Consider the following 60,948-nt stretch of genomic DNA (forward strand, 5'->3'; position numbering starts at 1 on the left):
ATGGTACAAGAATAGAGAGGTAAAAGAGGGGAAAATTAGTCACCCCGCAGATGGAGATGATTGGAAAAATTTTAAATTGCAACACCCTTCGTTCACTAAGGAATTTCGTAGTATGACCTGGTCTTTCATCACCGATGGTTTCAACATTTTTGATAATTCAGGGAATAAAGTATACATTCTTTGGTCGGTTATAGTTGTTGTGTATAATCTTCCTTCATCAATGTAAATGAAAAAACCCTACATAATTTTTAATCTAATTATTACAAGTGCGGATAATACAAACAAGGATCTTAATGTATTTCTTCGTCCGCTTGAAAACCGACTTGCAAACCGACCAAATTTGTTTATTTTTGGCCAAATTTGTCGGTCGGAAATGTCCACTTATCTTGTAGTGAAAGGATGTACATGTCCATATAAGTTCAAAAATAAGATGTCATATACAGGATTTTTGTCACACTAATTAATGGTACTACATGTGAATCTCAAAATGGAAAAGGACTTAATTATCTGTATTTTTCAAAGTAAAATAGTTACTGAACAAGCATTACAAAAATGAGGAAATTCAGAATCGTTATTATAGCAACAAGAACAGAAAGTTCGTCCATTTAAATTCGACCAATCATAAATTCGACGAGAGCACCGGTCAAATCAGACCTTAAATTCGACCGGCACTGGTTGAATAAAAGGTCAACCACGTGTAATTTAAGTCAACTCATCTTCGGTCGATAGTGGTCGAATTTAACCGGTTGAATTTGACGCTCGTCCAATATAAGTTATCGTTTATTAGGTTCAAGTTATGTTTACTTCCCACCAAGCGAGAGAGATGAATTTCCTGAACAAAAATTGAAGATGATGTCATTAAATTCGACCGAGACTGGTTGAAAAAATTGTCAATTGAATTTAACATTTGGGCGAAAAATTTATCGCATAATCAAAAACAAAAAAATTGAAATGACTTTCTTCCAATACAATCGTATGCGGTTGAAGATATCATATTCGACATTTTTAGTTGAAGTAGATAAAATCAATTGTTTTGCTTGAGAATATATATTCGATCCCAATCATTTGAATTAGACAAATGTGATGAATTTTGGTCGAATTTAATATATTTAACTAACTAAACACTAGTGCAAAAACTTTTTCGCGTCGCCTATTTAACGTCGGCTAAAAGAAAAACCGATGCCTATACATATTAATAGTGTTGGTTGTCAGTTTAATCGATGCAAAATGTCGACGCCTAAAATTAATAGATGTATGATTAATTTTGAGAAAGTAGAAAAATGGAGGAAGAGAGATAAAATATGTGGAAGAAGAGGGAGGATGAATAGTGGACAAGAACTGATAACACGGGATAAGGTTTGAGAATTAATTCCTCCAAACAAGAGCGACCGATATAAATAATTCCGATTTTATAAATGCCGTCGACTTCCGTCATTTTATATCAAATTTTTTTAACTCATTTTCATGAGAATGTTTTTTGCTTATAAGCCTACCCTAACCCAACTTAAAAGCAACCAACATGAACAAATGGTTGTTTTTATGTTTAAAAGCGACCACTGGCAAAAATTACCAAATAAAAGCAACCGATCATAAAAGTCATCAATTTTGGTCATTTTTATTTTTTAGTCAACTCAAATGTGAATTGATTTTAAAAGCTAACGCCAGCTATTGCTTTTATGTGTGGTGGATTTTAGTTGGTGAATTTTGGCCAGTTTTCTTAAAATTACTTAAACACTTACCTATATAATTCACATTATTAAAAACTTTTAATGACTTATAATCTTAATTTATTTATCCTTTATAATCCACTTATTAATTTAAATAAATATTCTAATCGATAAGATTGATATCCAATCAATGTAGACAGAGAAAGGGACGCACAAAAGTAAATAAATGTCAATAACTGAAAATATATATATATATATATATATATATATATATATATATATATATATAGGGGAGGGTTCTGGTACAAACTTACAAACTTACAAACTTTTTTTGTTCAACACATATATAATTCGAGTTCAACATTTTTTAACATATTTTGTTGAACATCGATTAAAATTGTGTTGGACAAGTACATAAACTAAGTTTTTAATGTAATAACTAAGTTAAACATATTATATAATCAGTATTTATCTTTCTAGACCCTACCCAAACCCCAGAGGTATAGTTTAAACATATTTATAGATATATTCAACATAATGATAATTAGTGTTCTACATTCGATGTTGAACCCCAGTTACAAATGTGTTGAATGCACGATTTATTTATGCGTCATTTTTAAAAATTGTGATGTTTTTTCATGAATTTTCAACATAGATACTTTATATAACTAAGGATTAACACGATGGGAGAATAAAAAAAATTACAAAAAAAGTTTGTAAGTTTGTAACTTAGAAAAGTTTTTATTTGATCCTATCCCTATATATATATATATATATATATATATATATATATATATAACTTCTGTTAAATCTTAGATCCTAAATTCAGGTCGGACCTGCAACCGCTGCAAAAAAAAATACTTGTCCTCCGGGTATACTTTTCAATTCAGTGCCTTGTAAAACTTGCATAGTCACATGTAAACATGATCTTCAAATGCAGTACACATTGAATCAAGCCAGACCATGAGTTAGTAAAGAGAAAGATCAGTTAAAAACATATAACGTACACCAAAAACTAATAAACAAATACAAAGCTAATCAAAACACAATATCAGTACTGCTGTAGCCTTAACTTAGCATGCATGATACCTCCAAAGATGCTTAACATTAGTCATTTTTTAAGGTCACACAAATGCCTCAACATGTGATTACACTAATTTGTAACCCTATAAATCCATGACGCTGCAACTGTAAAACACAAATCGAAATTCTTTAAGAACTTTGTATTGTAAAACATGATGAAAGTGTTGATTTTGTGGGTTCATTTCCTTTCACTTATATGGCTCTCACAGATAGTGACAGCAAATTATTTCGCCAAATATGGTATTTTCACTCCTGCAGTACCAGCACCATATACTCCGGTGGTCTCATTACCCCCACTGATTGATCCGAGGCCGCCAATGCTGAGCCCACCACCGACATCACCGCCACCACCACGGGGACCACCAACACCGACCCCTAGACCACCAAATCCTAGACCACCAAATCCTCCTAGACCACCACGGGTTGTGAAATGCCGGTTACGCGAGTTTCGGTTCTGCTTTGGCGTCGAGCTCCCCTGCCCAGCTGCATGCCCTAATAGCTGTAAGATGGATTGTAGCCTTTGCAGGCCCGTATGCAGTAAGTTTATAAACAAATTCTGATTTAGAGGCAGTATCCTGTTAGTCCCTCCGTCCCAACATGTTGTTTACGTTCACGATTCAGACTTCTGTAAAATATAATTTCATAACGTTTTATTTTTGAATAAAAGTTTAAACGTCAAATTTTTATTGAGAGTTTTTTTTAAAAAAAATTATGGAATTATTTTTCATAGTTTCTCAAAATGCGTGCTTTCAAAAAAAAATATTTATAACCTATCATCATGTAATATTGTGACTATGTAGATTGCGATTTTCCTGGAGCTGTTTGTCAAGACCCCCGCTTCGTAGGAGGTGATGGCGTTACCTTCTACTTCCACGGCCGCAAAGATCGAGATTTCTGCCTCGTTTCCGATTCCAATCTTCACATCAACGCTCACTTCATCGGAAAGCGAAACCCCAAACTAAAAAGAGATTACACTTGGGTGCAATCCATAGGAATCCTATTCAACAACCACAAACTTATCGTATCTGCTAAAAGAACATCCAAGTGGGATGACAACGTCGATCGCCTCGCCATAACTGTCGATGACAAGCCTCTTGAGCTGCCAAAAGCCGAAGCTTCCACGTGGCATGCACCTCATGCAACTCCATCTTTTACTATTTCAAGAACCAGCAAGACAAACAGTGTTGAAGTTGAAGTGGCTGATGGTTTTAGGGTTAGGGCAACTGTGGTCCCGATAACAGAACACGAATCCAAGGTGCACAACTATGAGATTAATACGAGTGAGGATTGTTTCGCGCATCTTGAGCTGGAATTCAAGTTCTATAATCTGACAGATGGTGTGGATGGAGTATTAGGGCAGACTTACAGAAGCAATTATGTGAGCAAAGCAAAGATTAGCTCCGCGATGCCGGTGATGGGGGGTACCGAGAAATATATGTCATCTGATCTGTTGTCAACGGACTGTGCTGTTTCTAGGTTTGGCAGTGTTGGGGCCGAGATTTCGAAGAAGAAGGGAAATGAGTCTGAGTATTCTGCCTTGCGCTGCAGCAGTGGGATTAAAGGAAATGGAATTGTATGCAAAAAATAGACTGAAGTCGCTTATGAGCGACTTGTTAATCTAAATATATTGTAATGAAATAATCATGACTAAATTATATATATTTATAAGAAAATAAATAAATGCGGAATGAAGCTTGCTCGATCTACACGAGCTCTAAGAAGTCTAGCTTTGAATACTGCATATATATGACGTGCATGCATTTCCCCTGCGTTGCAATCTTTTTGGTTTAGATGCATGTGTGATAACTAGGGTTACTATGTACAACAATCACCCCTTGTTGTTTCACTTATTCCATCAACATATATAGTACGATGGCAATCGGGCTCTGTTACTTAACGGCAGAATCCAGATCGAACCCGAATTCTTCATCCATATATATATATAGAGAGAGTTGCACTCCACACAAAACACTTTAAAAAAAAAATAACACAGAACTCATCCAAGTTATTGATATGAAATATTATAGAATTCAGACTAAAATCAAGAATAGAATTCAGAATGGAATCATATAAATATATCTTTTGCACGATTATTTTACATAGAATCATGTTATATTTAATTTATATTTATTGTTAAACATGGGGATACTGTTTTTATTCATAATAAAACGTTTATCCACCTTAAAATTTGAATTTAATTCAAGTTTTTGATGAGATTCTACATTTGATTCTAAAATGTTCTGTGTTGTTCTTTTTTTAAGGGTGTTCTGTTTTGAGAAATGGCATATATATATATATATATATATATATATATATATATATGAGCCCAACATCAACTCAAAAAATATCCGAAAATACAGTTTGAACCCGGTCTCAAAGATCTCAAATTCAGGTAGTAACCAGGGGCGGATCTAGCACATAAAAGTTAGGGGGTACTAAGCAAATTTTCGGAAAACGACATCTATATATTTTTAAATTTTGTGGGGACACATTTATAATTTTGCAAAATTTAGAATGGTAAAAAAAATGTTAAAACAAAATTTAGGGAGGCACGTGTCCCACGTACCTCTTCCTAGATCCGCCCCTAGTAGTAATTGCAACTTTTCTTAAGAAAAAAAAATAGATCTCAGTGTTTCAACTTGTTGAAATCTTATAATTTCCAGGTAACTTTTTATCTGTAGAAGCATATTTCATTTCTAAAAAAGCATTTTTCACCTACAGGACAATATCCTCTTTTAGAAACAATACCACTATCGGTGATTTGGTTTCAGCCATTTTAAGGACTCAAACTTTTTAGAATGTAATATCACTTCTGGGATATTTTCTGAACGTTTGTCATTTCAAGGGCATGTCCAATTATTTTCATTTATGTGGTACAACATAGTTTGCCCCAATAAGTCTACCACACTTCTGACGTGGCTTTGAATCACTGATTAATTCTTCAAGATTTTATTTTATCAGGGATTTAAACCCTTGTCGGAGCTGTAACAAAAAGTATATGTGATTTTATAATATGTTTATAAGAATCATTAAAAATATCTGACATTCGATTGGCAAAAGTTTGTGCGAATAATCTCTTAAATTTCATATTTTGGCCAATTATAATTAGTATTGAGCTTATTTTGAAGATGACATAATTATATTCAACAACAAATTTAAAATCCTATGATCCCAAATGACTATTTGACAAATAGCGAGTGAACAAGTTATTGATGATCAAATCTATCTTTAAAATTATTTCAAACGGTGAGTGAATTTTTGATATAGTTCGTAGATGTGGTGTCTAAGAAACATAATTGTTTTACATTTTGTCCTACAGTTGAGTATTCATTTGAGTCAACAATGTTTTTAAGCCATTAGCACTAAGGTACAATTATATCCAGAAACATCCAAAACAATAAACTCAAACTTTATAAAAATTGCCATTCTGAATGTAACATAAATAATAAAATATATCGGTACATAAACAATTATTCATGTGTCACATAATAAGATATGTAGCATAAAATAATAATATGATATAAAATTTACGCAATATGAATCTTTATTTTAAACAACAATATAAATATTTCAAAGATTACAAAAGCAGATGTTAATAACAACTTTTATAAAATTTTATGAATATAATTAGAACGTACATTTTTCATTTAAATAAAACTCAGATGAAAATTCGTATTATCTTGTTGAACTAAAGCTCGGGCAAAATCTCATACTATAATACTCCCTCCGTCCCAAAATAGTTGTCACATTTCTATTTTTGTTGGTCAAATTGACTAAGTTTTGACTAAGGATTATTAGTCAATCACTCCTTATTTTAAAAAACTGAAACTTACATTTTAAAGTAGATTAAAAATTATTTCCGGTGACATATTTTTTTTATTTTGTCAATTAATAAAATATTAATAAATTTCAGTCAAACTTTAGTCAATTTGACCGGCACAAAACCAAATGTGACAATTATTTTGGGGCGGAGGGAGTACTTGAAAGCTATGTACTTGATAATCATAATTTAACGGAAGTTACTAAATATAGAGAAAGAGTAAAGATAGTAATATGCTATGTCTTTTTATCATGTATATAAAATCAACACTATCACCCTATTTGTGATTAAAATGTCTGTATCGTCTGATATCAATGCATGTTGTAAATTTAAAATTTGTTTGGTAATAATATCAATTAAAAATACAAATTGTTCTTTCTCCGTTTAATGATATGTACAATCGAGAAAATCTATTTTAATATACATCTGGGATCCGTCATACAGAAATATGAAGATATTACAAAGCATGTTATGCATCGTATCTAAGTAAGGATGACTTAAATGAATGATTGTTACAGGAGTGTTATGTGACAAAAGGATACCTTTAAAGGTAAATATTCATAGGGTAGCAGTCAGACATGTATTATTGTACGATTCCGAGTGTTGGCCAATGAGAAAGGCAGAAGAACGTAGGTTGGAGACCTCGGAAATGCGTATGTTATGTTGAATTTGGGACCGCACAATGACGGATCCCATATCAAATTATGTTTTAAGACGAATGTTGAATATGGCATCAATTTCCAAGAAAGTGAGGGAGAGTCGGTTGAGGTGGTTCAAGCATATGTTTGTCGAAGATGGACAATAACTCTAGCTAGAATTGTTGACAACATATAATTTGGGGGGTAAAAAAGTGGGGTAGACCGAAATATGAGCTAAATACATAAACATGTAGATGGAGTCCTTAAATCTCATAAGTGTTGTGACCTTAGATAGGCTGCTTGGCAACAACATATTAGAGTAATTGAGTCAATTATTGGTGGGTTAGGTTGTATAGATTTACTACTTTAGAGTTTTGTAGGTGTTTGTGTATATATTTATAGGGTAGTGATCCGATACAAATCAAATCTTTAAATAAAAACTAAAAATCAATATAATTTAGTGATATTCATTTTAGAAAATAGAGATTTGTATTGTAAACACTGGTGAAAACTTTCAGAACTTGGTTAAAATCTCCAGATCTATTCTTATTGTCGATTTTGGTGGTGGTGACGATGGTGGAGATAGTGGAGGTGGAGGTGGGGATGGAGGTGGTTGATATGGAAGGATTTAATTGAGCAATAGTTTTAGCATGAGGTAATGATGTTGGCAACATTGACATATTCAAACATAGTTCGATTTCTTGGAGGGTGTTGCAAACCCATGGTCTGGTGTATAGTCACAGAATATGTCGAGGGAGGCTCTATTCGGCAGTTTTTGACAAAGAGACAGAATCGAACAATCCTTTTAAAATTGGCAATAAAGCAAGGGAAGTGGAGGAGGACGAGGAGGTGGGGGGCGGCGGACGTGGAGGGGGCGGCAGATATGGAGTTGACGGAAGTAGAGACTGACGCAGAGCCGGAGCTGGAGAAGGTGGAGGCAGAGGTGGAGGTGAGGTGGGGTTGGTGGAGGATTTAGTGATAATTTCTTTAAAATTTAGTGATATTTCAGTTGAGTTTTAGTTTGTAAAATAAGCGAGTTTATAGTAGAATAAGACTCTATATGTATGTATATATCACTCACATTTATAATAAGAATATGATATGCGTATATCTTACCCTCCACTAGTACAAACTGGACTTTCAGTATTCGTTAAATAACTCCTAAAGCGTCGGTTAAATGACATAGCAAATGTAAGAGACGCTATAGATATAGGCCTACAGTCTCGGTTAAGCTGATGACGCTATTGGTTGGTTTTTAGTGTCGGTGGTCAATAATGCCAACACTATTGTTCTACCTATTACGTCGGTTCTGAAAATCACCGACGCTGTTGGTATGAAGGTCATTTGCGTCGCGCCGGTTTTAGGAAACTCCGACGCTGTTGGTCTGATATGTTAACGAGAATATAGATGATATGTTTGATTTGGTCTAATTCAGGCTTATTAATCAAAAAAAATTGAAGAAAAGGGAATACTAGTGGAATCAGGTCATTGTGGGCGCACAATTCTGAATCCTGACATGTGTGCATTTTGCATTACTTTTGAATTTGAATATAGATGCAAAGAATATATTGAATATACGGACGCACACAAACATTGTCAACATGTGAGCGTCCTAATCAAGTTGTAGTAATCCAAGCACCTTAAATCTTTCGACACCGAAAGTGAAGTTAATTGGTGATACTGGGAGCATATTAGAATAATAGGCGCGTAATTTGCTGAATATGATGCACCAGCTATTTGCAGTTAATTACTCTGGGGAGTGGGTTGGGTTGGGTGTTTTTGTGTGCGTGTTTGTTTTACATAATGCATGCGTTTTTGTGTGCGTGTTTGTTTTACATGATGCATGCGATATTTTTATACCACAAAATCTATTATGTGTATCTTGTACGATAAGCATTTATAGTATATTACAAGAGCATTTTATTGGGATTGTTATAATTGTAAATTAAATTCATAATATATTACGTAAAATTTGCTCAACTTGTAAAATATTGTATTTTAATTGTATTAGATGTAATTTAAAAATAACATATTATTAATATTTTAGATTATTATAAATAAAATATATCATTTCAATATGATAACAAATGATGTGTAATTTTTTTGTATCTTACATGTCTGTAGAGATTCGACAAATATAATTATCTATAAGAGGTTGACTATAATTATAATTATAGAAAATGATAGAGTATAGTTGAAGTGTGATATTTTCAAGAGATTGTGTATATTTTTTATTTTTGATTATGTCAAGATTTTTCATGCTTGGGGTGGCTCTAAGCAATTGTATAATATGATTATATATATTTTTTTGATTTCGTAATGATATTTCATCATTTCTAAATTATTTTTATTGGAAAAATTGAACATTAAAAAACTCTATCCTTTTAAATACAACTACAAGTCCGCAATACCGGTCAAGTTGACCAAAGTTGACTGAAATTTATTAATATCGTATCAATTGAAAAAATAAAAAAAATATGTCACCGAAAATAAATTTTAATCTACTTTAAGATGTGATTTTCAATTTTTTAAAATATAAAGAATGAGTAACTCATAATCTTTGGTCAAAAATTAGTCAGTTTAACCAACAAAAATAGAAATGTGACAACTAAAAAGAGACGGAGGATATAGTATATAATACAAAAACTTCATCATTATCGTTTTAAATGTAATTTATTATTAGTTAAAAATTAAGAAAAGTAAAATTATTATTAATAATATATATTGATATTAAAAGATAACTATAAATAGATATATAACTTATAAAAACAAACCGCAAATTAACAAAATAATTATATAAATAAAGGCTAGATACTAATTCTATTCCTTTAAGATAAACTCCTGTATTACGTCTTTCGTTCTATTCCTTGCTTCAAAATGACACCGATAAAATGTGCGAATAATTAAAAAAGAGAGAGAATTCAGTCAATTTTAAACACAAATATAAAGTAATTTAAGCATGAATGCGGCACCTACGACGAAACAACATGGACCGAAAACATTGAACCCGCTTCTCATTTCTCAGCACTTTTCGCACGTATAATTTCTGTGGTACTCATTTCTCAGCAGTACTACAAATGTTTAGGACTCCGCGTCGACGTTTATTCACTGCAAAGGGGAAGTACCACAAACTTCGTGCTATATCTTATTGATACGAAAATAGCATGACGTTTATTCATCAACTTGATTTGTGGATATTGCTAAAAATATTCATGTAGAAGCTAGAAAGGGCGGTATACTGGGGCCGTTTGGGTTAATTTAAAAAAAGTGACTTCTTGCTTATAATGAAGAATTGGAGTAGAAGTGAGAAGTAAATAAGTTTATAAAGTGTTTGGGAAAGAAGCAGAAGTTGTGAGAGAGAAACTAGCATTCTCAGCTTCTTAAAAGTACTTCTACTTTTTTACACAAACGGGTTAAGAAAAGCAGAAGCCAGAAGCACGAGTTACTTCTCGTTACCAAACAGGCCCACTAACTTCTCATGCTCATCTCCAACTAATGCAACTATGATGGATCAGCTACATGATGTTCTATTTAGAAACTTATCATATTTTTGAAATATGGGTTAGCATTATGGGAAATACGATTAGAAACCGACGTGAAGAAGAACGGATTATGATCAGGATTTTCATATTGTGGGTTGGTAATTTTTCATCAAAAACAATTTGGGTCGGGCTCGATCGATATATTTAAACAAATTCATTCACATAAAATCTCATTAAATCATTAATTATATTTTTTCATATATTATAACCAAAATAATTTTATATAATAGTAATATTAATTTTATAATAAATTTCAATCAAAACAGGTCACTTTCGAGCTGTGTGAGCACATAAAAAGTCGGATTATGGTTCAAATTTCAACACATTTCAGATTCGGGTTCATCCAAAAACAGGACTGAGTATCTAAAATTAACGACAAAAAGTGTCTTAACCATTCCTTAAAAGTTAGGATCTTCCTTTCATTCATTTATAGATTTTTGCTAACCATTTCTTATTTTGTTTTCAATTGTTAAATATTCATTTACTAATGTTTTTACACTCTATCTCGGCTGCTGACCGTTTTCAACACTAGAACTCCGAAAACTCTTAGCTTTGCTAATATTTCGAACAATTCCAAAATTGCTACTAACTTGCTGGTAATATATCTCAAGTTTACGAAGTTAACTAGAATACAAAAATGGCGCTCTAATCTGAACTTTGCTACATCACATTTGTCTTATACAAGTCTTCTGAATTGTCTTTATCTTTGATTGATTTCATGAATTAATTCAGGTTGCATTGCATACAACAAGTGTGTTTCTGCTTCTTCTGTATTTTCTCAAATAGGCTACTATGTCCAAATTAGTGTAATCAATCCATGTGATCTGTCAGATTAAGCGCAAGTCATTTTCAACGGATGTTGACAGCTTATTCGTTGATTGATTTACAAGCTTTATCCGTAAACTGGTTTGCATTACTCATTCGTTGAAATCTTCATGGCTATTCTGTTGAGAAGCTTACAGCCTTCATTCGTTGATGTATTAAAAATTCATCCGTTGAACATCCTTTATTTATGGCATTGAATATTTATAATTAACCACCATATTTTAACTATCCGTTGATGGATCTCAAGATAATACTAACATCAACTTCAACTGATAAAATATCTAACTAGAACAAGTTAGATATTGTTTTGTTATCATCAAAATAAATGATTCCTAACATGATTACTTATAACTTATATCATTTAGAGGAAATGATTCGGCAATCTCGATTTCCTGATTCAATCATCCAACAAAATGTATTATGTAAGATGATCAAAAATATTTATACAATATAACTTTAGTGTGTGAAAGAAAAACTCATCCTCTTTCAAGCATTTTGAAAATATGAACCAATAAAACAAGATGAATATGAGTCGATAAATTAACAGATTATATATATTATAAAATATTAAAGGATCGTATATCCACTTATAAATAATTATTGAAAGTGTGTGTATATATCATTCAAGAAATAAAAAGATAAAGGCTAATCAAAAAAACTTTTGAGTTAAACACTAAAAATAAATAAGATAATATATTAAAATCTAACTTAAAAATATGGACAAGCCAACCTAATGACACTTAATTCCCTCATACAAGTTAAAATATATTTCATCAATCATAACCACCCACAGTATAAAAATAGTAATATTGTCAAAATCGCAAATCGATTTTAAGCGACACGCTTAAATAAAATTTTAATCGGATATATAATTAAATATTTAGTTATAATATTAATATATTTAAAAATAAAATTATGTCATGGTAAGAATTTAAATTTACAATATTTTTAATAAAATATATTTTTAAAATTTTTTGATATGATTTTAACTATATTGCAAAACAAATTAATATTTTAAAATTAAAAAATTAGCAAGTCAACATCATTTTGATCGCTTAATGACCGCTTTATTTGCTTAATGACTATTTAATTCGCTTAATAGTCTTGTGAATAACAATTCTTTTTATATGGAGAAGTGTTAGGTTCGGAGTTTCGGAACTAGATAATTTACTTATTGAGAAGGGAAGTTTGACATGTACCTACTATTATATAATTATATATATAAGTAGAATGCGAAACTCGTTAATTAGATTTATTTAGAGTGTAATTCAAAATTGATGTCGTAAAAAATATTATTATAGAAATTAGATCATTATTCAATAATTTATAAAATAATATATTTTTAGTTATAATATAAAAAAGTATTTATCTTGAGATTTTATATGAAATTTGTGACAGATTTTCCGAAAATAGTTTTTTCAAAAGTATGGAGAACGTGTTTTCTTTAGAAAGTAACTTTTAGTTAAAATAATTATTTAATAATATTGATTTTTTGTCAAAAAAAATATTGATTTTAAATTTTTTATATGATCCTCGATATAAGAAAAGGGAGAATGTTATGAAAACTTTCTGCACCAATAGGACATTTGGGGAAGATCTGTGCTTGCCGATTGTATTGGGCTAGGTATTAACTCATTGGGCTGCGTATAAAATTCTAGAGACCAACTAAAGCTCAAATGCTCAATCCTATTAAATATATGAAAGTAAAACAAGATATTTCTGGGAAATAAATGTCAAAAATCTGTACACTGAAATAATGATGAGATTGTTGCTTGAAACATCCCCACACCATATGCGTGTGTGATGAACTGATATGGATTGGCGGCCATACTTCTACTCATTCCATTCGACATGTAAAGAAAATTTAGCACAACCTCTTAGGGGTCGTTTGGTTCGAAGGGTGGTATTGGGTTGGAATAAGGAATCGGGTTAAGCTGGTATGGGTTTGAGGTATCATATCTGATATCATGTGTTTGGTTGAGTGCTTGAATCAATATATACAATTTTTGTAAAAATAAGTTATTAATTTATATTAATTGAAAAAATTAATAAAATTATTATTGTTATATATTTTTGCATCATTAATTTAATTTTATATAAAATATTAATATTTGACTACTTAAATAAATACCAAAAAAATAAAAAATGAATGGATTCTCATACCTCCTATCTCATACCCACCTCCCTACCTAGGTATCAAAAACTCATACCTTGGGGGTTTAAGGTATGGGTTTGAGATTTAATTTTTACCAACCAAACACCAGATATGGGTTTGGAATGGACAAACCCCATACCTGATTCCACATACTCATGAACCAAACGACCCCTTAAAGTTTCGAAAAGGAAATTTGAAATCGAGCTCTATAATTTTTGATAACATATATTTGTTATTTACTTATTTAGTGCATGTAAACAGATATTTATAGATCGGTTGAGAAATGGATTTTAATAACATATATTCATTATTTACTTATTTTGTGCATGTAAACAGATATTTGGAACTTAATGTTTGTCAGCTACGTAATTCATCTGGTTTAATCTGAAAATATGCATCAAGCGTATTTCCACTCCTATATGACTCCTGGTGCTATAAAAAAATATAGCTATTTACTTAAGAAAATTAATTTTTGTGGGGCATATTCCCTTGTTCGTAATTTGAGTCAATCTTCGTATGGGTCATATTTATCAAACTTTTAGAAATATGTAATTTTCATATTATTTATGATGATCTAAAATAATAATAACATATTCCCTCCATCTCACTCACTTTTATATATTTTTTTATATTTGTTTAACACATATTTTAAAATATTTATAAAATATAATTTCATAATATATTTTTAAAAAATCATTTTTGAATTAAAATTTAAAGGACTAAATTTTTATTCAGAAAAAAAATTAAAATTATTTATAAAAATCTATTTTATAAAATTCGTGAAATATATGCAGTATCCCACACATATATTATATAATTTAATGGGACAACGGAGTACATCGGAACACATATTTCGGGCGTATATTCACACCAAGTTCCTCATAAGAAAAGAGTCGGATCCTCTGTCCCTTTTTTGTGTCTCTCTACGTGTCCCCTCTTTTTTATTGGTCAGTTCTATAATTCTATGATTCTATCGCGTGTCCTCTTTCTTTTACTTATCACATGATCTATAATTCTATAACTGAGCTTATTATATAAACTTTTTCAAATCTAAGAAATATATCTCAATTATTTAAATATTTTTTTTCATATAATACATAATCAACTAAAAATATTTTTTACATGATATAAATATAATATTATATAGTAACTTTATTTTTATGTTTTCTACATGAAATAATTAATTAAAATTTTGAAAAATTTAATATTAATTTAAAAGCAAAAATATATTTTATCTGCATATATCTTAATTATTTAAATATCTTTTCCATATAGTACATAATCAACTAAAAATATGTTTTACATGATATAAATATAATACTATATACTCCCTCCGTCCCAGCGAATTGTATACGGTTTCCTTTTTGGGACGTCCCATCAATTGTATACATTTCAAAAGTAGTACTCCCTCCGTCCCTCTGGAAAGTATACGTTTGGAATGGACACGGAGACTAGGAAAAGTGTATAAAGTAGTGTAAAGTAATGAGAAAGAGAAAGAAAAGTAGGTAAAGTGGTGGGACCCATGCATATTTAATTGATATATTTGGAAAAGTAGATGGAAGTAGTAGGTGAGTGGGATTTTTATATTATAAAAGTTTACTATTTTGAGAAAATTTTGAAATGTATAGAATTGAATGGGACATCCCGAAAAGGAAAGTGTATAGAAATCAGAGGGACGGAGGGAGTAAACTTTTATAATATAAAATATCATTACACCAACTACTTTCATCCACTATCTCTATTCAATAATAATATAAACACTATTACACCCACTACTTTCCTCCACTATCTCAAATCTATTAATAAATATTAATGGATCCCACCACTCTACCCACTCTTCATCTAACTTTACTCATTTCTTACACAATTTATTGGTCTCCGTGTCCCAGCCATTTGTATACAAATGACTGGGACGGAGGGAGTAGTAATTTTATTTTTATGTTTTCTATATTAAATAATTAATTAAAACTTTGTAAACTTTAATATTATTAAATTTGAAAGCAAAAAAATACCTTCTTTATGACTTAAATTATATTAAAAATTGAGATGTTATTTATATAATATTTAATCTAATAAAATTAAATTGGTATATGAAGGAAATTCACTGGTACATTTTTTTTTGATAAGCCAAACTATACATCATGGAGTTAATATTTAATGCAACAAAAAAACATGATTGAGAATATATAAAATTGAAGTCTACCATGAGAAGAAATAAATTAAGCCTGCAGTTAAAAAAGATTTTATCTCAGAGTTCACAGAAAGTAACTCAATTGAATACTTGTAATTTATTTGTATTCTGCGAGAACACGTGAGAAGTAAAAGAACTAACTAATAAGAAGTAAGGGACACATAAGGAGACACAAAGAGGGTACAGAGGATCCGGACTCATAAGAAAAACCCCTTCCAAACCCGAAGGGGCTAAACAACATAGTAGAGTGTGTTGTAGTAATAAATACGTGCTAGATAGATGCTACCAGGTCAAGTGCTTCTAGGTATTATCCACTCCAGCATTTAACAATACAAATATAATATACGAGTAGCTTGGTTGCAGGAATATTAAAATAAGAAGCAATAATTGGATCAATGTTTTTATAATATTACAATATTCTTCTCTCCATGGAAACGGGGCAAGGGAAGAGGCTTTGGTTTGTGGGCAGGAGATGGGAGACTTGTAGTTGTAGGCATATGAGGGTACTCTTCTTTCATCTATACACACCTTACCCATTTTCATAACATGCACCCATACCATATGCGCATTGCGTATCTATCTCCCTCCTACGTTTTTATCTAAGACCTTGTTTGGTTGTGTATAAATCAAATCTGATGTTTTAGATTTGAGGAGAAATAGTGATTTATGTGACTGAAATTAACGATTTAGATTTCAAAAAAATAGTTATTAACGTTAGATAATCGAGCGTTTTTAATTTGGGAAGAAAATAGAATGCTACATGAAAATAGCGTTGTGTATCTTTTAACGCTGATGGAATGCTAGACGTATAATGTTAATAAATTATATCTGAGACAACTTTTCTGGATCATATTATTCAGGACATTAACGAGGAATATTGTTATAACATGGTGTTGGCTCTGCGAGTCACAATAAGCACACATGGCCTTCAAAGTCCCGATCGCCGAATCCTTCACTGTCACACTGAAAAACGCAAGATCGGTTTGCGTCAAACTCACAACACAATTTTGGTTAGCGTTTTCGTCTTTTCCAATAGAGAACACAACTTTAAGTTGGGTTTCCTCTCATAAACGCAACTTAAAGTTATGTTTTGAATATTATTTTTTTTAAAATTTATTTTGATTTTTAGATGAATAAATCATTCTAAAATCCAAATATAAACCCTAATATATTAAAAATTATTATTCTTTGTTTTTAGGATTAATATTTCAATTTGGTTCCTCGACTTTAGAGTCTCACAGCTCTAAAGCCTCGCATTAATTAGGGTTTAGCCTTGAGGGTTTAGGGTGTAAAGGCCCTAAACCCTCCATCCTAAACCATAACCGTCAGTCAATTTAATTTCAAATATAAATAAATAATTTTAAAACTCAAAGGTGAACTCTAAAATGTTAACAACTGTTAATTTGCATTCCAGTATTAACTTTATTACCCTGGTTCCTCGGGGCCCTAAAGTCTCGAATTAATTCTGGTTTAGGCTCCAAGGTTTAGCCCTAAACCCTCAATCCTAAACCCTAACCATCAGACAATTTAATTTCAAGTATAAATAAATCATTCTAAAACCCAAAAGTGAACTCTAAAATATTAAAAACTTTTAATGTATGTTTTTAAATTAAAATTTTAATTTGGTTACTCGAGCCCTAAAGTCTCGAATTAATTAGAGTTTAGGCTCGAGGGTTTAGGGGCTCAATCTTAAACCTTAACCCGTGCCAATTTAATTTCAATTATAAATAAATCATTCTAAAAACCCAAAATGTGAAATCTAAAATGTTAACAACTATTGCCTCAAGTATTTTTTTTATATAAATTGATATTGTAAACATAACTTCTTGTTACATTTTGCTTTTATACAAAAACTAGAAATACGATTTCACATGGCGTTTGAAGGGTAAGTAGAAAACACAGATTTAAGTGGAGTTTTAGAGTAACAATGAGGGCCAATTTTCTAATAAAATGATAACTGGAGCATTTCAGTTTAGAAAAACATCACTCAGGGCCTTTTCTCGCATGATAACAAGGACCAACATCTTCAATTTAAATACAAATTTTTTAATAAGACTCGACTGTCATATATAAGTTAATTTGATTTTAAATATTTTCGCTGAATCATGTATGTGTTGAATTCACTAAAACTTATCTCAAACAGATATTCTTATATATAATATATATTATCACTATTATTATTTATAATTAAAATATTCATTATAGTACGCACTCTATCTCACTCATTTTATACTAACACCTCTGTATTTTAATATAATCAAGAGAGATATTTAGTATTTACATACTCAAAACTCCCGTCTATGGATCTAAATTCTAAACTGGGACTCCTTGGTTAATAAGGTAGGCCCGCGAAACAAACAAGGCCTTAAAAATCATCTCCTAGGACTGTCCCCACTCTACATGGACAGGACAGCCATACTGATGCACAACACATTCAGAGAGAGAAAGCCAGTACATTTAATAATCAATATAGATCACCAAATTTATTATTTAATTTTTCAACATATAATGTACTCAATATTAATTGCAGGGGGTCGTGTCGGCTTCCACCAGGCAAAGACCATCACCGATCTGTATCTATATATCCCACACATCTGTATCTATCCACTTCCCTCTTTTCTCTCTCTTTTTTCTTTCAAACCCTAATTATTTTCCATTTTTAAATATAACAATTGTTTAATTCTACTCAAAAGCTTCTATCTTTGTTCTGATTGTGTTCAATCTTCAAATGGTGTTTTTTTCTAGGGTTTTGGAGCTCAGATTGATCCCCAATTGTAGTTGGTAAGTTCTTTAAAGCTCAATTTACTTTAGATTTGATAAAGTTGTGTATTTATGTGTGTATTTATGGAGATGAAGTCATTGAAATTGTAGTGTAGTGAAATTTGTGTGGAATTGTAGATCCCTAATTTTTGGAATTAATTAGATGATTATTGGGGTTTTCTGGTAATTATTAGTGGGTTTTATTCTTTTGGTGTAATTTATTCTAATTAGAAAAAATGTGAATTAGCTGAATGTTGAATTTGTTTGTTTGTGTCAAATTGTGGATCCTTAAGTTTTGGAATTGATTAGCTGAGTATTGGGTTTATTTTGATAATCAATTATTGCATTTAAGTTTTTTGTTATATAATATATATTAGAAAACTATATATTGAGTTTGTTTGTTTGTGTCATTGGAAATTTGAAATGTATTGATATGGATGTGGTATTGAGTTGTAAGATGGGTTGTTTTTGGTTAAGGTGGTATTTTGAAGGTTGATGTTTTGGTGTAGGAAAACAGGCGGAAATATGTTGTGTATCTTTGTGTTGGTTTTGGTGGTGTAATGCATGATTTAAGTTTGAATTTGTTTGTTTAATAGTAGACAAAAGGTGATAGCTTTTTTGCTAGTGTGTCAAACATGTGATCGTTTCTACTTTGCAGGTAATATCATTCCGAATTTTGAGGTTAAAGATAAGGAGGGTTAGGAGGATATTGTGTATTGCGTGAAGTTGTTCATGCTTTTTGGGTGATCTTGCGTATTAAGACTACAAAGACGTTAAAGTCCTCGAGAAGAGCCAAAACTTTTTTGCTGCATTTAAGGGAGAAAGGAGTGAACAACGTCATACTTGTTTTCAAGGGTTTTTGACTAGGGGCATAAAATTCCTCTGTTTAGCCTCCTAGTTATATTTGCAAAGCCTTGATCTGATTTCGTACATAGTTGTCTGTTGGTTCATCAACAAAGATTGGCAATCTCCTTGCGGAGAAGTTTTTGACATACTGAGTGTCAGATCTGAAGATTGAAAGTTTAAATTGTGAACTCAGACCGACTGTTATAGTAATGGCCAATACTGCCAATAATTTCTCTGGACAGGGTCGCTCAGGTTTGAGCTTCTTAATTCCTTGTATGACATCAGTTATCAGTTTTGATTGGTGGCAAATTTGTTCATGGTACTAGTAGATAAGAGATTCTGCGCGGATATTGTAAATCTATATATTGTGTAGAATTGTGCTTGTTTCGTAAATGCACTTTGTCATCTTCAATTTGAAAGTCCTCTATATTTCAGAAATGGAGACTTATTTCTTATCTCCCTTACGTTTCTGTTTTAGTGATCTTGAAGCTTTATATTTTAGGTTCAGTCTTTGCTTTTGTGTTTATATCTGATATAGATGGCCCCATACTTACATAATTGTGTGTACGTGACACTGACTTCTATATGCAGAACTCTTGGTCTTCATACCCTTTAGACCATGTTCCTTTGCAGATATTTAACTACTTTAAAGCCTTTCTATCGAACATGTAAAACTTCTTCTTTAAGGTTGATAATAGCACGCAGAATGTTCTTGTAATTGATTTGTTTGGGTTTCTCCATGTTGTAGGATGTAGGTTTAGACATTCCCAAGGCCCTGAATCAGTCATCCTTTCAAACTTTTGTGAATTTATTTACCTACTTAGGTACCAGGATAAGGTTTTGCCTTCTCTTGACTTAGAACTTGGAACGATATAGAACTCTAAAACTGACCAAGATCTTCCACGATATATGATCAGTTTGTCTTGTTTTTTTTCTAACTACTTTGTCTTATGTCTTTATCCTATCTTGCTTTTCTCGGTAATATAGTATATATTTCCTTTTCTTCAATACATCTTACAGACGACTTTTGTCCTGATATTTCCTAAATAAATTTCATGTGATCGTATATGCAGGGGCCCCAAATGATGCTTTGTTTAAGGAACTGTGGCATGCCTGTGCTGGACCACTTGTCACTGTTCCTCGTGAAGGAGAACGGGTTTATTATTTCCTGCAAGGTCATATGGAACAGGTATGAAGACATCAGTTTATTTTTTCTGCCTAAATTTAACATCTATGGCGATGGTTACTCTCTGCACTTTGGAAATTAGTGTATTTTTGACTGTTCACTCGTGGCATGTAAAGTCCCTTAAAAGTTGAAGCAATTACTTATACAAAAGTGGTTCTCCCTTGTACTTTAGTTACAAAGATCTTGTACATTATTAGTTAATTGGCCAAAATAATGTAAAATTGTATAAAATGCCCAAAATACCAAAATTTGTATGTTTTCCATCTATGCCATACTGGTTGCATATCAGCTCCTGTGGAAAGAGAACGATATCACAATATCTATGTAACGGACCAATGGACAGTCTCAGGTAGACAGTTTCTATATGGCATAGGCCTCCCGAAAGGTACAGGGGTGTGCAAAGGTTTCCTTGGTCCAGCCAGCGATTGACCGTAAATAAATATGTTTCAAAAGCGGATGATTATCATTACATAATCTTTACATATCTATGGACTCCCATTCTTGAAATCCCCTATTTTCCAAACCTAGAGAACTAGAGAGAATGTTTCTAAATGTCGACTACATGTAGAAATGAAGGCCTGTTTCATGAGAAAATCCATTCAGTAGTGAGTTTTGCCAATTGGATAAGGACACTTGCTTCACATTTGGAATTGCACAGAGAAGACTATATCTCAGAGATGTCTGCGTAAAATTCTGATAAAATGCCAATGACTGCTAGCCTATTTGTTTAAATAATAGCATGTTTAAATAATCAATCGTTTGGCTGGAGATTCAAGAAACAAAAAATCATTAATTTGAAGAGTGTTTTTGAATTCTCTTGGGGATCGGAGCTATTCTTCTGAGGAAGTTCTGTATATGTGACTACTAACAGTTCTGTTTTTTCAATTGGTCATGCATAAGAAACATGTGGAAAATATTTGAATATGAGTTGGAGAGATTTACTGCATGCGTGAACCCTGTTTTTTCTTGGGCCAACATTTTCAGTTGCCATAAATCAGACACTATGCAATGGTGTGGTAATATGGGCCAGTTTTTACATTATAAATTTCAATGATATCTTGCAAGGAAATTCTTTGTTTATGCTTGCTTCAATTGTTCCACTATTATAAGTATTGCCTTCAAAATCAATGACTTCTTACATACATGTATTCTAATCTAATACTCCCTCCGTTCCTAAATAATAGTCGCTTTGACTTCTTGCACGTATTTTGAGGTGCAATAAAAACGTATTTCTACACGTTATTTTTTAAATTTTCTTTTTTTTGAATTAAAATATAGATGTCAAACTTTTATTCAGAAAAAGAAAATTTGAAAAATAATACGTAGAAGTATATTTTTTATATACCTCAAATTACGTGCACAAAGTCAAAGCGACTATTATTTAGGAACGGAGGGAGTATTTGATTTACTCTTCAAGAATAGCCAGATTCAGTTGGCATTCACCTCATAAGAAGGCCTGTTATTCTGTTTAAGCAGTTATATTGACTCATCACTCTCCCTACAGCTTGAAGCATCCACACATCAGGTCTCAGATCAAAAACTCCCGTTGTTCGACTTACCAGCTAAAATACTCTGTAAAGTCGTGAATGTTCAGCTACGAGTGAGTACCAATTGACTCGTGATTGGTTACGCAATTGCATTTAGTTTATTTTCTTTCTTGGCATTTGCTATTACCCTTGAGTCTGGGAGTTTGGCGTGCCGATCTCTGTTTTTCTCAGACTTATCTTTCAAACTTGGACTCTTGTTGCAGGCTGAACCAGAATCAGATGAGGTTTATGCACAAATAACATTGCTACCTGAAAAAGACGTGAGTTTTTAAACACATACTTGTCATTGCATGACTCGAATGTACCAAGATCCTTGTTTACTTTGGGTTTCTTATGTTTATGTCTTAATCTTTTATTGTCTGGAACAGCAAGGTGAGGTTGATAGCCCAGATCCTCCACTGCCAGAACCTACGAAATGCACTGTTCATTCATTTTGCAAGACACTCACAGCCTCGGACACAAGCACCCACGGTGGATTTTCTGTTCTTCGCAGGCATGCGGATGACTGTTTACCCCCATTGGTAAGTGTTAATTTATCAGAAGTGCAGAAATTAGTGCATCCAAACAGCCATTGAAAAGATTCAAGGCCTGCAAGATGTTTTTAAGACTAAATTAAAAAATGCATTTTTATACAGGATATGTCCCAGCAACCACCCTGGCAAGAACTGGTTGCTACTGATCTTCATGGCAGTGAGTGGCATTTTCGGCACATATTTCGAGGTGAGGGTTCCCTTATCTTATTTGTTGGACTCTCTGGACTACTGTACTAGCGCTGGAGGTGTAAACTCAGCAAAAATTGCTAGCTGTATAGGGTACATTCTTTTGTTAGTAGTGGAGGGGCTTAAGGAAAAGTTGAGTGGATTCTTGCTCCATAAGCCTGTAGTGGAAGCCTTGATCGCCATGAAATAGTGTTCTTGTAATCTTTTTTGAAATGTTAAAAATATCACTTTCAGGGCAACCCCGGCGCCATTTACTTACCACAGGGTGGAGTGTCTTTGTTAGTGCAAAGAAGTTGGTCGCTGGTGATGCTTTCATCTTTTTAAGGCAAGCATTTTAATTTTATACATTCAAACATTAAATCTCTTTTATTGCATTATTATCAAGTTAACAAAATAGTTTTTCAGGGGTGAAAGTGGGGAGCTGCGTGTTGGTGTGAGGCGACATATGAGACAGCTAAACAATATGCCATCTTCTGTCATATCTAGCCACAGCATGCATCTGGGTGTTCTTGCTACTGCATCTCATGCAATTGCAACAGGAACCTTCTTTTCCGTTTTCTATAAACCAAGGTTTTCAACTATCTCATGTTCTTTGCTAGATGGTAGTGTTTTAGATCTTGCATATTAATATAACATTCTGAGGATTGATTATCACATCGTGATATGTATTTTTTGCCCTGTTAATAGTTTTTATAACTCCCAGATATTATGCAAGTGTGATAAGGTTTATTTTCTAGAATCATTCCAATATCTTATGACTGACATTGCTGCGATTGGTGTAATGTGCTTAGATGCTAAGTGACAGCTAGTCTGTTGACTGTTTATATTTTTGAATGGATGAATTAGTTTCATTACCCTTTTACCATTCCTACAATTTTCATTGGAAAGAAAGAACAAAGAGCATCTGTAATTTGCTAACAAACAATTAGCATCAATTTTTGTAATTTCTTTAAGAGTCTCCGTTTTCCACACCTTTGAATATGAGAATGATCTTCGGACAAATTAGCTGGATCTTGTTTTTAATCTTTTTCGAAATGGTCAAAGTTACAATGTGCTGCTTAGCTGGATCATTAGTATATTTATTTTTGCTAATTTAGCTGTGTTTTTGTGGACAGAACAAGCCGATCTGAGTTTATTGTAACTTTGAACAAATACCTTGAAGCTCGAAGTCAGAAGCTCTCTGTCGGTATGAGGTTTAAGATGAGATTTGAGGGTGAGGAAGTTCCTGAAAGGAGGTAAGCAATAGTCTATTATTTTTTGTGTTAAGGAGCTTGGAAGAGGTAGGCTAATTAACCAAGTCTTACAGGTTCAGTGGAACAATAGTTGGTGTTGGTGACAATACAACATCAAGATGGAATGATTCCGAATGGAGATCCCTAAAGGTGAGTTTATTGCTTAACATTATTGTGTAAGATTGGGGGATCTTTTTCTGCAATATCTTATGACATTCAACTAATGTTCCTAGTATTGAAGCTATTTAATTTGCTAGCATCGAAGTTCCACTAGTTTTCCCCACAGCATAATCCGAACATAAAAAGAAAGAAAGGATAGTAGTGATATATAGCGGAAAAGAAAAAAAAATAATAATAAAGGCTCAATGCTCACCGAGATGCTAGCAATACATCTTGCATCCACTACAAGGGCCCTCGTCTGTCTCTTCCGCCTCTTGCCTCCTTGGTGGCATCTTTTCATTTTCTAACTAAAGCTAATTATAAGCACTTGCATGATTTTCGGTTATAAATTACAGGTTCAATGGGATGAACCTTCATCAATTTTGCGACCAGATAGAGTTTCACCATGGGAACTAGAGCCACTTGTTGCAACTACTCCATCAAATTCACAACCTGTTGCTAGAAATAAGCGGCCTCGGCCACCGACTTTACCTGCTCAAATGCCAGATCTCTCTGCTCTTGGTATGAAATTGAGAACCAGTGACATCAGTGATTTTATTTGTGTTGTGTTTATTTCTAAAAATAATTGTCCTGTCATAGGAATGTGGAAACCACCTGCAGAACAGCCTCCAACTTTTGGTGGATATAGTGATTCGCCTCGAGGGCCAGACCTCTTTTTATCTCCCAAATTCTCATCTAACACCAAGGATAGCTCTATCAGCTACACTGATAATGGTCCCATGTCTCTGGCTTCTAGCAAGTCCATGCATTGGTCCAAACAAGCTGAAGCTGGCAAAGGCTCTTTTGCTTCTCTTCTTAGCAAGGATACCGGTGAAACTAGACAGGGGAATGGTTACAGGCTATTTGGAATCGAGTTACTTGACCACAACACAGAAAAATCGTCGCCAATGGTTGTGTCTGGAGCTGCAGTTGAAGATCAGTCCATTCCGTCTTTGGATGCTGAATCTGACCAGCAATCAGTACCGTCCGATGTTGATCTGTTGGATCATCCCACAATTTGCTGTGATCCTGAAAAGTCATGTTTAAGAACCCCACAGGAGTCACATATTAAGCAAACACGGAGTTGCACAAAGGTACTTTTACTATTTTGATTTTTTTTTACTTTTCTATGTAAATGATCTGAAGAGTTTACTATATGTTACATTTCTATCTGGCTCTATGTAAATGTTCTAAAAAATATCAAGACGAAATCCATGGGTACCGCTTTTTATACTGTGAGACCTGCACATGTATGCAATTGATGCTGCTCATGCTATGAATATTGTTTCTTTTCAATTTCTTTTACTCTTTCGGGATAGAGTATGCCTAGAAATTAGAAAGTGACGACTATAACTGTACGAGTATGACTTCGAATATTAGGGTTGTTAGCAGCATGTTGGTGCTTACTTTGTTTAAATGCTATATGTATTTTTTTAGGCATTAATTGTGAGCATAAATTTCACAGGTTCACATGCAAGGAATTGCTGTTGGGAGGGCAGTAGATTTGACACGGTTTAATGGGTACGCTGATCTTCGGAGGAAACTGGAAGAGATGTTTGAGATAGAAGGTGAACTATGTGGACCGGCAAAGAGATGGAAGGTTGTTTACACTGATGACGAGAATGACATGATGATGGTTGGTGATGATCCTTGGCAGTTAAGTCGCTATTACCTTTGTCTTTTTATCAGCTTAATTACTTGCAATGGGTTGTTATAGTGTCACTTTTTTGGTTGTTTCTTCCCATGTTTTATGTTAAACCATCCATCCTGCTCACTGTCTCAAGACATAGTAACTATGTAGAGGGTACTGTGTGAATGTCTATCATTGAGTGGCACATATTATTTGCACAATATAATACCTGTAGTTGACGAAAATTATCCGCAGATATTGTTGAAAATATATACATAGTTCACATAGCAAACTCATATAACCTTGGTTCTTAAAACTCAATTGCTTAAGGAATTTGTGTTGAGTATGGTTCAAGTTCTCATATAATACCTAGCAATCTTATTGTCATGTTTTATTACCAGAAGCTTTCTGCCATCTAGAACATATCTGGACCATGTTTCAGATTTTTAGTTCTAAAGACTCCCAGGCCAGTCGCGCACAATTACTTAAGCATCTGGATAATCCTTGTCACATTATTCTTTCCAGTCATGTACAAGTTTGATCTGCCTCCTTCAGTTGGCTAGGTGCTATGTTAGATGCAACTTTACGGTGCTATGTTAAATGCAATTTTGACCCAATGATTCGACACTGGAGAAATTATTTCCAGTATCTTGTTCACTTTCTACATGGTATTGTTGTCTGATACCGAGTGCAGTGGCTCAACTCGGGCCCTGTTAAAAATTCCTTGTACAGTCTTTATTCTTAATGTAAATATAGAATCTATTCAACGCTATTGTACGGTGTTTGTTAAATACGGATTTTACAGCCTATAGAATATGCATTCTGACTTCTAGTTGACACTCTTGGTTATATTATAGTGAATTCTGTAGCATGGCGAGGAAGATCTGTATATACACAACTGAGGAAGTAAAGTGTCTATCACCGAAGATAAAACATATGGTCAGTGAAGAAGCTAGACCTGATAAAACAGTTCCAGATCCTGACATTGGAACCGAGGAGCAGTCATCAAATGCTGGACCCAGTTGCTGAGGTGCCTATGCTTGTGAGAAATCAGGAAACAGTTTTGGTTCAGGACTTTTCATAAATAGATAACCATCTGTGATTTTGTTTCAAGCAGTTGGTGATGCTAGTCATGAGAATCTGCTGGCACAGTTGGTTCAGTGGCAACACACGAGATATGTAGTGTTTCAAGATACAAGGACCGGGTAGTCTTGGTATCTAGTGGACAGGTGCTCTAAGGACAACTCTTGCAGTAATATTATCCTTATGTTTTCATCAAGAAAATCATATTCCAGATTGCGTTTATGGTCCCTCGGCTCCCTCGGCTGAAGAAGTTTCCATGTTCTATATATTGTCTATGCGGAGCTAAGAAGCATTTTACCCTAATGGTACTGTTTGTATTTTGTGGGTGCAATGTTTTTATTGTAAGCAAATGACAAGATCAGTGCAGCTTTTGTATATAAAGTATGTGTATTGTAATGTCTTGATTGGTACCTTCAAAAGACAGTGTTTTGGTTTTGTCAATGTGGACTATCAAAGTTTCCTGTCGAGTTCTTCACTATGCACTTCATTTTATTTTCTGACTCTTGTCTCAACTACTAAATTTGTTACCAGCCAGATTTGAACCTGCATCTTAATTCTTAGATTCCTACCCTTTAACTCAACTAAGTATCAAATGTTAAACTACGCATGGCACTGAATGGGGCTTCATTTAAACGTCAAATGAGTGTTTTGAGCATCTCCAGAGTGTCCCAATTAGGTTTGCAAAATATATTATAAACAATTCAAATTCTAAAAAATAGGGATTTTATATTGATTGATAACTTCAACAATGATCCTTATTTGTGTTCCTTATTATTATTATAGTATTAAATTCAAATTCTTTTAACAAAAAAAAATAAGAAAAATATGGGAAAGAATGTCCAAAAAGTGAAAGTTAAATATTTAATCATTAAAAAACAAATGAGGAATGAGTTAGAAGTTACCTATTTATGAGGAATGAAAAGTGGATCTTAAAGTTTAGGGAATGAGTAAGGATTCTGGAGGGAATTTTTGTCCATATTTCTCAAAATTTTAGCTTAGGATATGGTATAGGTAATCTGCTGGAGTTGCTCTTTAGTAGCTGATGTTATAAATTAGAAATTATATAATCTTTAATATTTACAAATCAAAATTTTCGAAATTTAGAAAATTTATTGAGACAAACGAAGAGACGTTGATTCGTCTTTCTTGCTTCTCCTTTATATTAAACACGAATGGTGAAAATACTCATTCTTTCAAATCTAGGTGACACATAATTTTAGCCAAACAGTGATGTGAATTGTGATACTCTTTTGAAGAATTGGATAGAAATGGGTATTCTGTTTTTACAATGATTTAGGAAAATTTCAATATAATAAGAAATACTAAATAAATTAGTAGGACTATAGTAAAAATTAAATCAATAGAGCAATCATATTCAAGAAAATAAAGTATTTCCGCAGGTGTTTATATAATTGAGAAATACAAAAATAATAAAATCATAAAACGAACGTTGGAAAACAAATCTTAACATCCCCAAAAATCTAGGCTTTAAGTGTGTTCATACAAGGCAACAAATCATACAAGGAAACAACTGAGAATGAAATTTATTACAAATCATACAAGGAAACAACTGAGAATGAAATTCATTACATAACTTTCCTATATTAAATCGAAAACACTCTGTTCGTTCCACAAGTATATATATAGGAATCGAATCCCTTGTCTCCGTAAATAAACTGTCTTACTAAATAAAAATTAAGCTCTACATTACACAATTGAGTGAAGACGATGGCAGGGAAAGATGGAGCTAAGCCTGTGAAAGCATTCAGGTTCGACCCTTTTGATGAAGAGCTCATTACTGATTATCTGAAACGCAAGATCATGGGAGAGCAGCTTCCATGCAACACTGTCAAGGACAGGGAGATTTATGGGCCCTCGTGTAGTCCGTGGCGTGTTTTCGATCCTGATGATCATGGTTCTTGGCTTAAATCACCTCATGTTAAGGCCAGTGAGAAGTTTATGTATGTGTTTGCCAGGTTATCCAAGATATCAAGCAGTAAGGATTCGAAAAATACGTCGAAGAGGGCTGGTTGTGGGACTTGGGTAGGTAGAACTAAGAGGGATCAGATCAAGGATGGTGAGGGTAATTTGATTGGGGAGAAGAGATATCTGGTTTTCGAGATCAATGAGGTTGATTGTGGAGAAACAGGGGTGGGATTTTATAGTATGCATGAGTATAGCTTGAGTGGAGTGAATGAGGGTTTGGATTGTGCGGATACTACTGTTCTTTGTAGAGTTACTTATGATTCTGCTAAGAAAACCAAGGTTTCGCCAAATTCTAGTGCCAGAGTTGCTGCTACTGTCTCAACAAGTTGTGGTGAAGGCCGAGATGAAAAAGAAATCCAGAGCAAGAATCTGGAGGGAGCTAGCAGTGTGACTGCAGAAAATCTGGCTGTGTCTGATAGTGTTGTTGGGGATCAGTTCGGAATTGTTCAATTTGACAATGATGTTCTAGGGTCGAATGATTTTGGTGGGGGTTTGGATTTGGATGATCTGAGTGGTTTGGATTACTATTTCAATGGTCTTGAATTCGACTCAGATTGGATCAGGGAATGTCTGGATTTGAGCCAGGGAGAGGAGCCATTCCAGGATGGCGCAATCAATCTTGGGAAAAGAAATTTCCAATGGGAGGAGAACTCACACCAGGCTAAGAAGATGTGCCTTGACAATTATTATTAGCAGCTGGGGATGGAGGTATTTAGAGTATTTTTACCAAGGTTTTTCATGATTTTTCAGACTCTAACGGATTATGTAATTATGTAATCCCCGAGATAAACTAATGTAATGGTGATAATCCTTGGCAGTTCAGTCTCTATTAACTTTGTCTTTTTTTTTCTACTTAATTACTTGCAAGGTTGTTATAGTGTCACTTTTTTGGTTGTTTCTTCCCATGTTTTATGTTGAATCATCTATCCTGCTCATTGGCTCAAGACATAGTAACTATGTAGAGGGTACTATGTGAATGTCTACCATCAAGTGGTACATATTATCTGCACAATATAATACCTGTAGTTGACAAATATTATCTGCACACATTGTTGAGAATATATACTCCTACATAGTTCACATAGCAAACCCATATAACCTTGGTTCTTAAAACGCAATTGTTCAAGGAATTTGTGTTGGGCATGGTTCAAATTTTCACATAATACCTAGCAATCTTATTGTCATGTTTTATCATCAGAAGCTTTCTGCCTTTTAGAACATATCTGGACCATGTTTCAGATTCTTAGTTCTAAAGACTCCCAGGCCAGTCGTGCACAATTACTTAAGCATCTGGATAATCCTTGTAACATTATTCTTTTCAGTCATGTATAAGTTTGATCTGCTTCCTTCAGTTGGGCTAGGTGCTATGTTAGATGTAAATTCACAGTGCTTTGTTAAATGCAATTTTGAACTAATGTTTCGACACTGAAGAAATTATTTCCAATATCTTGTTCACTTTCTTACATGGTATTGTTGTCTGATACCAAGTGCAGTGGCTCAACTCGGGCCCTGTTAAATTCATTGTACAGTCTTTATTCTTAATGTAAATATGGAATCTATTCATTGCTATTGTCCGGTGTTTATTAAATATGGATTTTACAGTCTAGAATATGCATTTCGACTTCTAGTTGCCACTCTTGGTTATATTATAGTGAATTCTGTAGCATGGCGAGGAAGATTTGTATATACACAGCTGAGGAAGTAAAGTGTCTATCACTTAAGATAAAACATTTGGTCAGTGAAGAAGCTGGACCTGAGGTGCCTATTCTTGTGAGAAATCAGGAAACAGTTTTGGTTCAGGACTTCTCATAAAAAGATAACCATCTGTGATTTTGTTTCAAGCAGTTAGTGATGTCATTCATGAGAATCCTCTGGCACAGCTGGTCAGCAACACACACACACAAGATATATAGTGTTTCAAGATATAAGGACCGGGTCATCTTGGTATCTAATGTACAGGTGCTCTAACGACGACTATCAGTAATATTATCGGTGTCATGTTTTCATCAAGAAAATCATAGTCCAGATTGCATTTATGGTCCCTCGGCTGAAGAAGTTTCCATCTCCACTATATGTCTATGCGGAGCTAAGGAGCATTTCACCGTAATGTTACTATTAGTATTTTGTGGGTGTAATGTGTTCAATGCACGCAAATGACAAGATCAGTGCAGCTTTTGTATATAAAGTAGTATGTGTATTGTAATGTCTTGATTGGTAGCATTTGAAGTGTTCCAACAAAACAATGTTGTGGTTTTGTCAATGTGGACTGGCAAAGTTTCCTGTCAAGTTCTTCACTTTGCAGTTCATTCTATTTTCTATGTCTTGTCTAAACTACTAAATTTGTTAGCAGCCAGATCTGAACCTGCATCTTAGATTACCACCCTGTAACTCAACTGAGTGTCAAATGCTAAACTACTCATGGCATTGAATGTGGCTTCATCTTAAACGTCAAAAGAGGGCTTAGTGGCTGGTGGTATCTTTTCCATAATTTTTTTTAGCAGGTTGGTTGCATACTTTGATACTCCTCCATCTGAACCCAAGTTTAGACCGACTGTTGCAAAAATTAGAAATTATCAAAATTATCTGATCTTTAAATTTAAAAATTAAAAATTTCAAAAATTAGAAAATATATTAGATAATATATCACGTTAATCTTATAAAATTTCATTTATTTATATTAAAAAAATACTTATTACATTCTAATAATACATAATATAAAAATAATATATATGTATTTTTATACAATAATATATATATATATATATATATATATATATATATATAATTGCATGTCTGTTTGATTTAATCCGAGTTTGACAACAAATGACCCATTTTTTTTTCGGATTAATGCTGGCACAATCCGAGATCAACCCAAACCGGAATTCATAATTTATGGATCAAATTTGTATCAAATTATCGGGTCTGAACTTATTTTGTCATCCCAAATTTTATAATAGATAATAATTTATTGAAATAAAAATTAATATTTTTAAAATTAGTTAGATATCCGATTAATGAAACTGATGAAAATTACAAAAATAGATACATGGACGACTGTTTAGAACCAAAATTGCCTCTTTTTCCTAAAAAAAATAAATTCTAATACCCTACCCCCCTAAATATAATTATTTGAAAAGTACAAGCTCTTACTCATATTGTTGAGTTGGCACATTAAACACTGTAATAACATGAATTCAAGAAAATTTAACCAAATAAAAAGTAATACAAAATAAATTAATAGGAATATAGTAAAAAATATTAAGAGAGCAATCAGATTCATGAAATAAATAAAGAATTTTCGCAAGCGTTTACATAATCGTGAAAACAAAAATAACAAAATCATAAAAGGAACGTTGGAAAACAAATCTTAATATCCCTCAGAAATCTAGGCTGAAGTGTGTTCATAGAAGGTAACAAATCATACAAGGAAACAACTGAGAATGAAATTTATTACATAATTTCCTTTCCTAACTTTAGTCGAAAACACTCTAGTTATACTGTTCCACAAGTGTGTGAAAATATATAGAATCGAATCCCTTGTCTCCCGAAATAAATTGTGTTATTGAAAATGGGGGCTGGAAATAATATATGTGTATTTTTATGAAATAATATTATATACACAATTTGAGGTTCGTTTCGGTTAACCCAAATTCCAATACGAAAATGAGGCATTTTTTTTGGGTTAATGTTGGGTCAGTCCGAGATCAGCCCAAATCCGGACTCATACTTTATGAGTCAAATTTGTTTAAAATTATCGGGCCGGATCTGATTTGTCATCCCAAATTTTATAATAAATAATAATTCTTTTGAATAAAAATTAATTTTTTCAAGATATGACAGATATTCGATTAATGAAAATTACAAAATAGATACATGGGCGTCTGTTTACCAGAATTCCCTTTTTTTTTAAAAAAAGATTATATATTTCTAACCCGAACTCCCTAAATTTAATTTTTCAAAAATTACAGCCTCTTACTCACATTGTTGAGTTGCCAAATTAAACACTAAAATAAGAACTCGCAATCTGCAATAATATTTATAACACGACTGGCTAACAATTTTTTTTACAATGATTTAGGAAAATTTAAATAAATAAAAAGTAATACTAAATAAATTAGTAGGAATATAGTAAAAAGTATTAAAAGAGCAATCAAATTCAAGAAAAAAATAAAGTATTTTCGCAAGCGTGTTTACATAATCGTGAAAAACAAAAATAACAAAATCATTAAAGGAACGTTGTAAAACAAATCTTAACATCCCTGAAATCTAGGCTTCAAGTGTGTAACAAATCATATAAGGAAACAAGTGAGAATGAAATTTATTACATAATTTCCTAACTCAAGTCGAAAACACTCTAGTTCTACTTGTGGAACAAGTACATATATAGAATCGCATCCCTTGTCTCCGGAAATAAATTGTGTTATTCAATAGAAATTAAGCTCTAGATTATACAATTGAGTGAAGATGATGGCAGAGAAAGATGGAGCTAAGCCTGTGAAAGCATTCAGGTTCGACCCTTTTGATGAAGAGCTCATTACTGATTATCTGAAACGCAAGATCATGGGAGAGCAGCTTCCATGCAACACTGTCAAGGACAGGGAGATTTATGGGCCCTCGTGTAGTCCGTGGCGTGTTTTCGATCCTGATGATCATGGTTCTTGGCTTAAATCACCTCATGTTAAGGCCAGTGAGAAGTTTATGTATGTGTTTGCCAGGTTATCCAAGATATCAAGCAGTAAGGGTTCGAAAAATACGTCGAAAAGGGCTGGTTGTGGGACTTGGGTAGGCAGGACTAAGAGGGATATGATCAAGGATGGTGAGGGTAATTTGATTGGGGAGAAGAGATATCTGGTTTTCGAGATCAATGAGGTTGATTGTGGAGAAACAGGGGTGGGATTTTATAGTATGCATGAGTATAGCTTGAGTGGAGTGAATGAGGGTTTGGATTGTGCGGATACTACTGTTCTTTGTAGAGTTACTTATGATTCTGCTAAGAAAACCAAGGTTTCGCCAAATTCTGGTGCCAGAGTTGCTGCTACTGTTTCAACAAGTTGTGGTGAAGGCCGAGATGAAAAAGAAATCCAGAGCAAGAATCTGGAGGGAGCTAGCAGTGTGACTGCAGAAATTCTGGCTGTGTCTGATAGTGTTGTTGGGGATCAGTTTGCAATTGTTCAACTTGATGATGGTGTTCAAGGGTCAAATGATTTTGGTGAGGGTTTGAATTTAGATGAGCTTGGTAGTTTGGATTTCTATTTCAATGATCTTGAATTCGACTCAGGCTGGATCAGTGAATGTCTGGATTTCAGCCAGGAAGAGGAGCCATATCTGGATGGCGCAATCAATCTTGGGAAAAGAAATTTCCAATGGGAGGAGAACTCGCACCAGGCTAAGAAGATGTGCCTTGACAATTTTTATTAGCAGCTGGGCATGGAGGTAGGCAGAGTATTTACCAAGGTTTCTTATGATTTTTTCAGGCTCTAAGGGATTATGTAATGCCCGAGATAAACTAGTGTAATTAGTGGCGCTTTTGTTGAATTTATATGTCATATTCTTTTGTTTCTGCTTATTTTCTCAATTAGTTTTTATTTAAATGTCTAATCATCGGAAAATAATGTTAGGGTTTATCCTGGTCAGTTCAGTCGCTATTACCTTTGTCTTTTTTTCAGCTTAATTACTTGCAATGGGTTGTTATAGTGTCACTTTTTTGGTTGTTTCTTCCTATGTTTTATGTTGAATCATCCATCCTGCTCACTGTCTCAACTCTCAAGACATAGTAACCATGTAGATGTGAATGTCTACCATCAAGTGGTACATATTTATCTGCACAATAAAATACCTGTAGTTGACAAATATTATCTGCACATATTGTTGAGAATATATACATAGTTCACATAGCAAACCCATATAGCCTTGGTTCTTAAAACTCAATTGCTTAAGGAATTTGTGTTGGGCATGGTTCAAGTTCTCACATACTACCTAGCAATCTTATTGTCTCTCAGGGCAGTCGTGCACAATTACTTGAGCATCTGGATAATCCTTGTAACATTATTCTTTCTAGTCATGTATAAGTTGATCTGCCTCCTCCAGCTGGCTAGGTGCTATGTTAGATGCAGCTTTACGGTGCTATGTTAAATGCAACTTTGAGCTAATGATTTGACTCTGAAGAAATTATTTCCAGTATTGTACAGTCTTTGTTCTTAAAGTAAATATAGAATCTATTCAATGCTATTATACGGTCTTAATTAAATTCGGTTTTACAGTCTATAGAATATGCATTCTGACTTCTAGTTGCCATGTTATAGTGAATTCTGTAGCATGGCGAGGAAGATTTGTATATACACAGCTGAGGAAGTAAAGTGTCTATCACTTAAGATAAAACATTTGGTCAGTGAAGAAGCTGGACCTGAGGTGCCTATTCTTGTGAGAAATCAGGAAACAGTTTTGGTTCAGGACTTCTCATAAAAAGATAACCATCTGTGATTTTGTTTCAAGCAGTTAGTGATGTCATTCATGAGAATCCTCTGGCACAGCTGGTCAGCAACACACACACAAGATATATAGTGTTTCAAGATATAAGGACCGGGTCATCTTGGTATCTAATGTACAGGTGCTCTAACGACGACTATCAGTAATATTATCGGTGTCATGTTTTCATCAAGAAAATCATAGTCCAGATTGCATTTATGGTCCCTCGGCTGAAGAAGTTTCCATGTTTACTGTATATCTATGCGGAGCATTTTACCGTAATGGTACTATTAGTATTTTGTGGGTGTAATGTTTTTATCGTACGCAAATGAAAAGATCAGTGCAGCTTTTGTATATAAGTATGTGTATTGTAAATAGGTCGTGTAATTTGACACGTAACACGCTAACACGAAACGAAACGACACGAAAAAAATGGATATGGGTTTTGATTTTCGATACACGAAACACGAAATTACACGATAGATTTCGTGTCGGATATGGGTTTTCATTTTGGGTACACGAAATTACACGAAATATTTGTACATAATTTTTATTATATATATGTTATAATATATTATATAAAAAATTGTGTAAAATATATATATATTTATATGTATATGTAAATATATATTAGAGATATATTAACAAATTTGTAGAGAATTGTATGCAAGCATAAATATATCATTCATATTTAGTAAAATTATATAGGAAAATATATATTAAAACTATTTTTTGATTAAAATTATATTAATATTTTTATATATAATATACACGAAAAGTACACTAAAAATACACGAAACGTTTCGAATCGGATACAGGTTTCAAATTAGGTACACAAAATCAATAACGGGCGGATACGAGTTTCACCTTCAAATACACGAAACACGAAAATACACGAAACGAAAGTATACGAAACGAAACGATTATCGCTTCTAATTGTAATGTCTTAGATTGGTACCATTTGAACTTTGAAGTGTTCCCACGAAACTAATGTGGACCAACACATTTGTTTAAACTTATGCAAAAATTCTTACATCAACGTCTTACGTCTTTGTCAGAAATATTTGCAAATTGTTCCCAAATCTTATTCACCAATTTATAATCTATTTCACTCACACTAATAGTGAAAGCACATAAATCATCCAATTAAAATACATTATCAATTTGTCATGTCATTTCAGAGAAAAAGAATTTGAAGTGGAATTTAGAACGTGTAACATTACTCTATCAATAATATTATTTATAATTGATTTAGAATTTTTTTGAATATAAATTAAATACAGTCAAAGATAAAGTAATATTTAATTATATAGACAAAAAAATGTGTTGGTAGCATGAGATGTAGTCTGTGTAGGGTCCAACACATAACGGTCACAATATCTGAAGGTAAGTTACCAAATAAAACGCTCCTAGAGCAATAATTAACTTTTAATCTTCTTGACAAAGATCACTTTTCAGCTTAAGTATTCTTGTTAAAGATCATTTTCACTCCAAGCTCAACACCTCTATACTCTCTGCATAAATTTCCCCCATCATATTTAATATTTCAGCGGAGTATGAAGGTGATGAAAAACATTAAGAAACTCAAATTCTGGTCTAGAAAGAAGAAGAAAAAGGTGAATTTCGTCGAAAACCCGGCAGCAAACGCCCCATGTTGCTACCACAACCATCAGTTTCAGCCTTCCGCTCCACCTCTGCCACCATACTATGAACAAATCCATGAGGCCTCCTACTCGGCCTCACTCAATTATCATACATTCTCCAGATATCCTTCGAATGATTTTCAGTTTGCTTTTCCTTCAGAAGAGAATGATATCGATCCTGAAATAAAGCCTTCGCATCCAGCATTACCTATTAGCAGTACAAGCTCTTCTTACCAGCAGTATATGGTTCCAAATCCTGTTTATGGGATGCCTGTTGTGCCAACGGCTAGAAGAGAAAGATCTGTTGGAGTTTTCGGGTGTGTGTTTAACGTTGGAAAGCTTCTGGTTCGCTTTGCTTGTCCCTGTTTTCGCATTACAGAAGCATACTGAATTGAATCTTGACAGAGTCTTGTTATGATTTATAGTTTTCTGTTATTACTTTCTTACTGCACCTTCTGCTTATACAATACTAATATAGAGATTTTTCGTTTGAACAATAATTTGCTGTTGTTGATTTAGTTGTCATTCATCAATATGAATAAACATGTAAATTCTTTACTTCAGTTGAATTCTTCAACTGTTACTCCACTGTCAAAAAAACCCGAAAACTTACAGAAAATAGGCCTACTGTGTTCAGTTTGATTCAATATGTTAAGGTATAGTCTTTCAGCTCGACAGAGATGGAGATGTATTACCCTCAACCTGAGAATCTGAACTCCAGGTCTTGTCAAAGGAAAATGGGTGTGTTGGTACATCTAATTGGCAAAAAGAAAATAATTTGAAGCAGAAGAACAACAGTGTTTTAGGCAAGGACAGGTGCATACCCTGAAATAATCATCAAAAAGTTGCACAAATTAAAGCTTCCGTAGATGTAAAAGTGAGGGTTTACTTAAAAATGCCAACACAAGTCTAAAGCCACATCAAATATATAATTAGCACAAAAAAGGTATGGTAATAGTAACGATCCCACTAATCGTAATGATCCTCTAAATAACTCAAAAAATATGTAGGTTGTTAACCCCCCTCTCTTTCCCTCTTGCTAGATGTGGACCTTTCTTGAGGACTGCCATATAAATCATAAACAGTATTACCCCGCTATTAACAATTCTCATAAGAACCTTAGACTGTGCAGGGGTTTTCAGGTCACAAAGTTGGGCTGATCTCCAGCCACGGTTCCTCTAAATGCAGCAACATGTCTTCAGTTACTATATCTGTAAATCACCATCTGCCTGGATATTTTCATGATATCAAGAAAAAAAAGATATATATTTGTTGAAACTACAAGTACAGAGATGCTGCAAAAACTATATCCCTCTTAATTTTAGAAACAGCATCCTCTAATTTTTGTTCGAACTCGGTCTCCCCTACAGACTTTGCAGCCAATATCAACTGCTGAAGGACTTCCTCCAATCTTCTAATAGCCCTGATTAGACTGCCTTCAAAAACCTGTGAGATTTCCATAATCTCATAGAATTTTGAACCTTTTGCCCAAGCATACACTGCTTCCATGATATCAGGTCGAAATGAATTTGCAAAATTTTCCACATCAATTTGTACCTGTTTAAAGAAAGAGCATTTAGGGAAAACAATAACTCAGATAATGCAAATATGAAAATGTGTAATGTTTTTGTATCCGCCTGTCACAAATAGGACAGTTCAGAGTTTATAGTCAGTAATGTCAGATGATCCAGTAATATGAGTAACTAGAACCAAACAAGTGTAAACATAGGCACATGATTCATGTGACGAATCCTGCTACTTTCTAGACAGTCATACATATGAAACATTAAGCTGATCTGACACTGGAAAAGGAAAAGATTATCTAGAGGCTGGAAAACTGAAGGCCTTCAAATTAAAACAATTTTTACTCAGGTGGAGATATTGCATCTCACAATGCTGAAATTGGCTTCTAATCCTACAACATTCTATTAGAAAGTTATAGAGATGTCAATGTGCAAACATCCGACAATACAGTTTCCTGTATCAGTAAAACACTCAGAGCAGAGTTAAGTTTGGTTGAAAATTTAATCAAACTACTTGTCCATGCTTACATGTAACTAACAATGGCTTACATAGATTAGCAGGAAGTTCAAATTGTAGATTTATATAGAAGAAAGTGCTACCTTGCACTCAAATTGAACTTTGGCAACCCTTTGAGCTGTATCTTGTAACTGAGTAAAGAGTAACTGAAGTTCATCCCTGGGCTTCGGAGCATCCTTAAGCTTCTCTTGCCACACAAAACAAGAGAGAAGGGAAATCATCTCTTCTACCTTTAGGTCCTTTAGAACCCCATTAAACATAAGCTCTGTCAAAGTCAATTCATCAGCACTACTGATATTACAAGCAACCTGTCCTTTCACGTTCACAACATCATCATCTGTGACATATCTGCAAAACATTGCATAATCTTTCAAAAATTAATCACATAAAGCTAATGGAAGAAGAGAGACACTTGCATGAGAGAGGGAGGGAGGGGGGGTTCAAAGAGGGAAGATAGGCTTTTACCCAAGTCTACGAAGGACCCTTTTTCTTGCTTTAAGTTCATCTTTAAAAGCCAATACTGAGGAGTTACGCACAGCTCGCTTTAACTGTTTAATTCTCGCAGTCAGCTCTTTCTTTTTGTGTAATACTTTAAGTTTCTGCTCAATAAGCGGAGACTTTGCAATTTCATGCTTATCGAACAAGTTTTCCAAAGCTTCTATTCTTCGAACTGATTTTCTGTACGAGCTACTTTGGACCTGAGAAGTGCAGATATATAATGTGACAGGAAAGCAACATGGCAATAGGGTATGCAAGGATACAAAGAAAAGGAACAAACCTTCATGTCTTCTTCCGGATCCAATAGAGGCATTCCTTCTTTGGAAAACCTAGATAAGACCTCGGAAACCTTCTTTAATGTGTTTTCTCGATTTTGCAATGGTATAAGATCCTTTGCGATTACAAGTCGAACACTGCTCAAGCTATAGATCTGTATCAAAATAATTTTAGACATCAAGTTCTTTAGTATTATATTAACACCGAAAATCGACATAATAATTTCAAAAGAGAGATTTATAACAGTAGATCTGAGTTTTACACTTTTATAAAGTCTAGTGTAGCTATATTACGAAACAATAGAAGACACTATACTATGCACATACTTTTTTGTTCAGCATGGATTTTTTCCATGCTTTCACAAGAGACATATTTCATATTCCCTCCGTCCCACTTTTCTCGACCTCATTTCCTATTTTCTTTGTCCCGACGATAGTGTCCATAGTGACTTATTATGGTAAATTACATGTTAAATTTTTTAACTTTATCGAAATAAGAATACAAATTTTTGGTAACATACAACTTATTTATTATGATTAAATAAAACATGGGTTTTGACAAGGGGGCAAGAAAAGTGGGACAAAGGGAGTACTTTATTTTATATTTTAGTTTTGTAGTAAAAATTATTTATGAAAATTATTATTGGTTGTAACACTAACACCACATAAAGAAAAGATTGTTTTGCATAGTTCACAGTGTCATAAACATACAATATTCATATAAAATTTTCTCGCTTGTCAGTCCAAGGAGTGTCGATTTACTAAGAGAAAAAGTATAAAATACAATTTATGGAAAGAATAAACCACTGATATTTTAGCGAAGCAGATGAAAAGTGAATGAGGTACATACTTGAGATAGAGGAAGTGAAACTACAACAGGTTCTCCAGACTCTTTTAATGGAATAATCTTCATTGTCTTCTTTGAAACTTCATCTCTGGTTACCGCACATCTTGTAAGAATGTCTACGGTATAGTCCGCATCTTCTGGTTTTTTATTTGCATCATCTATGTCATGAAGAATTCATCAGGCACATAGAGTAAATTCAAAAAAAATCAGATAAGTAATGCAATATCAGTATTTCTTCACCTTCAGAGAGTCCTTTCACCCTTTCAAAATTGATTACTACTCCCCATGTAGTCAGGTCATCAGTTGAGAAAGCTGGTGAATTCTCATCACCGGAGCAATTTATGCAAACAAGCCTGCCAGGCTGCAAGAAAGGTAAACAGTACCTAGGAGAGCAGATAATATCACGAACATCTTTCTTCAAGCTTTTATATTGCTGAAGCAGAGAGTAATAATTGTCTAAGCTATCCTCCTCTTCAATTATCATTGAATCCTTCTCCTCCTTAAGGTGCTTTGCTTGTTTCTGATAATACGAGCACTCAATAACTTATCAGACACAGAGATAATCACGAAGCAGTAAAGACAGTAATGGTGTGAACAAACCAAGACAATGCTAACTGACCTCGAGATCTGGTATAGCGCGGTCAGCTTGAAATTGATAAAATGAGTTACGAAGTAGATTTTCAGGCTCACTATCTTTGTGTCTTATTTGATTCAACAGCATGTTGTAACTTAAATGGAAGGCACTGCATTCAGCATTTTGTAGTAACTTAGCAAAATCTCAATTTTAGTTAGAGGGAAAGTAAATCAAAATGAACATTATTTTCGTGATAAACACACACACACACATGTGCGAGTGTTTGTGTTTACGAATATTGTAAGATACCATCCATTTCTTTTTCCACAAAGATAGTCACATACCTGTTTAAACAATCAGCACTTCCTTTAAGCATCATTTTGGCAGTGGAAGGCTCCAGCTTCTCATCAACCATCAGAATACAAATCCCTCGCTCATCAATTCCTCTACGACCAGCTCGGCCACTCATCTGTATATACTCTCCACCAGTAATCCACCTAAATTTTTCACCATCAAATTTGCGGACATTTGAGAAGACCACAGTTTTTGCAGGCATGTTCAACCCTATGCTGAATGTCTCTGTGGCAAACAAACACTAAAGAAAAGAGGTTCAAAACTACATCCCAGAACTTTAGAAACAAGTCCAAGAAAGAATGGCCAGCACACACGAATAAAAAGAAATGATGTCCAAACGTTAAGATGGAATAAAATAGGAACCAAAGTTTAAGGTTACTCCTCCCAACCTTGATGAGTCCTTCCTGAAACAGTATCTCAATCACTTCTTTGAGGATGGGAAGCAAACCAGAATGATGCACACCTATTCCACGCTTTAAGATGGGTAGCATATTTGATACCTGAATCGTCACAGGATGATTAAAACAGCAAAGTTATAATATTTACAGTAAGATTCATCAGTCTGCTTAAATGGATTAATAGCACAGATACACATTTGGCAGGGTACTCGAGGAATTTTGCGGGAAGCAATTACACTTTGTTATATAACTTTGCATGTGTGTGTAAATTCATTGCATAGTATTTAAAATTTTACATACGCCTAAAACAATAAAATATTTATAGCAATCTTGCCTGAGGTAGTTTTTTGTCATCATCTGATAACATGTCCATAGCACTCCAGAATATAGTTTCAATGTTCACCTTCTCATCATCACCATTCATATCCAATTTTGCCATCTATACATAAAAAGGTATATCAGCCCATGCACTGACAAATACAAAAGAATTTAAAAATAAAATAAAGTCGTAGATACTTTGTCCTGTAAATTACAGTTAATAGTAACAACGATAACAGAGTTCACCAACTTACTACCACTGAACTCTTAAATTAGAAAACAAATAAGAATGTTCAGCAACTTAGATTACAATAAACATATTGATACATATCATAAACAAATGCGGACATTAAAATTTAAAGATAGCGGGTGAGGCTCTCTAATTGAACATGTCCAGCTACTTAACCATACTTGTTGCCAACTTGCTTATTAACAAACTTCATTTGTTGACGAAGAAAAATAAAAAACCAAAGATATCATATAATCACGGTTATATAAATTAGCTGAAAGTCCTCAGTAGACGACAACAAATATAGCAATTACTTAACAACAAAGTAATAATAATTATATTGATGGCCTGAAAGAAAACTTGTCACAAGAAGAAGTGTTAGTAAGTATCATTCACCAAGCAAGTCGTACCTGCATGGCAAGCAATTCACATTCCCTTTTGCTGAAACTAAAAACTATCACAGGATCATACTGACGCTGAATAATCATCTTGACCATCTTGAATATGTCACTTTCTTCACCTGCTCTACCGGCCACCACACCCTTCTGCCATTTTCCAGCCTCATTTTTCTTAGCACCTTCACTAGACGGAACAAGAGCGTTCAAACCCTTCTGAAAGCTATCCTCACGAAATTTTCCCTTCTCATCCACTACCAAGTACAGACCATCACCACCGGAAGGGAAAATATAATGTTGAAGAGGCGTTGGGCGATAATCAGTGTAAACAATATGGCATGGTTGCTGGTGTACCTGCACTCTAGAAGTATATTAATATGATGACAATAAGCAAGAAATAGTAGAAGTGACAATGCACACTCTTTTTTAAAGTTAAAAGGTCATAACCACTTTACCCAATCTTATAACACACCTAAAAGCTACTACTATGCTGTTTAAATTTCATAAAACTCAACTCATTAATCCAGCCTTTAAGGCTTCCTTGTAATAAATTCATTTCTGTTCGAGTACAGATGGTACGTAATTATTCTTTCGTAATATTGATCACATTTCTAATCCCTATATGCATTTTAGTGAGTTGGTCCTGTTATGAATAAATCACCTCACCCATGTGAACTATTCAAAGGTTTCATTTAGAAAGAAGACATCACCTTTGCAACCCAATCAGCAAACTCCTTTGCATTGGGAACTGTAGCTGATAGGAAAACGAATCGAGACTTTTTTGGTGCCAAAACAATGCTCTCTTCCCATACAACGCCTCTTTCTCGATCACGCATGTAATGTACCTCATCAAATATAATCCATGCTACCTCTTTTACAAGATCTGATGCATTGTACTGCATACTACGCCAAACTTCTGTTGTCATAACCTACAACAGATTATAAAAGCTCATCCATTCACAAAAGATGATAGGAATATTGATCCCATAAAAAAAGATCACGTTAATCAGGCAACTTCTTACAGGTCACTGAAATCTTATGCATAAAAAATGACAAAAAGGAAAATTCACATTAGCCATAACTATACGTACCAAACAAGAAGCATTGGGCTCAATTGTAACATCTCCCGTCATCAAGCCAACATCTGAAAATTCTTCTTTAAATTCTCTGTACTTCTGATTGCTAAGTGCTTTGATTGGAGAAGTATATATCACACGCTGCTTGTTCTTTAATGACATAGCAATTGCATATAACGCTACTACAGTTTTCCCTGCTGATGTGTGAGCAGATACCTACCAAAAAACCAACTACATGAATATCAAACTTCAGAGCTTCAAATGCAAATGTATTCTCCATATAAGAAACAATACCATGACAGATTCCCCAATGTTAAGGCACTTGATAGCCTCCGACTGAAACGGATCAAGTGTAAAGGGAAACTCCTTTGCAGGCTTCGACTCTTCTTGAGCTACAGCCTTATCAGAACTACGATGAACAAAACCCTCAGGATACGACACATCGTGCAAGCACGCCACAGGCTCATCAACACCCGCAAAACCATTTTCCCTCTGTTGTTTTGGGTGAGGTGCAGATTCCTCTGTCGGGTCTTCTAAAGATTTCCTCTTTATCGACCCCATAAAAACTCCAACTAAAAACCCCAAAACCAAAAAAAAGGTCAATAGCTCGCGAATAAACTCCAAATTAAAAAACTTCCCCCATTAGAATGATACTAAAACGAGCAGCCTAAGCTAAACTACTAGCAGTAACAACATATATACATATATCTCACAAACCCTTTATTTCTAACATAATTTATCACAAACCCATTAAACAAAATACATAAAACGAAGAATCTTCAATCCTAATTAGGGTTTAAAGTGCAACACTGAAGAAACTATAATTCACACAGTAATTCTGCAAAAAGGGGTCTTTTTTCAACAATACGAGTAAATATTTTTCTTTTGTATATGAAGACACAGTTGTATTCGCATATACAACGAGATGTCAGTATGTATGTGTATAGCGAAAGAAGAAAAGGGGAAGATTTTAATACCTGTTACGACAGTTTGCGGCGGGAGAGGAGAGACGAGAGAAGTGTGTTTTGCAAATGTGTGAAAATTGAAGCAAAAAACAGAGAGAAAATAAAAATAATTAGGGTCTGAATGAGCATACAGGAGCGTGATACGGCGCGTGGATGAGCCGTGTCCAGTCACGTGAAGAAGCCGCTTGTCCCCGATACGCTTCTAAATCATTTTTAAAAAACTACTAATATACTAATACGGTTTTTTTATGGTGTGCCCATGGGCACACACTAAGCACCAAAATTGATAAATTTGAATTGTTTCTATTGGCTTAACCTCTTTAATAATGGTGGCCCCCTGCATTTACAACAACCACACCAATCAAAACCCTCCAATTCTGTAGATTTTTGTGCTTAGCATGTGTCATGGGCACACACTAGACAAACCCATACTAATATATTTGACTCCAAACAAGTTAATTTGTAAAATATAGCAACGGACAGTTTCAATACTATTATTTTTTATTTATATTTATTATTATTTGAGAGGAAATTTTGATTTGGAAATTTTTTTTGAAAGGAAGTGAATATTTTATTAAATAATAGAGTAAATGACAAAAGGATGGTTGAAATTTTTCAAAATTTACAAAAAATTGGATGGATTTTAAAAATTGTAAAATAGTGGCTGAAGTTTATTTCCATCTTTCAACAAGGTGGCTCCCGTCAACCGCCATTAATATAACTACATTAACTCCTAAAAATTAAAAATAAATGACAAGAGGGTAGTTGTAGTTTTCAAAAATTGCAAAATAGTGGCTTGACTTCAAAAATAGCAGAATAGTGGCAGCCAATTATTTGCAATTTTTAAAAACTTTAGGCACCGTCTGGTCATTTATTCTTAAATTTTTAGAGTTAATGAAGCTACGTTGACGGTGCTTGACGGGAGCCACTTATTAAAAGACGAAAATAAACTTCAGCCATTATATTGCTATTTTTGAAGTCCAGCCAACTTCTTACAAATTTTGAAAAACTCCGGCCACCCTTTTGTCATTTCCTATAAATAATAATAAGTTAACGGCACTTGGATACTCATTAAAAATATTTCTCCTTTTTAACACTAGTCTGGTTAAGAAACGAAGAACCTGACTCCTTAAAAAAGAAGAATCTTATGATATAATATCTAAAAATTAGCTTCATGAGATTATTATAACATTTGGACGAAGGTATTATAAAACAATCAAACAAATAAAAAAATAATTGTAGTATTATCATATAATATTATAATGTCTTAAGTTTAAAGAAATAATGTACTTATCCTGATGAGTTGGACTCCTTGGAGTTTTTTTTTTTTTTATGATTTGAAGACCTAATTTAACACCGTTGGATTGAAAATAAAATGAACGTCAGATTTGCAGGACACATGTCTTGAGTTATCTACTAAAAAAACTGGATAATTATACCATATACAAGATCGTAGTTCTGTAATAGACACGATCACGATCAATAAACAACATTGAATTTCATGTTATTAGTTCTCTTGTTCTCCTAAAATCACTCCTTTATTTCAATTGCAAAACAGCGAAACATTTTATACGGTATAGAAAAAGAAGTGCAGCACCCCATTTTATACGCTCATCTTTTAACCACTAAATGATAGATACAATATAAATATTCTGTACGAAACCAACAACATATATAAGTATCCTGTATTTATAATTATAAAAGAAAATCATATCAACCGCTAGATTATAATTGGATGGAAGGCTGAAATGAAGTACTCCAATACTCCAAGGATTTAAGGTCTCCATAGAATTTAGACCTATCTTGATATAATAATCCTTTTAAATAAATATCATCTAAGAGTATTAGGTTAAATCATCACTGAACTACTTCAAAATTTGTAGTTTGGTCAACAACTCAGAAAAAGATAATTCGATCTAGCACTTAAATTATTAAAACATTTTAATTTAATCATGACTCTCGTTAGAGTGTAACATTATATATTTGTTAGAGATTTTTTTTCCTCATACGATAAAAAGTAAGGAAAAAAAATATATATTAGAAACTTTAATCTTACATATAATAAAAATAAAGTAGTTGTATATGTATAAATGCGAGAAAAGGTTTGGATATCATACATTAGAGTTAAAATGTCGAAAATATCAAATTGTTAAAATATGGCCTCGTGTACCACGATATGACACTTGATCATATAGCGTTAGGTTTGTAAGAATAAATGACGACACAATATATCGTTTTATGCGATTTGTTGTGGGATTTGTTGTATAGGCTTTAATTTTAAACATTAGATAAGTAACGTTACCTCATAACACTACATTATCTGCATTAAGGTTCTAGGGTTTGTAGGGTTTTTTCCTCTGGGTTTGGGCTTTAAAAAAGGTAAACACTGTTGTGTAGCACTTATGTTTTTAAAAGAAAAAAAAAATCGTAAATACTAAACGTTCTAACGTTATAAGGTGATATTTGCGGTCATAGTTTTTGGATGTGATATTTGAAACAAAATTGTTTGAAATTGTAATAAAGAGAGCCAACATTCAATAAATGTTATACGTTAAAAATTAAGAGTCCCCGGGCTCTAGGACTGTTTGGACTGTTATTCGGAGCCCTCTTCTCTTCGTAACACTTGTTGTTTAGTTCTTGCATTTTTAGCCTTAACTATATTGTTCTTGCGTTTAGCCCTTAATTATTTGATTATTGCAATTAAATCATTAGGTATTAATTTTACATTTTAATCCTTACCTGTTTTTTTTTTTTCATAGTCGTTAATTGTTTTATCCAAATACCTTTACAAGTATTGCCCTCTGTAAATGTATTTTGTAGCAAGACTTCTCGTGATTTCTTGGGATGCATGGCGAGTAAAAAGAAAGAGAGATGCAGGCTTCTGGATCACAATTTATCATTTAATTTGACGCTGTATATATTGTTTAGCAGCCAGCAAGAATATCATATGTAGATTTTAGTTAACAGCATGCAATAACACAGTTTATCGTTCACAACATTGACATTCTGTTGAAAGTTGTGCTCGACGCCTCGACACGATGGTCAAGTGTCATGTAAGACCTTTTACACAATGTTATTTAGAGTCTGCTGGATGCTGAAAACTTGTGCACTTTGGTACTGACCAATGTATACTGGTCAGTGAGCATGATGAATGATAAAATGATTGAGGCAGTGAGGTGCCAAAAAGGAATTCTGTTGCCAAATTCTCTCAGTCTTTGCTACAATTGTTTTTCCTCACTATGAGATCAACACTATGATCTAGGTACATACAAAACCTTTATAGATGCACATGGGCAGACTATATGTATAGCTGATAGACAACAAAAGATTACAAAATAGTTTGATTTGTCATACAGAAGCAAGATTGAGTAATAAACTGGAGAACATATAACAGAAATGCACATCAGAGCAAGTTTACTTGGTTGAACTTTTAATTTCCATTGCCTCCTTCAGCTTCCTCCCCAGCGCAAAAGCCAAAGGAGGAGGGACCGCATTTCCAATCTGCCTGTGCTTGTGGTGTATGTTTCCAGCAAACTTATAGTCATCTCGAAAACCCTACACGCGCATCAATGAAGAGCTTAAAATAATGACATCTAGAGCTATTTAGCAACTGATAAATGGTACATTGCAGGTAAATATTATGTTGCCCTTAACATATTACAAACGATAAATTCTTTTTTCTTAAGGAAAGTCTTTGGTTAGTACTTACTACACTATCATTATTGGTAACAAACTAATGGTAATTGGGTTACTAATCTTTGATGCACCCAGCTAGGAAGCAAGCAGTAGATCAGATATCTTAAAATAGAAAGAATGTAGGTTAATGTCACCACTCAACTACAAATAATTACCACCTAACTTCAAAGGAATTCTTGATGATTTCATGAGATATTTTATTAAATTTGCATTGCCAAATGAAGTTCATACAATCAAAACAACCATAATAACAAAAACGCTCCTTTATAACAAGCAAAACTTCAATAAAAGAAGAACAAAAGATGAAGAAACAAGCCTTACTTGAGAGCGAGCACATTCGCGAACAGTGAGTATCCTGTCCTGATCAGGGTGAAAGCACATCCCAACCTTGCCCATTGGTTGTGGGTCTGTAACAGATGTCGGAAAATTACCTTCCCAGTCCAATCTCCCAAACAGGCCCTTCCACTGGTTATGCCTTTTCGCTGTGTTTGGCAAGCACCAGGGAATTAAATCAACGATCTGTCCACTTGTTAATCTAACCTGCCAATAACAAACAAACCATGAATATGAGTTGACTACTCAGCTATTACAATATTGCAGTATACAAATCCAAAAAAAAAAACTATACATCCAGCATAGCAGTAAGACCCATGAAATCAAACTAAGAACACGAAATTGGAGCACTGAACACAGCTTCTGTCCGCGTATTGCGCTGGATGAAGTAAATTATAACCAGCACGCAATGCGTGGCTCATTTATTATGCGGCCCCTTATGGCTAATACATTCATTTAAAGCCATTTGACATTGTAAATCACGCAATACGCGAACTTCTTTGCTCATAAAATAATAGTCTGTGAACCCAACTAGTTTCTCACAGAAAATATTAAATTAACATATTCATGTAAATGAACAGTTAAAGAGAAGTTACCTTCTCGTCGGGGAGGTCACGCCAGTCAGCCCCTGGACGTTTGGGAATTCTCTGGCAACGCATGTAATTCAACTCATTCATTTCTTTCGATATATGATCACTTAAGACCAATGATTCTCCTCGGATCCTTTTTTGAAACCAAGAGACAGGTTCATTTTCATACTGTCAAATGCAATATAAATAATAGTCATGTAAACAACAATATAGAATTACAAGCAGAACAGCTTATAGAAGACTCTTAACCTCCATTGTTGGTGTTGAAGCCCCATTTCCAACAGCAGGAAGGTCTCCAATTGCATCCTTAACAGTTATTGCACGAAATGGGGCACCACTAGCAGTGCTTCGTGCAGCAGCATACTGCACACCTTTGCTCAATGCAATCTTCAGTTCAGGACCAGCAAAAACGTGCATTGGTTCTGGCCACTCAGGTAGGATCTCTTCAGGGGAGGCTGCCCATATAAATGCACGTTTCCGGCTTTGGGCAACGCCATAAGCCCCAGCTTCTAGTATCCCAAACCTTACCTAAAAACATAAACAAGTGGCAATTACTTTTAACAGTTCCATCTTTGTCTAGAGACCTATAATATGTGAATAGAAGCATCTTCCAAATTCAATCATGCTGAAGGTGTCAGGAGCTGTCAAAGCTCTCAACAAGATTAGTTTTAACATAACTTTAATGCTTCACATCTCTGAAACTTGTAGCTAATTCCGGCTGATTATTGTGTGTTATTATACAAAGATCCTTGGCGTTCAGGGGAAGATTTCATTAATAGGATCTCCTCATATGCAAACATCTCAACGTGGAGCAGTTTTATAAGCAATATGTGAGAATACATACAATCACAAAAAGAGAAGTATGTACCTGATAGCCCATTGCAAGCAGGGAAGACAAAGTCAAACGGAATGTCTGTCCCTTGTTGAAGGATACGAAGTTTCTTACATTTTCCAGAAGGAAAAACCTGGGCCGAAAGTATTCCACATAAGACAAGAAAGCTAAGATCATTTCACATTGGACCTTACTCCAAGTGCTTTGATTGAACCTGTTCATCCCAGAGAAACCCTGATAGATGGTGTCAAGTACAAACCTTAAACATCTACCTCAATGACATTACTCAGATAAGCTCAACTGTGCAAAATTAATCAAGATAATTCCGTTCACCTGACATGGAGGCCCTCCATTTATGAAATCTACCTGTCCAGGCCTCGGTAATTTTTTAATTTCAGTTTCATCAAGTTCTGCTGCCATCTCAGCAGCATCAGAAGTGGAGATGCAGTCATCTTCATCACCATATGCAGTCATAATTGCCCTGCATTGTAATCCATAGATAAGTATTAAAAGTGGAAACAAGATAAGGTAGCAACTATTGACCTGAATGACACTAGACAATAAATATATAAGAGATTCAAAAGGCCTAAAATCGTATTAACTCTGAATAGTAGATATGTCACATTCTTCCTTCCAGAGTGATAATATGTATCGTTTACAACTTCACATAGTAACAATAAACTGATAATATGTTCCTTACAGAGTGAGTTTGTAAATTTTGAAATATTATGGATAATAGTGGGATGGGAAATGCAAGAAATCATAAAGTGCTGACCTTAAGATCACGTTGCAATTGCTAACAACTGTAGATGCATCAGGATGATTAAGTTTAAATGCTTCTCCTGCAGGTTCCTCATACTCAATTGCCCATTTTGTCATTGAAGCACCTGGATATACATACGGTGCATCTCAGTAATAAGGGACCAGGGATTTCCATAACAAACTGAATATTACATGGAGACTGGAGTAGGAATGAATTGATACCTGATCTCTGTAAGCCTTCCGAAAGGCCACCACAACCGGCAAAAATATCCAGTGTAGCCAGACACTTAACTGGATCTGCTTCCTGCTGTCCTTCAATGGAATCAAAACGAGCTTCTCCTTCTATCAATTTTTCTTTCCTCTTTTGAGTTGCAGCATTATTCAACACTTTCTCGCGTGATCCAGTTAGCTTGATATGCTCTGGCAACTGTGAGCAACATGAAGAATGTACATGTTAAATACCAAGTATAATAAACATAACAAAAGAAGCTATTAAAATGCTGCAAAAATTATAGACTGTTGGTAAGGAAATAATACCTGCTTGAGGGCTCCGCTCTGTGGGTCATACAGAAGTTCACAAACGAAAATGTGCTCAAATATGTATGAGCCATCCAGAAATGGCATATCTTGCCTTCTTCTGACATCACATTTTCCTTCTACAACTACTACAGGCACCACAGTTATCTGATCACTGTAATACACCTGCAAAAAGTAATCTTATATAAGTATAATTAGAGTAAGTCCACAATATACTTGCTTTTATGGGTTCAGATCAGTTGCATTATTTTTAGGACATTAGGTAATCTATCAAATTAGCAATTGATTGTTTAAGAACAATGTTAAGATATTTCACTTTACATTTACCTCTCTAATGTCAGAAGTGTATGCATTTTCAGCAGAAACGTCCTCAGGTCTGAAAAACCGCCTGACTTTGATGTTCACATATTCTGGGTTGTCTGAAGCATTGTGGGCCTCAATCTCCAGAAGCTGACAAACAACATAAGCCTGAAGCCCTATGTTCCTGCCACCCTTAAAGAGCTCAATGTCCTTCTTATCAACCATAAAATGACGAGGAGCAACATAGAGGTAGTCAAGTGTATGAAACACAGTTCCCTGGTATCTAAAACTGTCCATGGATTTATCTACCTTAAAGAGTTTTTCTTCTTTTTCAGAATCATTCGTTCTGCAGGACTGGCACACACCCGTACCAAGGCCCATAGAATTAGTAGGTAATGAAAAGAAAGCCCCTCTTTCTGGGCAGTAGAAACTCTTACAAAAGTACTCCAACGGCAAGCCCTTGTTTCTCCTATCCTCTGCTCTTGATCTATCAGCCTTTTCACTATTGGCATTAGCCTTGCGATGTTGATGGCCCCAACTTATCAGTCTGATTTCTACAACCACAGGTTTTGCTATCTCTTCAACTTGAAAGTCCATGCAATTGGTTGTCAAGAAGACCTCCCTATCATTTCCTGTGTTGCCAAGAACAGTCTGGCAAGCCCTGATCATTAATCTTCCGTGAATCCATTTGCTTCCATCAGATTCCTCAAACATGTATTCAACAAAATAAATTGGCTGATGGTCAGCTGAATCTTCTGTATCAACCAGTACAGATCCATTCACAGCAACAACATCACCTCGAACATTAACCTGCTTATAAAGGGCTTTGCCAGCATAAGTTCTTCCAACTATTTCCCCGTCCCATTTGGTTTCAGAGTTTATAAGCAGATGTTTCTTTGATTTCGAGATAGAAGTAAGTTGTCCAGCTTCTAATTTCTCTTCTTCTGAATCTTCAAAATCCTCCTCTCCATTTTCTTCTGCTTCTTCTTCAAGTTCCTCATCTTTATTTGTTTCATGAGTATCCTCCATATCATCTGCCAAATAGTTAGAGTAATACTCTCCCCATATTCTGTTAATCAACCTTGTTGTAGTAGCTGGCATTGCCCTCTTTTTTGAGACTACAGGTTCCATTGCTCCTCTTGGATTCATATTTTTTTCCTTATCTTCGATCTTCCTTTTCTTTACGACTAGCCTTGTATGATTGCGTTCCTCCATTTTGTTTTGAAGTCCACTCAGAAAAGCACACTTTCTAAGATTAGCATCAGGATACTCTGAAAATTGTTGAAGAATTATCTGTCCATGGACCACAATATACCTCTCCACAACTTCTGGATTGTGAGAAATGAACGCAGGGTGATCCTTCTTATATTCAGCGACTCTTTTAATGACCTCTTGAAAAGTAAGTCGTGAAACCCGAGTTTGATCTTTCAACAATTTGATGATACTTATAGAAATCCTAGCAGTTTTCAGCACTGGTTCATACCATGGAGCGTACTGTTCTGCTGGCTTGCCCAATCTGTACCTACAGGAAGCAGAACAGACAGCTATAAACATAGTCCCAAATTTACTGCAACCAAAGCTATAAACATTAGGTTCATATTGATTCTCTTTTCAATTTGAAAAATCAAATAAGAACAATATGCAGTCAGTGGCTTGCTTTCATAAACTGATAACCTTAGTAATCATACTTCGGGATAAAGTATATTGAAAGACAAATTTAAGGAACTATAAATATTCTTTATTTAGAAACTATAAGATCCACTTAGCAGAATAAGAAAGAAACAGATATTAAGTAAGCATGCGTTTATAGAAGTATTTGGAAGCAGACAATACTTCATATAAACTAACGCATTAGTAGAGGAACTTGCGCATGCACGCATTAAAAAGGTTAAAACATTGCCAATATTGTAAACTTACCACCCCATATCTGTTCGTATTGTGATAAACACCATTTCCGACCCGAACTCAATCATCCATTCCTTTATTGCACTCAAAAATACTGGAATGCCGTCTTCGGCATGTAATCCAGAAGAACTTGAAGCAGAGTTACTAGATTCAGCATCCACACTGAATCCACTTCCATCATCATCTGTCATAATACCTGATCCAAAGATTGTTACATCAATATCAGGACATGGCCTCATTGGGATAAGCTCCAAGGATATCAACCGAAAGTCTGAATTGTAGAGTGACCAATTATGTAGCATGCTCCTTGGAAGCTCGTCAGGGTCGTGAATGTCAATGCTGCTGTCACAGATAATGTACTCATCAGTTTCTTGGACAGTGCTTTCATAATATGCTGGAAGTGGATAGTCATTAGCGATCTCAACTTCATTGATTCTGATATAGAACTTGCTGACTGAGTTTGCCTGCCGCTGCCTTCTATTTTGTCTCAAGGATTTCCAGTTTTCCTTTTCCTGTACCAGTTTAGCTAACTTCAAATCTTCTTTTTCCAGTGTTTCATGAGCAGCGTTTATCGGCTGATTAGCACTATGTACTCCATCAGAATGTGAATTTTCAGTCGGTGGAATATTTGCCTTTCTCTGGCTTTCAGCCCGAAGCGCAGAAAGCACGGGAAGTTCATCAAAGTTTTCTCCCTCTAATCCAGTTAGTTGGTCATAAATAAACTCACCCCAAGAAACAATTAATTCTTTGATAGACGAACCACTGGGAAAATTCTTACTCCCACTCATTGAGCGAAGGACTGCAGCAAGTAACTCATCAAGAGTTAGATCAGGACGACCACCATTAGATTTTGATAACCTTTTGTGAACCTCAATACAGGCCCGAGCCTTCTCAAAGAACTGACCATATAGCTTTTTGTAGACATTAGCTGGTTTGCAACAATCATAATCAGCTGTGTCTGTGGATACCCAAATGACGGGTGAGCCATCTTCATATCCAGAAATTGCCCAAGATTCTATCCGTCCAAAGCCATTGCACTGAATTCCATTATCCTTTTCTTTGTCAGAAGTTTCTTCCAAAGGCAAAATGTGACCAGAGATAAAAATATCTTTGACTTCAATCATTTCAACAGGCTGGGGTTCACCATCCGCATTGTGAAAAATGAAGTTTGTCAACCTTCTATTTGGTCGCGGAACATTCACACCAGTGGTTAAACTTATAGCCATAGATTCTTCTTGCACTGTCTGAACTCTGCTTTTCCCGACAAGGTTAGTCTTTTCAGACAAGCGAACTGATTTATTCTTAAAATCAATGCATGCAGCTCTTCTCTTTGGTCTTTTCCTAGAAGTTGAAGTGTCTTCATTGCTGTCTGGTCTTTCTTGTTTTTTAATTTCAGCGGGGACTTTGGAACAATCTGCTGTTTCATCAACAGCCGGACCATTCGTTTTTCTTTGTGTTCTTTTTTTATCCATCCCTGAAAGAATATAGAATTACAGTCTGAATAGGTAATAGAGGATATGATTTACCGTTCATAATAGAATCCCTTACATTATAGAATCACAAATTAAACTACTGATGGAAATATTAAACAGAAAAGAATATAATTATATATTGAATTTAATACAGGAAGAAACTATGAAGTATGTTGTTACTTATTTGTGTAAACGGACATGAAGTGAAAGCATGAAATGACTGGACATAAGAATATAAGGTTTTGCCAAGTAAGGAAATAATATTACTTCTTAGGTCACAATAAATATACTCCCTGCATTACAAAAGAGAAGGTCACAATGTTTCAACTGGGAAAATCTATCACTCAGTGTTCAAAATGGAAAAAAGATCATGATGAACTTGATTTACTTATTAGAGAGTTAGTTACTTGATAAAAAATCTTATAAAGTGGATCATGGGAAGAATATTCTTATCAGTTTAATACTCAAAAAGGGAAGTGAGCATGATCAGATAACATAACTATCTTTAACTTTCAAACTTTTGGTGCAATCCTTGAGTGAACGTTAAAATATTTTATCTCTACCTAGAGAAAAAACAGATAGTACCAAGTAAGAGAGAAGGCAAACAGAACTTGCAGTAGGAAGAGAGGCAAGTATGAGGTGAAGCAAAATTATAGCAGGTAACGGAATCATGAGAAGTTTAACTTTTAAAACTGAGACCGCAAGCTCCATACAGAACTATTGAAAACATAAAGCAGTTAATGTGAAACAGGAACAAAAAGACACTTTTACACCTACTGGCATATGTGAATGCCACATACAGCTTAAATTAGCGCATATCCTTAGTTCCAAAATGAAAAGCACAATGAAGCTGCTGTATACATCATAAGAGGAACATCAGGAAGAAACAGAAGGATCTGTTCAAGTGCAGGAATGGAAAAGAAACAAATCTTATTTATTTTGTGTAGTTGATTTAAACTTTTTGAGGTGAAGAATATACTAATTCGTGTTATACCTAATACCATAGCCATTCTTCCCTATTATTTAGAGTAATTCAGTATTAATTTAAAACAGAATCAAAAACCCTCGAACATTGCATACTGATCGATCACACAGTAGCACAACATTGCAACGGGGCACACAAATCAGCATATATAACATCATAGCTGAGAAAATAAATTTAACAAAACAACCAAATTATGTATAAATTTCACTAAATTAGAAAGCTAGGTAACATAAAACAAACTAATCTTATACGAAACTCCAGAATCCAAAATCCAAAATCAAGCATTATATACATCCAGAATCCACGATCCAAACACACATATACTCACATATGTGTACATTAAAATTGCAACCACCGGAAAAAGAACAATTCAGCATTAATCATATAATCGGGCTTAATTCATAATCAAGTACTCTTTAAAATTAAACCACTACATACATAAAACTAAACAATATCAATTTTGATTATACCTTCTTCTTATTCTCAGTTCACACCTCTGAATCTTCCGCGCTTAAACTCTCCCAAGCCTTTTCTGTACTCCCTCACTTTTAAAATCTGTATACATATACACATATATAAGTCTACAACATTCACTTCAGTTAAGATCAGGATTAATTCATATTCAATTCACACTATAACATAAATAAAACACACACACATGCAATTAATCTTCTTCAATACACACTACAACATAATAAAAAGAAACACACACAAACACATGATCTCTACAATTCATGCTAGATCATAAATAATCACATGAAACAAACATACATGATCTGTACTATAATTCACACTACAACATAAATAAAACACAATCACATCAAATAAACACACACACATGCAATCTCTTCTTCAATACACACTGTAACATAATAAAACACAAACACATGATCTCTACAATTCATGCAATAACAGAATTGAGCTCACACACACGATCTGTACTATAATTCACACTACAACATAACTAAACACAATAACATAGAGAGAGAGAGAGAGAGACAGAGAGAGAGATGAGAGGAGAGGGAGAGAAGAGAGAGTGAGGGAGGGAGGGAGGGAGGGAGGGAGCGAGAGAGAGAGAGAGAGAATCTGCACTTCAATTCACAACATAAACAACACAAACACACAAACCTCAATTATACCTCGTTCTAAATTGGCAAACTGTATCTACTTCAGATAAACCCTCCCCAAGCCCTCTCTCTCTCTCTCTCTACTCCTCTGCTCTCTCTCTCTATGTATATCTACAAGTCCACCGAAACGAGTGTATATATAGCACTAATCACACCACGCACGCAGCTTTCGCTCTCTAGAAACAATACGCGTCGCATGGAGAGATGATTATACATATACACGCGTGTGTGTATATAGGCTAGAAAACAAGAGTTACATGCAAATAACACCAAATGCAGTTAGTAGCTAGCACTATCCACCTAAAATCTCCCCTCAGATTTCAATTCCATTTATTTCTGCATCTTTATTTACTGCTATCATCTTTTTTATTATGTACGTTTTCATTTTTAACCGCCCAATCGGATTTTTACCCCTGCCTTTCGAATTGACAAGTGGCGGGAGTGCTGCTTGCTGCCTTTCTCTTGTATCTATCTGCACTTGCTTTAATTGCCTCTCAACTTAATAATATCTCTATTTATTTGCTCAATATCTGTAAGATTATGTAATATTTAATATTTAATTTAATACCATCATATCTCAAGTAGTATTCTTTTATATTTTTTTATATATAGTTTATTTTATTAAGATTTTTTCTAAATAAAAAATCTATTAAATTATTAATTAATAAATCTCGAGATGAGAGAGATGAGACTAACCCGAGCCCAAAGATTTTGATTTTGCTGTAATATCTGTAATGGGAAGGATCTCAATCAGGTATGTATGTGTATGTATATATATGTATGATGCATGCAGGTAAAATTATGAGTGGAATCCTTAAATTATTAATACGATCCTGCTTAAATTACATTTTGTGTGATAAATGTTTGATTTACAAAATATTTGTGATTTTTGGTTTTTGCTAAATTAAGAAATTGTTTTTTCTGTTTCACGTTTCTGGTACATGAGTGTGGCAAGTACACTGAGTTGCAAAAGACTCACAGAAGCCACGAGTATAGGGATGCAGAAACTGATTAAAGTTATAAGCACTTGGTAGAATTACCTTTGTACCCTCGGCGCTGATCAACGAGCTTCCGGGGTTCCTGTTAGCTTATAATTGTAGATTTAAGGGAATTTTTGTGAAGCAAAAGTGAGTTTAAGTGAGTAGTTAAAATGCATGTTGTCGGAGTTTTCGATTGATGCAGGACCCTTATGTAGGTGGACGGATTTGTGATTTCGGTTTATTTAGGGGTGTTTACGACATTTTACGCGTCGACGGACTTTTGTATGTTTTGCATCTTTAGTGATCAGAATGACTGATAGTGTCTGTCTTGATCCAAGTTTTAGTTCCTCTCTGATGATGTTTGTACTTGTGTTTGTGTGCAGTCTTATGAATGCAATTTCTATGTACAAGTTTTTAAATTAGAAGGATCAGGTGATAATTACCTTTGTGCCCTTCATATCGATCGATGACTCCGGTTTTCTCTGACCCGTGGTGGCTCTTAACCTTAGGAGATTTGAGGGAACACCACTGAAATAAGATAATTTTTGGTGAGTTCTTCAACTGCTGTGTTGTTTCCTTTTTCAGATTGACCCTTTGCATTCCGATTTTCGGGTAAATTTGTAATTTTGGATTAGTTTCAGGGTATTGCATTTTGATTTTCGGGTAAATTTGTAATTTTGGATTAGTTTGAGGGTATTTTTGATATTACGTGTCGACCGACTTTCGCCGCTGCTCGACACGTGGGCCGGCACGGTTCTGTATATTCTGCGAATGAGTAATTGAGAATACAAGTTTTAGTTTGTATGATTATGCTGAAACTCATATTTGTTAGCAGCATTTAGTATGTAAGATAAATGTAGTGTTTTTGATTTCAGTAGGGGACGATAGCCTCTTTGCTAATGCTATATATCAATTATAAATTATATTTTCTACGATTTTGCTAATTATGGTTTTCTTATGTTTTCTGGTATATGGGTGTGGCAAGTTCTTTCCCCAGATTCAGTCAGCAGCAAAATGACTCAGAAAGAACCAAGCACATAGTGCTGTAGAAACAGACTAAAACTTAAAGCATTTGATAAATTTACTTTTATGCCCTCAGGTTAGATCGACGACTCCGACTTTCTTTGGACTAGGGTTGCTCTTAACCTATAGTAGATTTAAGGGTATATCGGTGAAACAAGAGTGATTTACAGTGGGAACTTGAAATAGCATGCTACCGGAGTTTTTGATTGAGGCAGGACCCTTGGTATTCCGGTTGCTGAATGAACTTGGTATTTTGGATTAGTCTGAGGGTGTTTACGATATTTTATGCTTTAATGGGCTTTCTTGGCTTGACTTGTGTATGTTCTGTTTTGCTAGTGATTAAATGATTGATGATACAATAATAAATCTGTAGAAATATGTTAAGCCTTATGTTTGTGTGAAGTCTTGTCTATGCACAAGTTTAGCAGTTTTCATGTGTAAAGTGAAAACATCTTTGTTTTCTATAAATTTACATGTATTTGGTGACCAAATGGGTAGTAGATGACAAGTAACTGGTAAGCAACTAAAAGTAGAAGGATCAGACAAATTTACCTTTGTGCCCTCCTTGCCGATCGACGACTCTGGCTTTCTTTGAACCGAGGTTTCTCCTATCCTTTAGGAAATTTGGGGGGGCTTCACTGAAATAAGAGTAGTTTATGGTGAGTTCTTGAAATGGTTGCCGCAGTTTTTAGATTAAGCCTGTACCTTTTTGTAGTCCGATTGTCGGGTAAATTTGTAATTGTCAAAAAGTTCGGGGGGTTTTGTTATTACGTGTCGACCTGTCGATCGACTTTCTCCTCTCTCGACACGTGGCCTTGCACAGTTCTGTATATGTGGTTTCGTCGCTGGTTAGATGATTGATAATACAAGTTTTAACTTCTCTGATTATGTTAAAAGCTCATGTTTGTTAGCAGTGTATTGTATGTAATGTGAATGTACTAGTTTTTGGCGACAACTTCTTTGCAAATGCTATTTATCAAACTTTATATTCATACAGTGACAAAATGGGCTGCAGTCCTGCAGATGATAAGAGGTATTAAGCACAGCTAAAATTATACAGATTTGCATGAAATTTACCTTTGTGCCCTTCTTTCCAGTCGACGACTCTTACTATCTTTGAACTGGATTTGCTTTTATCCGATATGAGATGTGGGAACTTTACTGAAGCAAGAATACCATACAGTGTGTTCTTCAAATGTTAAATTGTCAAGTTTGTCGGATTGAAGCAGTTTTTGTAGTCTGATATATGGACTAGTTTTG

The 60,948-nt window shown here is 34.2% G+C and overlaps 6 protein-coding genes across 14 annotated transcripts; 4 read left to right on the top strand and 2 right to left on the bottom strand.

The window, feature by feature from the left end:
• The first annotated feature begins 2,902 nt into the window (after positions 1-2,902).
• On the top strand, positions 2,903-4,338 carry LOC108222996 (uncharacterized). Its single transcript, XM_017397024.1, has 2 exons — positions 2,903-3,251; positions 3,551-4,338. Exons 1-2 carry the CDS (start codon positions 2,903-2,905, stop codon positions 4,336-4,338), a joined length of 1,137 nt encoding a protein of 378 aa, XP_017252513.1.
• A 13,991-nt stretch (positions 4,339-18,329) lies between these two features.
• On the top strand, positions 18,330-30,896 carry LOC108203679 (auxin response factor 1). 5 transcript variants are annotated; one of them, XM_017372723.2, is made up of 17 exons: positions 18,330-18,372; positions 18,452-18,517; positions 18,667-18,702; positions 19,340-19,779; positions 20,601-20,716; positions 22,218-22,313; positions 22,464-22,520; positions 22,629-22,781; positions 22,896-22,980; positions 23,214-23,304; positions 23,385-23,549; positions 24,095-24,214; positions 24,286-24,361; positions 24,727-24,892; positions 24,971-25,464; positions 25,836-26,026; positions 26,858-27,550. In XM_017372723.2, the coding sequence occupies exons 4-17, from the start codon at positions 19,737-19,739 to the stop codon at positions 27,027-27,029; spliced, it is 2,025 nt and encodes a 674-aa protein (XP_017228212.1). In that variant the 5' UTR covers positions 18,330-18,372; positions 18,452-18,517; positions 18,667-18,702; positions 19,340-19,736; the 3' UTR covers positions 27,030-27,550. The 5 variants fall into 5 exon arrangements, with proteins under 5 accessions (XP_017228212.1, XP_017228206.1, XP_063941198.1 ...); XM_017372717.2 differs by lacking the exon at positions 18,330-18,372 and having other exon boundaries at positions 18,396-18,517; XM_064085128.1 differs by lacking the exons at positions 18,330-18,372; positions 18,452-18,517 and having other exon boundaries at positions 18,565-18,702.
• Positions 30,897-33,536: 2,640 nt separating this feature from the next.
• On the top strand, positions 33,537-34,487 carry LOC108223013 (NAC domain-containing protein 89-like). The gene has a single exon (XM_017397047.2). The coding sequence runs from the start codon at positions 33,537-33,539 to the stop codon at positions 34,485-34,487; it is 951 nt and encodes a 316-aa protein (XP_017252536.2).
• A 2,479-nt stretch (positions 34,488-36,966) lies between these two features.
• LOC108197599 (uncharacterized) lies at positions 36,967-37,668 on the top strand. The gene has a single exon (XM_017365259.2). It carries the CDS (start codon positions 37,091-37,093, stop codon positions 37,565-37,567), a length of 477 nt encoding a protein of 158 aa, XP_017220748.1. The 5' UTR covers positions 36,967-37,090; the 3' UTR covers positions 37,568-37,668.
• Positions 37,669-38,022: 354 nt separating this feature from the next.
• On the bottom strand, positions 38,023-45,289 carry LOC108204662 (DExH-box ATP-dependent RNA helicase DExH9). The gene is made up of 15 exons (XM_017374211.2): positions 45,159-45,289; positions 44,476-44,753; positions 44,197-44,397; positions 43,816-44,034; positions 43,121-43,459; positions 42,498-42,602; positions 42,155-42,265; positions 41,756-42,006; positions 41,457-41,580; positions 41,078-41,357; positions 40,841-40,995; positions 39,996-40,145; positions 39,683-39,915; positions 39,301-39,565; positions 38,023-38,734 (listed from the first exon to the last, which is right to left on the bottom strand). The coding sequence occupies exons 2-15, from the start codon at positions 44,740-44,742 to the stop codon at positions 38,456-38,458; spliced, it is 2,979 nt and encodes a 992-aa protein (XP_017229700.1). The 5' UTR covers positions 44,743-44,753; positions 45,159-45,289; the 3' UTR covers positions 38,023-38,455.
• Positions 45,290-48,323: 3,034 nt separating this feature from the next.
• LOC108205227 (DNA (cytosine-5)-methyltransferase 1B) lies at positions 48,324-60,566 on the bottom strand. 5 transcript variants are annotated; one of them, XM_017375092.2, is made up of 15 exons: positions 60,241-60,566; positions 59,109-59,193; positions 58,382-58,414; positions 57,029-57,113; positions 54,114-55,575; positions 52,224-53,718; positions 51,897-52,061; positions 51,582-51,786; positions 51,373-51,484; positions 50,931-51,078; positions 50,634-50,831; positions 50,015-50,293; positions 49,772-49,933; positions 49,164-49,382; positions 48,324-48,701 (listed from the first exon to the last, which is right to left on the bottom strand). In XM_017375092.2, the coding sequence occupies exons 5-15, from the start codon at positions 55,571-55,573 to the stop codon at positions 48,561-48,563; spliced, it is 4,584 nt and encodes a 1,527-aa protein (XP_017230581.1). In that variant the 5' UTR covers positions 55,574-55,575; positions 57,029-57,113; positions 58,382-58,414; positions 59,109-59,193; positions 60,241-60,566; the 3' UTR covers positions 48,324-48,560. The 5 variants fall into 5 exon arrangements, with proteins under 5 accessions (XP_017230581.1, XP_017230580.1, XP_017230579.1 ...); XM_017375091.2 differs by lacking the exon at positions 59,109-59,193; XM_017375090.2 differs by lacking the exon at positions 58,382-58,414.
• Positions 60,567-60,948: the final 382 nt, after the last annotated feature.

Source organism: Daucus carota, chromosome 1 (assembly GCF_001625215.2).
Source record: "Daucus carota subsp. sativus chromosome 1, DH1 v3.0, whole genome shotgun sequence".
NCBI classification, from domain to species: Eukaryota; Viridiplantae; Streptophyta; class Magnoliopsida; order Apiales; family Apiaceae; genus Daucus; species Daucus carota.

Excerpts from the sequence above, each read along its gene's own strand:
- LOC108197599 (XM_017365259.2), top strand. The coding sequence starts at position 37,091 with ATGAAGGTGATGAAAAACATTAAGAAACTCAAATTCTGGTCTAGAAAG.
- LOC108223013 (XM_017397047.2), top strand. The coding sequence starts at position 33,537 with ATGGCAGAGAAAGATGGAGCTAAGCCTGTGAAAGCATTCAGGTTCGAC.
- LOC108205227 (XM_017375088.2), bottom strand. The coding sequence starts at position 55,573 with ATGGATAAAAAAAGAACACAAAGAAAAACGAATGGTCCGGCTGTTGAT. Across the intron at positions 49,934-50,014 it reads CTTCAACACCAACAATGGAG|TATGAAAATGAACCTGTCTC; the intron begins GTTAAGAGTCTT and ends TGCATTTGACAG. Across the intron at positions 49,383-49,771 it reads GTGACCTCCCCGACGAGAAG|GTTAGATTAACAAGTGGACA; the intron begins GTAACTTCTCTT and ends TGTTATTGGCAG.
- LOC108203679 (XM_017372723.2), top strand. The coding sequence starts at position 19,737 with ATGGCCAATACTGCCAATAATTTCTCTGGACAGGGTCGCTCAG. Across the intron at positions 22,314-22,463 it reads TCGTGAATGTTCAGCTACGA|GCTGAACCAGAATCAGATGA; the intron begins GTGAGTACCAAT and ends CTCTTGTTGCAG. Across the intron at positions 24,215-24,285 it reads GAGGAAGTTCCTGAAAGGAG|GTTCAGTGGAACAATAGTTG; the intron begins GTAAGCAATAGT and ends CAAGTCTTACAG.
- LOC108222996 (XM_017397024.1), top strand. The coding sequence starts at position 2,903 with ATGATGAAAGTGTTGATTTTGTGGGTTCATTTCCTTTCACTTATATGG. Across the intron at positions 3,252-3,550 it reads AGCTGCATGCCCTAATAGCT|ATTGCGATTTTCCTGGAGCT; the intron begins GTAAGATGGATT and ends GTGACTATGTAG.
- LOC108204662 (XM_017374211.2), bottom strand. The coding sequence starts at position 44,742 with ATGGGGTCGATAAAGAGGAAATCTTTAGAAGACCCGACAGAGGAATCT. Across the intron at positions 42,603-43,120 it reads GTGAATTGCTTGCCATGCAG|ATGGCAAAATTGGATATGAA; the intron begins GTACGACTTGCT and ends TTTTATGTATAG. Across the intron at positions 42,266-42,497 it reads ATGACAAAAAACTACCTCAG|GTATCAAATATGCTACCCAT; the intron begins GCAAGATTGCTA and ends GTGACGATTCAG.